The following is a 70,917-nucleotide window of genomic DNA, read 5'->3' as shown; positions in this document are numbered from 1 at the left end:
GTACATCCCCCTGTACCAGATGAGCGGATTCTATGGCAAGGGCCCCTCCATCAAGCAATTCATGGACATCTTCTTGCTGCCAGAGATGGTGCTGCTGTCCTGCGTGGTGGACCACTTCCTGGCCCACAGCATGGAGTTTGACCAAACACACCTCTACAAGGACATGATGGATGCCATTCCAGCTGTGCACGTGAAGGGCCTCATGTACCAGTGGATTAAGCGAGACATGGAGAAGTACATCCTGAGAGGGGTCGAAACATTCGCAGTCCTGAGCCGCCTGGTGGCCCATGGGAAACAGCTGTTCCTCATCACCAACAGTTCTTTCAGCCTTTTGGACAAGGGGATGCAGCACATGGTGGGTCCTGACTGGCACCAGCTCTTCGATGTGGTTATCATCCAGGCGGACAAACCCAGCTTTTTCACTGACCGGCGCAAGCCTTTCGGGAAACTTGATGAGACAGGCTCACTCCACTGGGACAGGATCACCCGCCTGAAGGAGGGCAAGATCTATCGGCAGGGAAACCTCTTCGATTTCCTGCGCCTCACGGAATGGCGTGCCCACCATGTGCTCTACTCTGGAGATCACTTCTACAGTGATCTAGCGGATCTCATGCTGCAGCACAGCTGGCGCACAGGTGCCATCATCCCCGAACTGGAGCGTGAGATCCTCATCATCAACACAGCAGTACATGCACTCGCTGACCTGGCAGCAGGTGCTCACCGGGCTGCTGGAGCTCAGGCAGACCTACCAGCAAGCAAAGTTGTGGCTGTTGCTGGCTGCCTGAATGAAGGAGCGGCAGGAGCTCAGGTGCATCACCAAGGCTCTCTTCAATGCTCAGTTTGGGAGCATCTTCCACACTTTCCACAACCCCACCTACTTCTCCAGGTGACTCCTGCTCTTCTCCGACCTCTACATGGCCTCCCTGAGCTGCCTGCTCAACTACCGCGTGGACTTCACCTTCTACCCACGATGCACACCTCTGCAGCATGAGGTGCCGCTCTGCACTGGCTGCATGAAGACACCCTTCCTGGGTGACATGACCCACATCCACTGAGGGTACTTTTATTGCAGGACAGACCCCCAAGTCCTCCCAGTCCCATCTGCTCTGGGCATCCAGCCAGACAAGCAATAAAGGTGCCTCCTTCCTCAAAAAAAAAAAAAAAAAAAATAGTGTCGCTCACAGACCAGGACATCCAAGTCACTGCCTTAGGCCCCACAGTTTACAGGGCTTTCTCTGTCCCTGCTTCAGTCAGAAGTCTTTTCGACAGGCAAGGAGTTTACAAGATCAAGGGGAATAGCTGACCCAAAGTCAATACTTCCCTCTTCTAACTTACTCTCAGAATATCTAGGACTTGAAATTCCCTGCCCATGTGCCCCAATCCTGCATTTTGACCTGTGTGATCCTGTTCTCTAGTTCCGCCTTCCTAAGGATGAACTGAACCCTCTTACCCCAAGAGGTAACAAAGGGATGGCCACAGGACAGCTACTGTCCAGTCAGTGGTACTGGAGCTTGAAAATGTGACCTCTGGTGGTGCTTCTCATAATTTGAAGAGTGTATGAATTACCTAGCATCTTGGTAGAATCCAAGTCCTGGTTCAGCAGACCTAGGGGTGTTTGAGAGTCTGCAGTTCTAACATGATCACAGGTAATGCTGGGATTTCTGAACTGGAGGTCTACATTCTGAGAAGCAAAGCTAGTATCTACAAGCCCTTGGGGTGAGGGACAGAGTCAGGAGGTTGAAGAGGAGGGGGGGAAATTTGTAGTGAGCTTGTATTTTGCACCCTTGCTCCAGGCCACCAAAGTTAGGAATGGCCTTTGAAGAAAGGCCAAGGAGGAATATCAGAAGTATGCCAACTATCTTGGGAATGAAGGAAAACAATCAAGTGGGATATAATCATCTGTCCCTGTTTCTAAGCCTCTACCTCTCATCCATCATCACCCTTCATGCCTGACACTGGAATATTATCCCCCAAACTCTTAACAATGCTATATATCATCAATTTTGAATATTGATTATTCCTTTCTATGGACTGTTACATGGTGTATACTATCTGCTACAATGTCTGGTCCTCAAAAGTACATTCTACCTTGTTCAGCATCTGTCAGCATCAAAGACTGAAGATCTAGAATTCAAGTAGGCTGGAAAGGAGATCTAGATTCTTAATGGCAATACACTCTCCATCAAGCCATCTCTTGTACTCCCTGGTCTTAGTGGGAAGGCAGGACCATTTATGTAGACCTGACCTACCCATACTAACACATAGCTCAAAATCCATAAAACTCCAGTCTTAGGCATTACTAGTCTACTAGTTAGTTACAGACAATCTGTAATCTAATTACCAAACCCACATAAGCCAGAAGGCATTTTCTAGTCTTTTTATCATTGTAAAGAAAAGGTAAAAATACAAATAAGCACAAAATCACAAAATATTGTTTAACTGGAATATTCAACTTGGTAACCAACCATAAAATTCATTCTTGAAGCACAGTAGTTTTCAAAATTTTTATCACATGGAATCACTTATTTAAAATCCAGAGATAGTACAAGCCCACATAGAACATAAAATCATAGTTGTCTGGTTGAAATAAGGTTGGCAGCTCAGGGTCCTAGTCACTTGGAACCCCAATGATGAATACATACTAGAGGTCCCCAAGGCGATTCCAAGAAATCCCTGGTACTTCAAGGTGCCTCATTTGACAATCACCACTTGAGCAAATATTGCTTTATTAAGGTCAGAATTTCTCCCTAATCTCTCTGATTAGCACTCAAGCACAAGAGAAGCAAAAACTAATCTGATGAAGGAAAGTGATCTGGGGAGTGGGTCATAGAGCTGCCAAATGTCTTAATAATACGACCAAATGAAGCCCTATGATCAACTAAGGAATACAGAACAACAGTGTCTGAGTCCTAATTCTATAGCTAACTCTGTGATTTAAATAAATCCCTTCCCTTCTCTCAGTCTCAGACATAAGATCCAGACAGTCTTTGTCCAGCTTTGTCACTCTGGGATTTTTATGGTATTTTAGGATTCCATATTTAAGTGAAGATTCATGGTCACATCATCCATCACAGATAGATACTAGAGGAAAATAAAAAAGGAAGCCTTTATGTTGTTCCTGCTGGCATGATTCTGTGCTTTCGTTCAGAAGCTCAAAGCATTTTAATAACTTATTCTGTTGGATTCACAGCAGAAAAACAAAAAGGAAATAAATCTTGAGGAAATCATATGCCTACAATCTTTGAATATCTCTTAGTCAGTAAGGTTCCAGCTACTTCTGCACAATGTCAGTCCTTATTGACTTCAAGTTCAAGGGAAAGAGAATAATATTTTCCTGTTTAAGGGAAGGCAGGTGGTCTTCAGGGAACAAATTCAGGGAGGCAGAGAAGAGGAGGAGGTGCTCACAGTAGTCTAGATAAGAGATTATGTGTACCCGACCCAAGTCTATGTCCATGGAGACAGAAAGGAAAGGACAAATCTAAGAGACATTCAGGACATATTGTCAGAACTATATCCTGAAGTTCGGTAGAAGGAGAGATTGAATGCCAAGTCTCTTAGTTGGGTTATAGCATGCATGATGGTGTCATTATCCGAACTGTGACTCTAAGGAGGAAAAATTTATTTGAGAGGCAAGAGGATATGTTTTAAGTTGGAATGTCAACTGTGAAATGTCTGGGGATCACCAGGTAGAACTGTTCAGCAAATATTTGGGTATGCTAGAGGATGAAAGGAGAACCTATATGAAAAGTATTTTGTACCTTTATTTATTTATTTTAGTGCATATTTAACCTTTTCTTTTTATTGGTTCTTTTTAGTTATGCATAACATCAGGGTCCATTTTAACATAATTATAAAAGCATGGCATATAATTTACTATAATTCAGTTCTCAGTACTTCCCTTTCCCCCTTCCTCCTCCCAACCCCTGTTCCCTTTTCTCTACTCTACTGATCTCTGAAAAGGCTTGTAAGTCCATATTTGAAGGGCATTCTTGAACAAGGGAACATACCATATGATGCTTCATAAGCAGGAAGAATTTCTTCACAAAGCTGGTAAACTCATTACCTTAGTTTCTGTGATATGCCTAGAAAATTTACTGCTGCAGTTGCTGATATTTAAATGATAGTAATAAAGTACTACAATAAGGCATCATCATAAAATTATACCAAAGCCAAAGCACTCAATGTCTATGAAATGGTGTTTAACATTTTTATGTTATCACTGATGGAACTGGATACAGATGGTTACATTAGTCAGATGTAATATTAACTTAAGCAAAACTTTAAATAACATTGCTAGAGCTCCGTATTCCATTACTAATAATTCTGATTACCTCAAATCTTGCTAGCACATTGAAGCCTCGCTCTGGGCACAGTCATTAATCTATAGGGTTTCAGTCAAACACTGTTATTGAGGAAACAATACTTAAAATAACATTTTGTCTAAGGATTAGAGAGCACAACTGCAGGACAGAAAAAAGAATCTATATAGCCATTGGGGAAAGGATAAGTAGGTTGTGTTTTGCAATTCCTTCCTGGTGGGTTCACAATTATTCCACAGCATGACAACTAAAATGCCTAAGAAATAACTTACCTGCATCTCAGTAATAATTAGTCCCCCACCCTTTGTATGTTCAACATGAGTTCTTTTGATTTCATTGCATGGAAAGACTGGGTTTACCCATTTACAGTTCTAAGTATTTATTCCTTATAGGCAAACAAAAGTGTGCTAGTGGTTGAACGATTCCTGACCAACAGTATGTATTTCAACCAGGATGTTTAAGAAGCATCAGTTGAATAATTAACGTATAAATCTTAGCCAATTGGGTAAAGAAAATTAAAAGAAGTTTTATTTGTTATAGACATAAATTCAGCTACAGAACATTCTTTCTCCTTTTAAGATGATGCCTGGTATCAAGAAACCAAAAGACAGAAGTACTAAAGTTTGTAGTGTAATTAAAAAGGAAATTAACAAATTGTGTTAATTTGTTGTGCTTGTAACTTGACTGAAAATTGTGGCATTGTAGTATTACAACTAGAGTGTTGGACAGCATGCAAATGAACTCAACAGTGCTTATCAGCTATTATTTTATTCCCTTGTTTGTTAAACTACTTAGAAATGAGTAGCCTGCTTGTGGTAAGCTAAAATTAAGGCTTTTTGTTTTATAATTAAGGGCTTTTTCTAAATGAACAGTTTAAAGTCCAATTGAAGCCCCTATGTCTTTTGTCCCACATTGGCAGGACCAACAGGATGGACTGTCCAGAAGAGATATTTAATCTTATCGAAGCCCTCAGCAAATGAGCCATATGTGATTTTGGCAAAAGACAAAAGGTTTCCAGCTTGTTGGTGGTGCACACATCACGAGGGGTCTATCTGCTTCATCACAGTCCCAGGAACAGAGTAAACCTCTGGTCTAATACCAGTATGTAAGCTATCACATCTGCAGAGGCTCAGAAGCACAACTATTGAAACCTGTTCAGTTTGCTTCCTGCCATTTCCATAAATGCTAAAAATTTGACCATCTTCAACACCCTTGGCTCTGATAAACAAACTAGGGAAAGGATTTGACTATTTATATTTGATTTTGACTCTCAAAGTTCTTATAGGTTCAGTTCAAATGTATTGTGTAGGGTGTATTTATTTTGCTCAGGATAAACAAGTCCAAATCCAAAGCCACAGAATTATTTTCTAAGCTTTAGAACTCACAATTGATGGGTGTACTATACATTGGTGCCTCCTCCATCTAGAATATCTTATATTTGAAGAAATTGAGGCCCTAATGTTTCAATGCTGTGGCACAGCACTAACACTCAAGCTTCTACCTCTCCCCACCCTGAGGCAGAGCTCTTTTCCAGAATACTCTATCATCCCAAGAGTCATGCTGCTAGAAAAAGTCCAGGCACTAAGTTTTATAGAGTAATATGCTGATATAAGGAGATCTGTGGGGTTATAAGTGAAGAAACACTTCAAGGCTTTTATGGGACAGGCTGCTTACTGAGCTGCTCAATGTTCCTGCATGCCAGATCAAAGCTTAGCCACGTACTGCATTGACAGAGACACTGAGGAGCCCAGAAAGAGGTTGCATATCATGGCCTAAAAAGGGTTTCATGGCCTTATACTTGTTCCTTGTATCTGTTATTCCTAACCCTGACACAATTTCCTGTGATTTGGGTCAAGACCTAACACTCCTAAGCTTCTCCCTTTGGTTTACTCTTAGAGTCCTGCTCTTTTTTCCTCCCTCCTGATTTCTTTTCTCAGTAGTTCCTGTCCTTGAAACTTCCATGCTACTTCTGCCCCACCTTGCCCAATAATTCCATGATTCAAAATCCAGGCTGCATCCAGAGTATCCCCTCTCTTGGTCTACCAGTTCCTGTAGATAAGGATTGGGGATGAAAAGTGAGGTTGGGGAAATAAGAGCATGTTGATATTTTTACTCTTTCAAATATCAGCTACTCCGTGTCATAGCTATAGTTTAGTGGGAAAAGATAATTAAATATTGAACAGGTCTTGCAAGGTCTTGAAGGGCCGACTAAATCATCAGGAAGATGAAATTAGGTTCCAACCACAATTAGGATAGAATGTATTTTCTCCAATCTTACCTTTTCAAAATTGTTCACCTCTACATTGTTTATAGTAACTTTTCCCCAGGAGAATATTTTCAAAGAATGAAATTACTACTATTAGGGGCAATTGTTACAATGATTTTTAAATAATAACAGAAATTCACCTCAATAATCTTAAAGATAATTCCTCATCAATGGCATGAGTGGAGATATTTCATTTAGAGAAATAATCTCTGAATAGAGAAAGTAAGAAAATTCAGACTCATTTAGTAAAGGAGTGGTAGACTAGTAACTAGCATTCAAATAAATACAGAAAATATAATTTAATCCATATCACTTTAAAATTTATGATAATTCAATCATGGGCTGGCAAATTTTACTTTTCTTCAGTCTATTAAAAAAGACAACAACAACATGTTTCTGAGTAAATTAAAGAGTATAAACATGAGCTCCTAGGGGATGTTTAACCCAGTTCAGAGAACAAACTTTCTAAGCTAACACTCATTTGCATATAAATAATTAGAGTGCTGATTTCAAATGGTCTTTACCTACTCATTTGAAACATCAATCAAAATCTCTACTTGGCAATATTTTGTTAGCTGCTTATAATATAATTTCTGCTTAAAACAATAAGTGATTATTATAATCTATAATTGAGCATTGTTACAACAATAGAATGTCCATGTCTCCCCTTTGTCCTTTAGAGAGGCCTAACTGCATTCTGCAGACTCCCACATTTGCACATCCACTGAATCTCATTTATGAGCACTTAGAAAATATGTATAAATGCCTGATGTGTTAAGACTTGAAGCGTTTGCCCTATTATTGGGGGTATAAAAACCAACTTTCTAATTACAAACTAAAATGTCCAGGGTTTCAAGAAATTTAAAAGAAAAAAATCCATGCACCTCTATTGCTTTTAAATAAAAAACTTATTGATGCAAACAATTTCAGAAAATAGGTAAAGAAGTATCCATGTGACTGAAGTGATATTGAAGTCATGAGTGGGAGCTTGGAGGTCATACAGGGTGATCCAACCCTTAGCAGCAAAACCCCCAGTAACCCAGCTTCTAGTTAGAGACCTGATGAGCCTCAGAACATTCCATCTCTCAATGCCCTTCCCGTCATCCAACAGGAGAGAATCAGACAGTCTGTTCTTCGTTGGGCCAAATTCCACCTCCCTGTGATTCTTACATATTGATCCAAGTTTCTAGGGGGAAAAAACCATAATGTTTCTGTGGCTCTTTACATAGCACTTTTCATATGCATGTTCTCATTGGACCATCTCAATAATCCTGTGAAGCAGATATTCCTGCCATGTTTGGTTTATGGATGAAGAAGACACAGAGGCTGATAGAGGTGCAGGAGCTACCCAGAGTGGGTGAGTGGTGAAGTAGCAAGGGCAAGGCTGGAGCCAGGTGCTCCCACTCCACCTTTTATGCTATTTTCACAACCCCACCTTGCCTCACTCACACATTAAGATACCAGGAGGAAAAAAGCTGCTTCTTCTCCAGAAGAACAGTCCTTTAAGATGAAAATGGTAAAAGAATAGAAGTTTCGTTCTCTACATGCCCTCCCTGAGAGATCTCTACTATTCATTTGGGTTTAAACCCCCATACAGAAGGACTCACACCAGCAACTCCAGTCCACACACTTATCCAGATTTCTGAAAGAAAATGGGCATGTCCCATGTGGAAATCCTACAGCACCTTACATTCTGCAGACTTCAAGCTGAATTTATCCATTGTTTGCCATTATCTAATCAACTGTCTATTCCTGATCTTCGTTAGAAATACCACCCTCTACTCAGGCAGTCATACCAGAAACCTTGAAAATTATTCTAGACTTTTCTCTTCCTTACTGACCCTACCCACAACATCATAAGGATTTCATTGCTTTGAAATATCTTTGTATCTGCCTCTTACTCTCCATCCTCACTGATAGTGCCTTTTGCAGTCTACCATATCTCAAGACAAATTCAACTGCCTCCTAAATGGTCTCCCTACCTCCAGTAGCATTCCTCTCAAACTTATCCCTCTCCATGTAGATTACCATCAGAATAATCCAATATGGCAATCTATTTCCCTCCTTTGTTATCAATCTTCCAGTGACTTCCTATTGCTGCCAGATGTGATTCTCAGGCTTAGCTGATTAAGAAAATGTTGAAATTCCTCATGTGATTTGGATGATTCAGTAATGTTTGGGAACTAGGGATGTATAAGGCCAAGTTTATACCCTCAGTAATCTGAATCCTCTCCAGTCATCATTCCTGATACTTTCACCTTGATAATGTTCTAGCAATCCTAGAAACATAAATGTTGACTCACACTTCTGTTCCTTCACTAATGCTGACTTCTTAGCCTAGAATATTTTCTCTACCCTTGACTAACTGTCACTGAACCTTCAAAACTTAACTGAGTTGTCATTTCTTCAGGAAACCATTTATGACCTCATCAAACTGCATTAGGCACCCCTCCTCTGTGATCCCATATCATTATACAGAGTTCTTTATCATGCCATCTGTTTTATTCAGCTCTTTCATTGCTTGGAATAAAAGACCTGACAAGAACAATTGTAGAAGAGGAAAGGTTTATTTGGACTTAGTTTCAGAGGTATCAATCCATAGACAGTAGATGCTATTCCTCGGGGCTGGAGGTGAGGCTGAACATGATAGGAGGAGTGTGGTGGAGGGAAGCAGCCCACATGATGATCAAGCAGCAGAGAGAGATCATCACTTGCTAGATACAAATATATACCCCAAAGCCACGTCCCCAATTCCCCACCTCCTCCAGCCACACCCCACCTGCCTTCAGTTACCACTCAATTAATCCTATCAGGTGATTAATTCACTGATTGGGTTAAGGCTCTCACTACCCAATCATTTGCTCTCTGAGCCTTCTTGCATTGTCTCACACATAACCTTTCAGGGGACATTTCACATCCAAACCATAACATTCTGCCTGACCTCCAAAAGCTCACACTCATCTCACAATGCAAAATACATTTTTTCCATTTCCAAGAGTCCCCATAACCTCAACAGTTCAAGATTCTCCAAGTGTTCAAGTCCAAAGTCTCCTCTGAGACTCAGGGCAAGCTTACATCACGAGCTCCTATGAAAATCAAAAGCAATTTACAAGTATCCAATATATAAAGATACAGAGTAAACATTTCCATTTCCATTCACAGAAATAGGGACATAGAAATAAAGGATGGGGCCAAAGCAAGACTGAAATCCAGCTGGGCAAACAAGTCCTGTAGTTCCATATCCAGCATCTGGGGCACATGGCATGGTGATGTTCTATCTAAAGGGCTTTGTGTAGCTATACCCTTGGGACTTGGTTAATTACAGCCCAACTGACCTTTCCATTGGCTTGTCTCAGCTAAATCCCTGCAGCTTTCCTCAGCACATGTTCCACAGTACTGGCATTTCTTAATCTCGGGGGTCTCCACTGCAGCTTCAGCTTCTCCTCACATCTCCACACTTTGATTTCTCAGGAGTGACTCTGCTGCACTTTGCCTGGTCTTCCAGGCCTTCCTTTGATATATTGGCAGAAGCCTCCATGACCTCCTAACTCCAGCTTCCTGCATTCTTGCAGAACCACGTGGTTGACACCAAGATCTTCCACTATCTCCAACAGTAGCCAAACCTCCAGGGACCCTTGCTGCAACAGTCTCTTAGTGTCTGGGTGACTAAGCAAGTTGATAAAACTTCCTAGGCCCCCTTGTGCAAGAAAGGTACCCCCACTGGTCTCTTCTCAATAGAATTTTTACTTTTACTTCCTTGAGTCTGAGATGGATATGATTTTGCCAATTCCTGAGATGCCCTCAAGTCATCTTTATTATCGTCTCTGAGCAAAGTTTTTAGCATTTCTTTCGTGGCAGTAATATCTTTAATAAGTGCACTTAGCCCCAGTTTTACCCCTGCCTTTCAAGTTTTTGAAATCTTTCTGCTCTGCTTTCTGTTCTTAAATATCACAATAAACTTGGCTAAAAGCTGCCAGCAATATCCATGCCACTTCCTAAGCTAAGGTTCTTAGAAATTCCTTCTGCCATATTATGAAGTCTGTCACTTTTAAAATCAGTCACACAGAAAGTCTCAGGATACCTACAAAATGCGGACAACTTCTCAGTCAGAACATAACATGAATGGCCTCTAGTTTGATTACCAATAGTGTCCTCCTTTTCCTCTGAACCCTCTTGAGCCCTGCCTTCACTGTCCACAGTCCTATTGGCATTCTGGCCTTCTCAGCTTCCACCAGAATCAGCCATTAAGCTCTGCTTACAACAATCTAAAGCATTTCCAGATTGCACTGCTATACATCTCAAAATTTCTCCAACCAATTCCAAAAAGCTCCAAAAGCTTCAGAATCATATGGTCAGGTTAGTCACATCAACGATCCCACTTCTCTGTTTCTGTTTTAGTCAGCTTTTTCTGCTGCTTTGACTAAATGAGTTGACCAGCACAACTATAGAGGAGGAAAAGTTTATTTGGGGGCTCACAGTTTCAGAGGTCTCAATCCATAGACAGCAGGTTCCACCAATGTTTAGCATATTTTGTTGAAATTATGTGTTTATGTGTCTGACTCTCAAAAAAGTCTACAATCTCTCAAAATCAAGGAATATATTGTTAATCACAGGCAAGTACCTGTCACTTAACAGGCACTCGGTAAATGCTGACCTAAAATGACTCAGATTTCAAGTGTAGACTCTACATTTGATAAAATGTAGACTTGAATTTCAAGACACACAATTCACTTGCTTGGTCCCCAGTAGCTCAATCTATAAAACAGGTACAATAAAGCCCCATGTTCATTCATAAAATGAACATATGAATGTATACTAAAGGATAGGCACTGGTGGTGTGAGTATTGAACAATCAATCAATCAATGCATGTGAGGTCTTCTGCAAATTGTTATACTGTGTTACAAAGTTATTTCTGTCATTTTAGCTTCTTCTTAGTCTCTCTGAATCATAAATAACAATTTTGCTCCATAAAACCAAAGTCTACTAAGCTTTAGCATCCATTAAACTCACCAAGGTATCAGAGTAAGAAGGCAACTGAATTCAATAGGAAGTGCAATGGCCTAGCTGATACTAGAAGTGCATTCTGGGAAAGTGTAAAATAGTGAAAACCCAGTCTGACAGGGCAGTTCAAGTTTCCCAAAGACAAAATCTTCATAGCTAATCACCACTGAGGAAAGGTCTCTGAGCCCCAGTTCTTCTCTCAACCTAACTTCTTCCCCAACCTATGTTCAGGTTGCCCTGGTAAAGGGCATGGAGCCTAGTGGAGCAGGCTAAACTGGTATAAACGATCTGAGTTCCTAAGGTTCATCCCAGATTTACCTCAGGTAAGTATTGAGTCTCCTGAGATTTTTCTGAAGAGGTCACCTTCAAGAGCAACAAGACATCTTAAAGGTCAGCCCTCAGAGCCAAGTAGATTTGCCATGCCTAGGGTATGTAGGCCTAGCATAGTTATAAACCATTCTCTACCATTCTCTGAAGGCTTATGTCCTGTAGGCCTAGAGACCATAAACTCTCCAAAGACCTTAGACTAGAGGTTACTTGAGCCTGTTCTAGGCTCCTACTCTACCACAGAGTTGCTCATCCAGTTGGGTAAATTGAGTTCACAGGTAGTTATCAGAACCTCAAGCTCTATAGGCATCTAGCAATATTTCCATGTAACATCACACCCACCCTTCTAAAGGAATCAATCCCTTATTCATTCAGAAGTAACTCCTAGGCAGAGAAATTACTAGAATTCTTGACAAGAGCCAGTCAAGGAGGGGCAGAAGAATGTTCTTTACATACAGAACTCTCAGAATATACACAGATCCACATTCACCGAAGTAGGTTCCTATCAGTCATCCCCTCTGGATTCTAGCCAATTGATCATATGGGTGATCTCCTTGAAATATCAAAGTTTGCAGTTCTTTGATTAGGGCAGAAAACAACAGATGCATTATCAAGTTATTTCCACACTCAATGCCAAATAGTTAAATTTTCAGGGATCACAATTCAGTCTATGGGACATCTGAATCATTAATTCAGTAAATATTTACTGAGCACCTACTACACTGCTGAAAAACTAGCACAGTGTCATTGAAGGGCTCACAGACTAGTAGAGAACATGGACATATAAACAAAAGAGTTGCGATGTCATTGTATAAAATACAGAAGAATCCCAGTGGTGGATGTAGTTCATTGTGCTTGGAAACCTGAAAACAGCTTTCTAGAGAAGAGGAAAATGTTTTGAAGGATAAAGAGTGGTTCACTGAGCCAGGCACCATGGCACACACATGTAATACCAGCAGCTCTGGAGGCTGAGGCAGGAGGATCACAAGTTCAAAGTCAGCCTCAGCAACTTAGTGGGACCCTAACAACTCAGTGAGACCCTGTCTCCAAATAAAATATAAAACAGGGCTAGGGATGTGACTCAGTGGTTGAGTGCCCCTGAGTTCAATCCCCAGTGCCCCTCCCAAAAGAGAGTGGTTCACTACTCAGACAAGGCAGAAAGCAAAGTCTGAGTAGAAGAAACATGTTAAAAGACACAGAAGAATAATGCTGGAGGCTGAGAAAAGGTGGGGATAGGGGAGTGATGCGAGAAGAAGCTGAAGAAGTAGGAAGAAAACAGATCAATGTGCCAAGCTAAGAAGGTTATATCATTTAGAGAAGCCACCAGAGAGACTATAAATATTTTTTGTTTCATCTTGTTGTTGTTGTTATTTGTTTTTCGCAGTAAAATATCATAACTAGATTTTTAGTTTGGAAAATAACATTGTGTCAGTGAATTGCACTGAAGGGGGTTGTTTGGTCATGGTAAGAGAAAAGACATAGGAAGACAAGATTGGAGATCATTAAAATAGTCTAAATGAGATGTAAAAGTTTGGACCAAAACAGCATGGGAATAAATATAGAATTGACTTGATGAGTGTTTGACTTTTGGGCAGAGGGAAGGAGGAGAAATGATGTTCAGATTTCTGTCATGAGAACTCCAGTCAGATGCTGTTGCCATCAACTAGAAAAGGAGGAGCAAGTTTGCAGGCAGCTGGGCAGAAAGTTTTCAGGTTGAACAGACTGAATTTGGTAAGTCTGTGAAACGAAGACATCCTACAGAGAGTTGAACAGATATGCCTGAAATTCTCAGTATTTTCAGGACTTGAAATAAATATACATATGGAAGTTAATAAATGTGTAAGTAATAGTTCAAATCCTGTGATTACAGAAAAATAACCAAGGGAGAAGATATATATTTATTGCAAAAGAGGATGATAAAAAAGTGGTAGGTCATTTAAGGTGTAGTAAAAATAACTTGCCATAAGATGATCAGAGGTAGGAGAATCAAGATAGTAAGAGATGAAGAAAGTCATGCTGGCCTGTGTGTGGCAGCACAGTCCTGTCATCTCGGTGACTCAGGAGACTGAGGTAAGAGGATCACAAGTTCAAGGCCAGCCTCAGGAAATAAAAACTAGAAATAAATAAATAAATAAAAAGGGTTGGGATGTGGCTCAATGGTAAAGCATATACTATAAACGGTGAACTTTAGTTAATTATCATGCATCAGTATTAGTTCATTAATTGAAACAAATTCACCACACCAGTGCAGGATGTTAGTGGGGAAAAAGGATGGTTAGGAGTGAGAGGGAGGATATGGGAACTCGCTGTACTATCTGCTTGCGCATTTGTATACTCAATACTGTTCTAAAATTTGTCTACCAATTAAAAACAAAAACTTTAAAAAAGAGAGAATGAGGTACTTATATGCACTACAACATTGATGAATCCTGAAAATATTATGCTAAATGAAATAAACCAGTCACAAAAACCCACAGTATGTAATTCCATTTATATGACATATCTAGAATAGGTAAATTTATGAACACAGCATAGATTAATGGTTCTTGAGGACTGGATCAAATTAAGGGAAATGGAGGGTGATTGCTAATGGGTCTGGGATTTCTTTCTGGGGTTTTGAAAACATAGTAAAATTTATTGCAGTGATTGTGGTGATGCTTGTAGAGCTCTGTGAATATACTAAAAATCACCTTGAATGGGTGATTTGTATGATGCATGTTACACCTAAATAACATAGTAAAAGGCTAACAAATTTGAAAATCTCAAAAATGGACAACTTTATAGGAAAATTAGCAAACTGGAATCATAAAGTCAAAAACATTGAAAAAATGGTCTGTTAAAGAATATATCCTCCAATGATTGTTACAATACCTAGACAGTTTTATAAGCAAGTTCTTTCTAACTTATAAGGAACAGATGATTTCCATGCTATAAAAGTGGTTTCCAGTACAGAGCAAAAGAAGCAAATAAGCTCCATTCATTTTGTAAAATGAAAGTTTATACTCTTTAACCATCATGAAATACCAAAATATACAAAGGGCAAAAAAGTAAGTGAAAATACAGATTATAGAATAATAAATTTGATACAAAGATAACTTTTAAAATATGGACAAAAAAACAATAGAGGTAAATGTACCCAAATGAGCATCAACTGTGGTTCTCTCTCTGAGCAGTAGGATCACAGGTGATTTGATTGTTTTCATCTTCCCAAATTTTACACATTTTCTACAATCTACTTTTAAACTCAAGAAAAAATTAAAACTGAAGTGTGCATTTCAGGAGCAAGGAGAGAGAAAAGACAAAAAAAATAATTCTTTCTGCTGCCATTGTGCTATAAGGCATTTATATCAGAGCATTCTGGTACCGCATAACTAAATCCAAGAATTGGTTTTGGATGAATGATAGAACACAGACTAAAACAAACTGAAGAAAGAGCAACATTACAATATAATAAACATGCATAAATAGGTATATAATAAATTTGTGTAATTTTGTTTAAAGTTTAAACAGAAAAATCTGGAAATCAACATATCCAGAGGTTAAGAATTGTTAACTCCTGTTGACAGAAACACAGGTAATGATTACTTATGGGTGTGATTTTTTAAAAATATATCTTGCTATTTTCCAAAAATGTAAAACAAAATTAAGGACCTATAAATATTTCTACTCCTTGTTGTTGGAGGTGGGCAGGCACATTTGACCTGTGTCTGTCACTATGGGAGAACATAGTTCCTGGAAGGAACTAGGAAGGAGCATTCATGGTCACTATTTTCTTCTCCTAGTCTCCAGGGCTGCGCATCAGGGTACTGCCGATGAAACAGTGCAATGATATTGGTCTCTTCATTCACAGCATGCCAGGTGGCCCCTCACCCTGTGCCAACAGCCCCCACAAATTAGGATCATGGACCCCTAAACCTTTAGAGCCTCAAGTCATGTGGAGCCTCTGATAAGAAATAGTCTCTTCTTTGACACAGACATCTTCTTTAGCTCTTTCATCATCTAGACTGTCATCCCTTGGAGTGCCAGGCCTTTGACTCAAATCTTGCTTCTGTGCCTACCCTAGAACCTTACATAGAATATGTATTCAATAAACATTTATGAGAATTTGAAAAGAAGGCAGGTAGTGAAACAGTGTCTTCATGCCTGACTTAGGAGTAGAAAGACATGGATATCAGCAACCCAGAAGCATTTCATCACCTCAGAAAAGCACAACCCATTCCACTACTTGGCTACTTTAAGTATGCACAGTGGCAATAAATCTTATGGATAAGAGTGCCATCTAGTGGAATGGGGTTGGCATAGGCAGTGATGGAAAGGTCAGAACAATAAAACCTGTTTCAAATAGATCTTTGGAAAGAGAATACACAAACCATTACAACAAATGGAGTGATGGGGATGGAGCAAATTGTCTGCGTAAGGACATGGCAGAAGCAAGGTCGATATGGCATGAATATATAAACTTACCTGTGATGCAACAGGTTTGCATGTTTCAAACTGAAGGGCCACGCTCCATTTCATTCCTAGGACTTACAGATGAATTCTGAATCAGCCTTCATGGTACTTACTCCAGGTTCCCATGGATGCTGTGGTACTACCATTAATTTTGAAATTATTTTGCCATTTTTCAACATTATTTCTCTTATTTCATGTGAAGATGAATGCATTTGTCTATTACAAGAAAAATGTGGAAGAAATCTCCTTTGCTAAAATTCATATAATGAAAGGTATGTAAAAACAACTTTTTTCATAAAGAAAACTAATCATTTAAATATTTTCTAGGGGTCCCAAGGCACTGGCTAATCTTCTTTGATGAAAAATGCTTTTTCTTTTGGTACTGCATATTGAACCCATGGAGATTTGCCACTGAGTTACCCCTAGCCCCCTTTTTATATGTTTTTATTTTTTTTTTAATTTTTGAGACAGGGCTCACTAAATTGCCCAGGCTGGTCTCAAACCTGCGATCCTCTGCCTCAGTCTCCTGAGTCACTGGGATCACAAGCATGCACCACTCTACCCAGCTAGAAAAAAAAGCTTTCATGGCAGAAAAACCCAGGTTGAAATGGCATAACTCTTGTCTTTTCCTTTCAAATATATGTTAGATAGTGGTTGTTGAACTGAGTATAGGAAAATTCCTCCATTTCTCTAACAGAATGGAATAAGGCCCCACTGCTTATGCTCACATGTAGCAGATCTGAATGCATGTGTGGGTTACAGGTCTCTGAATTGGTCTAATTGAAAGGATGTTTGTGGTCCACACAATACACTGAAGATAGTCAGTGTGGACCTAGAATTTCATGGAACCACATAGACTTGATGATGCCAAAGGTTTGACACACAGCTTGAGAAGTCCATTCTGAACCATTCATTGCCTTTTAAAGGCAAGGCAAAGGGTTTCTTCTCCCTTCCTTCTTATTTAGTTGATCCAGGAGAGTTAGTAGGCAGCATAAATAGTCTGTAGGATTCACGAGGTCACACTTGGCCTGCTCTTAAACACTAGTGAATAAGAGAGTTTGTAATGAAGTTTTACAATTTCCATAGCACATCCAACTGTTGCAAGTTCCTGACTGACTTCTCTGTCTTTGCTTTTACCTAACTCTGGTTATTTTATATTTATCCTCTAACCCCTGCACAAAAGTCTTCAATGTATCCATATTGTCTATTGAATAAAGTTGAACACCTCAGTATAGCATTAAAAGTCCTCAAAAATATGGTCCCCAAACTACCTTTCCAAATATATTTGACATAAACCTACCACTATGACCTGTACTCCAAGCAAACTAAGCTTCTCATTATTCAAGTGTTAATATATTTTTCATCTCTAGCAATGAAAAAAAAAACAGATCACCCACAAAAGTTGTTAGAATCATTCACAAGTGTTTTACACCCCTGCCCAAAAGAAAAGTATCATCAAACATGCTTTTGTACAAGGTGCTGGCTTTAGAAAAACAGATCCATGGAGGATGAGTCAGAAGTTCATTCTTCTCAGCACCTCACCAGTGTTACTTCAATGCTTGTTCTGATACTGACTAGTCCACTGCTTTCTCAACCTGGAGTTTTGATATTTCATTAGTTCTACCCAAAATCATCTTTTGTATGTGCTTATAAAATTCACCCACTCTATCCCCCAATGGTACAACTTTTCAAAATAAATTTAAGGTAATTAAAATGAACTTGGCTGTGAGAGTTTTAGAGCAATTTTGTGAGGCATTTTGAAATCTTGTGAGATACCCTAGAATGTCCCAAAGATGAAGTTGAGATACAGTCTTCACTAATGTGTTCATCTCTCTGTGCTTTATTGTTTCCACCTAAAAAATGGAAACTAAGAATGTGCCTACTTTCTCCCAAATCTCCCAGCCTGGATATTATGAAAGCACATAATATACACAAAGAATTTTGTTTTCCCAAAAATAAAGGAAATATGTATAACCCACATAAAGCAATTTAACTATAACTCTAAAACATCCTTAACATCCTAAATATTACCAACAAAATGAGACACAATCATATTACTTGATAACCAGAGACATAAGTTTTTTTCAGACCACACAAAGAAAATTTTGTTACTTAACTTACATTTGGAGATCACAATGCTTGGGAAGGTATCTATCCAACATTCAAATAGAATTGACCTTGGAAAGTAACTGGATTACAAGATTTCCTTTAGCTTCTAAAAACAAAGGAGTCCCTTCTGAGGTAGAAATGGAAGCTCAGGATGTTGAGAAGATATCACAATTTCTACTTGGTTCTTGGTTGAAATGTTGCTTTCTGCAGAGAGATTAGAAGGAAAGTGCTGGGAGGCGAGGCTGGAAAAGAAACATAAGGCTCTCTTATAAGGACAACATTTTGTTCCCACAAACTATTTTGTTTGTAATCACAATTCAGCAAATATTTTGATAGAATTCTTTTATTGCAACAGTCTCTAAGATGTCAACTTCAAGCAGGAGTCAATGGAGAATTCCAACATTAGACAGAAACTCTTAACTAGAAAGAAGAGTTCAACATGTTGCCAGAGTGATGGACCAAAAAGAAGGTGACAGATCATCCAGGCTACCGCTTTGCCTCCAGGCTGAGAAAGAAGTCCATCCCAAATAGACTAAGAAAGAGTCTAAGTCATTTTTTATTTTTATTTGTTCTTTTTAGTTAGAGAATAATATGTATTTCATGCTTGTATAAATATATCAAAATAGAGTCTAAGACATTCTAAAAGGATTACATGATGGGATCTGTTATGGACTGAATGAGACTGTTCTCCCCCAGATTCATATATTGAAATCCTAACCTCCAATGTATTAGGAGGTGGAACCTTTGGGAGAAGTTTGGTCATAAGGTGGCACTCTCATGAATGCGATTTAGTGCCCATGGGATTTTGTGGATTAGCTTTCAAAAAAGTGGACTGTTATAAAAGTGAAATTTGACTTCCTCTGCTCTCTATGACTTTTTCTCACCTTTTCACCTGCTGTCATGTTATGACATGGTGTTCCAGATGCCAGCATCATGTCTTTGCATTTCCCAGCCTCCAGAACTGTGAGCCAAATACACTTCTTCTCTGAAAGAAATCTTCATGCAGAAGATAAAAACCCCTGCATGAGATATTGAAAAGATAACTGCATTGTATGATATGAGAGATTAGACCACTTCCAACCCTGGGACTCAGGTGCATTAGAGGGAATGAAACAGTGATTATATTGATCCCTAACCGGTATTCTGCACTTTGAATTTTTCCATTGACTTTCCCCACCCCATTGCAGTTGATTCTCCCAACTGCCTTATATAGTCATAACCATTGGGTTGATTTTAGAGTTGAGACAATTTATGTACAAAGAGGTGAGTGGTCAGATCACACAGCTGGTGAGTAGTATAGCTGAGAGCCAAGCATTCCCTTTCATGATGATACAGGGCTTATGAACAGAGGATGGTTCTCAGTTTTATCTGCAGTCCTATCACCCTACCTGGACAGCCTCCAGGATGCAGACCTTGCAGAAAATACAATATAATCTTGTCTGGAAAAAAACTACACACTTGTTAAAAATATAGTCAAGGGTGTCTTTGGTACTATAGTAGAAAACATGATAATCAGTAGAGCAAATTCTACTCTCAAGGGACTTCATCTTCCCTGGTAAATGTCTCATTTCAGAGTTGTCCACATCCAAAGAGGAACATTTCTCCTGTGCTTTATTGCCAGTGAACATGTATCAGTACCTGAAAAACAGACAGATGATTATTTATGTTTTACTAGAACAATTAGCCTACCAAGAGGAAGTAATGTAAACAGCAACCCTACTGTAAACTTCAAAATGACCAGAGGTTAGTAGTGCCTCATTCATTCCAACTCTAAAACTACATAAAAGATGACTAATTTTCATCTTTGCTATATCTAGGAGGAACTAGTTTTCAAGCCTAATAAATCTAATATTAACTTACATAATTCTTTACCTTTTCCACACTAAAACAGAGTTCAGGGAAATGATGCAGTGATATAAGCCTCCCTCAGTTTCAGTTATATTTGTTGATCTTTCAGAATATTTTTCTTAAAGAGCAGTGATGAATTTATCTGAAAAGGACTTTCTTAAAATGTCTCCCTACTGGGGCTGTGGTTGTAGCTCAGTGGTAGAGCACTTGCCTAGTACTTACTTGTGAAACTCTGGGTTTGATCCTCAGTATGATGTAAAAACAGATAGATAAAGTAAAGGTATGTCCATCTACAATTTTAAAAATTTAAATAGAATAAAAACTGTCTCCCTAATTCAGTAGTTTCTAAAGTTCCCTAAAAATAGCTTTAATTATCAAATACCTATTATATAGGTATATTTCTAATTATGAATATGATGGAGTACTTTTATATAAGACTAATCCTTCCACTGAAAATAACCAGGAAAGCCAGGTAAAATTTTAAAACATCTGATTGAGCACATTAAAGCAAAGATGAGGCAAACATGAAAGAGGATATTCTGCAGCAACTTTTTCCTCTGGGATATTTGCTGTTTCTTGCCATCAGGCAAGGGGGTAGGGATATGAGAGAGGGCCTGGATTGAGGGCCTCTACTATGAGGAGAGAAGCAACAGAGCTTTGGGTAGTGTCTTAGAGATGGAGATATTAGAGACTTGAGGAATGAGGATTCTGGTGAAGAGTGAAGCAGAGACTGAGCTCAAGTTTCCCCCTCAAGATAGTTACAGAATTATGCAGTTACGTTAACCAGAAAATCAAGAAAGCAACTTTCAAACTGGAATTTTACACCACCAAAAATATCTTTCAAAAAATGAAGGGAAGATTTTGGGATGAGAAGTGGCAGTAATGCCATCAGGATTTTGAATCTCTCTGAATCACCTATTTTTAAAATGGATAGAATGCTTGAATATTTTTAAAAGCATAAACAACATTTACAATAAAACTAGGTGACTAGGTACCTCAATGAAGCCAAAATATGAACAGATGGAGAAAATTCACTAATAGGCATGAGAGAATATGGTACCTAATTCTAAGTGGAAGCAGAAGGAATAAGTGATTGCATCTGAATTCTTGAAAATGGGAGTACCCCCAAACAGTCAACATGTACTTACTTTCAAAGAACAGTAGAATACTCTAACATTAAAAATCACAGAAGGAAGACTTCTACACATTCCAGAATGTGAATAACTACAGGAGTCTGGAGGGCCAGACAGGTCTGGATTCAAGAAAACCAAAAACTTCATCAATCAGAAGCTAGCTTCCACTCTGGGAAAGCAAGAAACATCACAACCATAGTGCAAACAATAAAGGGGTCCAACTAACTTCAAATCCATGGATTATTTCCTACATTTTGGAGAGCTGAGTTTGCATAACAACAGTTTTGCCCTATACATGAAGAGATATGGTCACTGCAGGAAGAGAGATGTGAGCACTCACTTATTTTGGGTAAGTTTACTGAAAATCAGTAAGAAGAGTTCAGCTAGAAATATTCGTGAACTAGCAAAGGTAAAAGGTAGGCTGACAGAACAGTGTGAATCCTCCAAGAGCCTCAGAAATTGGAGGAACTGCAATCTCTTCCAGCGTCTTTCTCCATGAACCCCACTGGGTTCTTGAAGAACAGACTGGAAAGAGCCTTAAGAAGGAATCCACTGAGGTGCAGACCTTAGAGAAAGGAACATCAGCCATGCAGAAGAGATATCTCCCATGAATTATCCCCATCTCCTCTAGGAAAAAAAATGCCTTATTCTCTGGAGGAAAGGCAGCAAACTTTGTCACCCTTAGGATGTTGGAGGAAACTATCTGCACCTAGGAGAAGGAAACAAGAAAAAATATTACTCTTAAAGGGAGGGGAAATGTATGCACTGGGCCCAGAACTACATAAGGAGAGAAGCAAAAGATAATCAGATGATATCTCCAACATCCAGGGACAAAATATCTGAGACTGCAGATTAAGCAGAAAACCAGAAAATGTCATGTTCCCAATTCCCCACAATACTAAACAAATAATTTCAAGTAACATGAATATTCTTGAAAGGGGACAAAGGAAGAAGAGCATTAGAGAATACCTAAGGAAAAAAGTATAAAGAGAAGACCTAAAGACCAGGGTCAAAAAGACATTGCTCTGTAAAACCAACTCTCACCATAAACATAAGGAATTGTTACAGGAACTTAAAGCCTGTGGGTATATGGAGGATAGACACAATCAGGTTGACTCAAAACTCTGTTCTAAATACCCAGCAGAATGAAGAATGAGGTACCTGTTTCTAGGTCTAAAAATTATTTACCTCAGTCTCTAACATCCTACATAAGATGCTCACCTTAAAAAAATCAAGACATACAAAGTTTCAAGAAAAATCACAATCCCAAGAAACAAAGCAATTGTCAGAACCAGAATATGGTATGACACAGATGATGGAGCTATAAGACAAGGACTTTTAAATGATTATGATTAACATGCTAGAGCCTCCCCCAGAAAAGCTTAAAATCATTCAAGATCCACAGGTAAATGAAGCAGTGAAATGAAAACCTAAGAAAGAACTAAATGATAATGCTACGAATGGGAAAAATACAATAGCAGAAATACCTAATACCTTCAACAAGCTCACCAGTAGTCTTAAAACTGATGAAGAGGCAGGCTTGGAGCCACATGCCTGTAATCCTAGCAGGAAGATCACGAATTTGAGGCCAGTCTGGGCAACTTATCAAGACCCTGTCCCCCCAAAATTGAAAAACTATAAAAAGGGCTGGGGTATAGTTCAGTGTTAGAGCACACCTGGGTTCAATCCCCAGTACAAAACAAACAAAAAACAATCAAAGAAAAAAATCAGTGAACATGAGGATCAGTCAACATAAATTACTAATATTGAAATATAAAAAAGTAGAAGTAAAAAAAACAGAAGAGTTCTAATATATCTCAGACTAATATAAATTAAATTCCAAAAAGAAGAGTGGATGGAAAATGATTTTATTTTATTGCTTTTTAATTTATGAAGGCATGAGTGAGAATTTTTCAAAATTAATTGATAGATACTATACCATAGATGTAAGTAGTACAAAGCCCCCAGTAAACCATTTCTAGGCACATTATATTCAAACATCTGAAAACAAAACAGGAAAAAAAAATCTTGAAAGCAGCCTATGTTAGTTGGTTTTGCAATACTACAGTGAAATACCTGAGGCAGACTAACTTTATAAAGGAAAGAGGTTTATTTAGCTCAGTTTGGAAATTCAAGGGTATGGTTCTGACATCTGCTCAGTCTTGGTGAGGGGCCTCCTTGCTGTGTCATAGCATGGTGGAAGTAATGGGAGGTACAAGTATGGAAGCAAGAAATTACTTGACAAACAGGAAGTCAGGAAGTTAGAAAATTTAGTGGTCCCATTGTGTGTGTGTGTGTGTGTATAAAATTTTGGGGGAGGCCACTGGGGATATTGATCAAATTAGATTTTTATGACAACTCTCATGAGAATGTTATGATTTGGATATCAATACCCCCCAAAGCACAGTTTTGAAGGGTTGGTTCCCAATGCAGCAGTGGTCAGAGTTGGAACCCTTGGGAGGTGATTGGATCATGAGGTGTCTAACTTCATTGATGGGATAGTCTATTAATCAATTCATAACAATGACTACTGAGAAGTTGTAGAAACTTTAGTAGGCAGAGTCTAGTTGGAGGAAGGGGTCATTGGGAGTATATTTTCAAAGAGTATATTTTGTCACTGTCCCTTTTTACTCTCCTTCTAAAAATATTTTCATTGGCGCATAATTAAACATTATAGTTGGATTCTTTATGCCATATTTTCACATGCATATGACATAATTTGATAAAATTCCTGTGCCTTCCATTTCCCTCCCCTCTCCTCTCCCCTGATCCACTTGTCCTACTCTACTGATCTCCCTTCTATTGTTATTTTTTAGTGAATTATGATTACATATATACATATATACACACATACAAATATATATGTAGGATTCATTGAAGTATGGTCTTACATGGACATAGCATAATTTGGTAGATTTTGTACCTCAGTACTTACCCATGCCCTCCCATCTTTCCTCCCTCTATATTACCTTCCTCTACTTTTTCAGCCTCCCTTCTATTTTGATGAGATTCCCTTTTACATTTCTTGTTTCTGTCTTCAGCTTCCATGTATGAGAGAAAACAGACATTCTGAGTCCAGCTTATTTTACTTAGCACGTTGTTCTCCAGTTCCATCCATTAACCATCAAAAGAAAAAAAAATATTATTCTGTGCTGAGTAAAATCCATTGTGTATATACCACATTTTCTCTATCCATTTGTCTGTTTATGGACACCTAGGCTGGTTCCATAATTTGGCTACTGTAAATTGTGTTGCCATAAACATGGGTATGCATTTATCACTATAGTATGCTGATTTAAGATCATTTGGATAAATAACAAGAAGTAGGATAGCTGGATCATATGGTATCTTCATTCATATACATACATATATATATACACATATATGTATATACATATATAATTTTTTTGGCACTGGGGATTGAACCTAGGGGTGCTTATCCACATACCCTGCCCTTTCTATTTTTTATTTTGAGACAAGTCCTCACTGAGTCACTGAGGTTGGCCTCAAATTGGGATCCTCCTGCCTCAGCCTCCTTTGTCCCTGGGATTACAGGCATATGCCACCATAACCAGCTTCCTACCTAGCCTTTTGAGGAATCTACATACTGCTTCCCAAAGTGGATGTACCAATTTGCAGTCTACCAAAATACATAAAGGTACCTTTCCCCTCACATCCTCACCAGGAATCATTGTTATTTGTATACTTGATGATTGCCATTCTAATGAATGAAATGAAAGTTATTTGTTTCCATGATTTTTAAGGGTGTTAAACATTTTTTTCACATATTTACTGACCATTTGTATTTCTTCTTGGAAGAAATTTTTTTTAAGTTCAGTTGCCCATTTATTGATTGGGTTATTTGCTTTTCTCAGGTTAAAGTTTTGATTTATTTATATATTCTTGATAATAACCCCTCATTGGAAGAGTAACTGGCAAAGATGTTCTTCCATTCTGTAGTCTCTCTCTTCATACTCTTAATTTTTTTCATTTGCTGTGCAGAAGCTCTTTAATCTGATGCCATCCCACGTGTTGATTCTTGGTTTTCTTTCTTGAGCTTTAGGGTCTTGTTAAAGAAGTCAGTGCCTGTACCAATATGTTGGAGTGTTCACCCTGTTTTCTTCTAGCAAATGCAGTATTTCTAGTCTAATTTGTAGCTCTGATCCACTTTGAGTTGGCCTTTGTGCAGAGTGAGAGAAAGGGACTTAGTTTTATTTTTCTACATATGGATATCTAGTTTTCCAGCTCCATTTGTTACAAAGGTTGTTTTTTCCTCCAACATATATTTTTGAAACTTTTTGTCAAGTATCAAATGGTTGTAAGAAGGTGGGTTTGTCTCTGTATCTTCTATTCTTTTCCACTGGTCTTCATGCCTGTTTTTTGAAATATACTTTTAGTTGTAGATGGACACAATAACTTTTTCATTTTATTTTAATGTGGTGCTGAGGATTGAACCCTGTGCCTCACACATTAAGCAAGTGCTCTACCACTGAGCCACAACCCCAATCCCATCATGCCTGTTTTTAATGCCAGTACCACATTGGTGTTGGTAATATAGCTCTGTAATATAATTTGAGGTCACATATTGTGATGCCTCCAGTATCTCTCCTTTTTTTTTCTTTTTTGGTCCTGGGGATTGAACTCAGTGGCACTCAACCAGAGTGGCACTCTATGAGGCACTTGAGCCACATCCCCAGCCCTATTTTATATTTTATTTAGAGACAGGGTCTCACTGATTGCTTACCACCTAGCTTTTGCTGAGTCTACTTTAAACTCATGATTCTGCTGCCTCAGCCTCCTGAACTGCTGGAATTGCAGGCATGCATCACCATCCCCAGCTCATATTTTGATCTTATAATCTCAGCACTTTGCTGAATTCATTTATCAGCTCCACAAGTCTTTTGGGTTTTCTAGATATAGGATCATGTCATCAGCAAAGATAATTTGAATTCTTCTTTTCCTATTTGTATCCCTTTAATTTCCTTCTCTTGCCTGTTTGATGTCTAGAGTTTCAAGAAATATATTGAGTACATGTGGTAAGAGTGTGAATCCCTGCCTTGTTCGTGATTTCAGAGGAAATGCTTTCAGTTTTTCTCCATCCAGCATATGTCTTTGGGTTTGGCATTGTTGAGCTAAGTTCCACAAATCTCTAGCTTCTTCAATATTTTTAACATGAATAGGTGATGGATTTTTGTCAATGGCTTTTTCTTTTTTCACAATTTTTATTCCCACATTAAAGTTGTACATGACAGTAGGATTTATTTGTTGTTACATATTCATACATGCACACAATATAATTTGGCCAATATCACTCCCAAGCACTTTCCTCCCTATCTCTTGCTCCCATCTCCTGGTCCCTTTCCTCTACTTTTGGGCAGAAGTAGTGAGCTAGAAGTTATCAAAAGAAGGTCAAAGCAGTGTTCTATTAAGTACCAGTTATTGGTTGTATTAACTTTGTGAATATCCACTAATTCATTCACTTAATACTTGGCATTTTTCCTGTTTGCGAATCATGTTTCCCTTAAAAATGTTTTAAAAATGGTATATGTATACTTTTCTTTTCAAAATTCATGTTTACTTGTAAGATTCTCTGACTCCAGGGAGAGGAATGAGAATTATATATGAAACATTTGTTTTTGATTAGACAGAAGGAAGAAACTTTTGATCACCTGCATTATCATGAATAGTTCCAGAGGTTTCATAACAACTAGGCAAGGTAGGTATTTTATTTCCATTTTATAGATGAGGAGACCCCATGGACAAGAAGATGAATGGTTTCAAGTAGGATTCTCTAATTCCAGCATTTCTAGAATGAAAAACTAAGGGAACATCAAAGAGAGTAAGGTCTCTACAGAGTATCTAGTCCCAAAAGGGAAAGGGATTATTAGTTCAAGATTACCCATTTACTGAAAAACAGAGGACTAAAACATCAGTCACTTGAGTGTCATCCAGTGGACAACATACCATGACTGTAATTAATAGACAAATCATAAAAACACTTTATGGAATAGAAGGAAAATACTGAATTGAGACTTGAAATGCCTGGATTCTGTCCCAGTTTTGCCAAGTAAGCTTGACTTCCCCCCTCAGGGTTTTAATTCCCCCACCTGTGAAATATGAGGTGACAACAATAAAAACAACAGGAAGTGGCAAAACTTGGATCCAAGACTGAGGCAAAGATAGGTTTTGTGGGGGCTGAAGCTTATAATATATGGGGCCCTCTTTAAGAATATGAAATTACCAAAATAAAATTGGGAACAAAATAAATATCCATTTAAACTGAGAAAAGAAATACAAGGGGCTGGGGTTGTAGCTCTGTGGTAGAGTGCTTGCCTAGCATGTGTGAGGCCCTGGGTTCAATTCCTGACATTACTTACAAATAAATAAAATACAGGTCCAGCAGCAACTAAAAAAAATTTAAAAAGAAAAAGAAATATAAGAGAATACACATTTGAAAAAGTTAACAAATGTTAGCAACATTTCAAAACAAAAATGAATAACATAATAAATAATGGCATATCTTCATTAATTAACTGTAGTGTTATTTCTACTCTTGTTGGTTATAGTTGGAAAATCAGAGGACTCAGCATTTATTACATTTATTTATTAATTACAGCAAAGAAGTCAGGACACAGCAGGATTACAAGGGGAAAAGGCACAGGTTAAGTCTGGAGGAACCAAATGCAGACCTCCTTCCGTTATCTCCTTCCCCTGAGGGGCTACCCACCCAGATAATACTTTATCCTCAGCAACAAAACTGCAGTGATGTGTGCGATTTTTCTGCCCAGAGCAGCCCAGACTTAGTACCCACAATTTATACTGGGGGCTAGTCATGTAGGCACCCTCTGCTTAACATGTGACAAAATTCTACTTTCAGAAAGAAAGTGGTGGATCAGCATAAATTATGTTCTTCATACAGACATCTAAGCAAGCAAAATCAGTCTTAGTTAACTGTTGACTAGGGATACTCCAAAAGTCAAATTCTCAGAAAACAGCACAGGGCCAAAATTATAAGCAGGTCTTTCTGAGGTCAACAGTCTCAGGCCTGTTAGATTGACTATATTCTGTATACTATTTGATGTTTCTAGCTACAACCACAGGAATTCTGAAAAATGCCATTTCATACAACCCCCAGTCAAATATTAAAATAAACGTACATGGTATTTATAGTTACATATACAGCACACTGAGTATATTCCTGAGAGGAGATATTTTGTTTAGAAATGAGAACTGAATCTTCCATTTCCAACTTCACACATCTGATTTCCACAGACTAGTTTCTGGCTCTATATATTGTGAACCTTGCTTCTTCCACTGATAACATACCTTTGGTGCCAAGTTACATAAGGCACAGTGACATCACAATATATACTGCAGCTCTGCACCTCTTGTCCTGACACTGGATGTGGTTGGCACAGCAAATAGAAGTATTTCTGAAGCTATTCCAATCCAGGGAAGCTAGCTATAACTTGAAAATATTCAGAATTGGTTGGGAGCCCCTGAAATATATCTTTCCAAATCCAAAGTGAATGTATCCCAACTTAATGTTCCCTTAGTTAGATTCCCCCAAATGTCATTGCTTTGCTACCCAGCATGAAGGCAAGAGTGATGGAGACAGGAGAATGGAAGAGAAGTGTCCTGAACTGTTTGAGTTAAACATCTTTTGTAGGGATGGGAATTTAGTTCAATAGTAATGTGCTTTCCTAGCATTCATGAGGTCCTGAGTTCAATCCCCTGCACAACACACATACATACATATATAGACAGAAACTATGTTCAGTTGACTGTGCATCTGCATGTGGTCCAGAGAAACAACATGAAGACCAAAACTACAAAGCTATCTTTACTTCATGGCTGAGGTGGGAAATCTAGAATGAGATTCTTTGAATACTGGGTAGGTAGCAGGAGGAAAGTTTCAGAGGAGATGGGCTTCTTGGACTAAAACTAGAGAGAAGTTTTTCTGGGCAGACAGAATTGAATTGAGCAATCCATGAACCACAGAAATATCTAAGAAAGACACCCACCTAACTTTGTCAAGACCAAAATCCTGAACTGCAAAGTCACAGCATCAAATGTTTCCTGAGCTTGAAAGGGCTTTCTGTGTACTATGTTTCAACACAATCACCGTCATCAACTAAAGGGAAAATTACCATGTATGCAGTCAAAAACACTAAGTCCTGCCTCAACCACTTACTGTGTAAGCAAAAACAAATCACCTCCCCTCTCTGAATCTCAGCTTCCTCATCTCTAAAGTGGAGAGGATGATAATGTGGCTTGTGAGTCTGGGGAGAAATCAAGGCAAAACTAAGATGAGAAAAAGTACCAACAAAGGTATTCTTTCTGGGCCAGAACATGACACAGAACTCAAGGACTAACATGCTATAAACTGCAAGTTCCTGTATGAATATTAGCTTTGATTTATCACAGAGGGGAAACTGGTACAGCTCTCTATAAACAGGTGAAGCGCTCAGAAAACATTCACTCTCACTGGCTCTTTCCTTTATTACAAGCAGTTCAAAGCTCTGGTCTTATTGATATTTTCAGAGGAAAATTGGCAATAATATTGTGGAAATAATTTGATATGATTAAAAATAATTCTACAAGTAAAAAGTACTCTGAAAAGTAGCTTTGCTAGAAAGGGAGCAGTAAAGGAGGACAAAGGGACAATAGTAAACATCAAAATTTCTAAATGAGAGGGATGAAAGCAAGGGTTATCTGCTGACTACAGATGACACTGGCATGCCATAGTTTCTTTACCAATCCTGTCCAGGCCCTGGTTGATCCTAGTAGGAAACTGAATACAAGAGAAATTAGTAGCAAAATAAAGAGTATGTGGACTCTAAAGTCACAAGGCACTGGACTACACAAATCCACAGAAGCAAGTGACAGTCGTGTTGATGAAAACTGGCCCCCCAGGCATTCTGGAAAATCTATCAGCATTGTCTCTAAAGTGGATGGATAAAATGTATATGCTGGACACGGCAGTCCCCAATTACAGTACTAGGGATAAAAGGATGTAGAACTAGGGATTAAGGATGGATCATTTGGACAGTTGTGCAACATAGCACACTTTCAACCTCCTTGCATTTGGCTTCTCCTCTCAATCAAGAAGGCATGATTCATAGTTAAGTAAATGCAGCTGACTCTTGGATGTCACCATAAACTTTACATTGTAAAATGTACACTCTTTTAATTCAAGTGCACCAGGACTTACTTCAATCTGAGGGATATGTGGACCAGCTCATGAACAACAACACAATGCAAATTCCTCAATCACATTGCACTGGTGATAGAAGTTGAACTGATCACTGAGGTATAAAGCAAGGGAATAGGAAATGAGGTGTGTAATAAAGTGGCTTGGTCCAGGTCATACTCAGGTCCTAGGACAAGCCCCACACGTCACGCTGGCAGGATTAGAGTGAACATACTCGGTAACCAATTTGTTTGGCAGCTTTACAGACTGTGTTGGCCAATCCTGAGTTTAAATACTAACTCCCCCTTCTCAACAAACTGTGAGAGCTCAGCCAAGTCCCTTGAGCACTGTGCTTTCAGTTTCATCTGTCAAATACACCTAATGTCACCAATCTCAAGAGGATGATTCAAGCAACAAAATACATAAGATGTGGAAAAGGCTTTTGCCCCCACTTCACTTAGGTTACTCTTCCTTTATGCTTCTGATCTTCTGTCCTCCTAGGCAAAGCTGACTTGTCCGGAATGCACTCCTGTATCACCACCTTCAAAATACTGCCCATTTTTCAGAGCAGAGCTGAGCCAGGCTCCCTCTGAAGGCTTCCTGATTTCCCTGAGATAGATCCTGGCCTCTCCTGAGGCCCTATAGTACCTCACAGATAATTTTTTCTGTTGACGGTGTCTGATCATACCTCAAACGAGACTAACAGGCACACTTACCTTTCCTACCCCAAATAGCACAGAAGGGATTTCAGTCACGACCTGTCTTATTCATGTGACAAATCTAACATGGTGTGGTAGAGACTCCAGGGAGTGCTGATGACTGCCATCATCAGTCACCATCTCCTCTGGAAGAGGTGGACTCTAAGGACAGTACAAAGGTGAACTGGGCAGGATCCTTGTACTGAGACAGATTCTACTGGAGTTGGGGTAACGGGCACATAAACACACACAACAGAAACCACCCGAGGTGGCCTTGCACAAAAGGAGCAACCACAGACAGGTTTCAGAGGGTATTCAGGAAGAAGGAGCCCTCACTGAAGCTCGGGGGTCCAATGTCCAAAGCATTTCTCCTGAATAGAAACTGTACTTTCAGAAACGGGAGCATCCCAAGAAGCTGAGCCAAGGGTCAAGGAATTTCCTATCAGTGCCTCTCAGGATGGAGAATTTTGCCAGTGTCAAGAGCTGGGCTAAATGCTTCTTAATGGAGGATGATTTTGCCCGCAGGGGAACACTTCTCAAAGGCTGCTATTATTTTGGGTTTTCATACCTTGGGGAAAGTGCCACCTTTATCTAGTGAGGACAGACCAGGAATGCTGCTAAATATCCTATTTTGCACAGGACCCCACAACATAGAAAGGTCTGGTCCCAAATGTCAAGAGTGCCAAGGTTGAGAAAGCTTTCATAGAAATGGGAAATACAACCTTCAACAATTTCTACTTAAAACTACTACATCTCACACCAACAGCAAGCACAGTTTCTTTTAGTAATATCTTACACCACTCAAGAAAGCAAGGAGAAAATTCCCGAGCAAAAAGGTAGGGCTGAGTCTGGGACCTGTAACTATCCAACATGGCATGCTGCTGGGAATAAGTGGTTGGCCATTTCTGAGACCAAAACTGATATTTTGGTGTCCTCTGGAGCACTTGACAATTTGCCCAAAGAAACCACTGTTGTAACTTCAACCCCTGCACATTTCAGAGGCTCAACAGTGATATGAAAGGTTATACCTGCATTCATAAGCAGAGAGTTCAAAGCAATCTCACTCACAATGGTACACTTACTTCCCAATTAATCAAGCTTGTGATTATGATAAACAAAAGTGTATACAAGGCAAATGTTAAAGTGTGTTGTCAGGAAGGTAAGAAAATGAAAAGAATAAAACAGAGTGTCCCTCTCCTTCAAAGTTATTGAACCTGCTTGTATTCCATTAATCCAACAAATAGAGAACATGAGCTCAGAAGCTCAAGTTCCCCAAGGAATTGTTAATGCACAAAACCTGAGCACCAACAGTTTAACAGGGGCTTCCATGCCTTACTTTGCAATGAGATCCAATCAAAGGAAACTGCTCTAAGCCTCATTTCTTGATTCTTTGAGACCCTGCTTTATGAAGGTGGCTTCAAATAAGGGGAACATTTCCTCCCCAAAGCACTTTTGGTATTATCTGGAGGCATTTTTGATACTTACACCTTGAACGTAAGGGGAGCTATGATTGCTATCTACTGGATAGAGCACAGGAATGTTGCTCAATGTCCTACAATGCACAGAACAACCCCCTGCACACAGAGCAAACGATGATCTGTCCATGACCAGGAGCAAACTCTAGCTAGTGTCATTTCATCCACCAAGCGGATCTCTGTCCCAAAGCTTTCTCTAAGCAGCATTCTTGTTGGGTGCTACAACATTCCTTGGTCACCCTTCCTAAGCACTGTCTTCATTGCCTACCCTCCTCTTCAGAGGCAGCATGTCCAGAGACAGCGGGTTAGGGGACCACGTTGCCAAACCTCACCTGGCCCCGGACACAGCTCCAGCTCAGCCATGCAGGAAAAGCCTGAACAAACCAAACTCCTTTATTTGGGACACAAGTGGCAGTCACCCTGCTGCACAACTCAGGGCATCACAAGGGGAAACCTGACTGAGAGGATCTGGCCCCGACACCTTCTTTCTCCTGCCTTCCCTGGAATAAACTTCAGAACTAGACAGCTCATGTCATCTCTGCAAACCTCACTGCAAAGTCAGGTAAAAGACTTGGAAGCCTCATCACAAGCCAAGAGAAAGGGTACCCTTAAGTTTTCTCCAGAGGAAAGAGACACATGTTCAGATCGGCGAGGATAGATGCACATGGAAGGGATGAGCCTAGTCATCCGGGGAAGGATCTTCCTGAGCCAGAGGCTGCAACTTCTCATCTCTTTGCCCCTGCAGTATGCATACTCCTGGCCCATCAGAGGCACACAAGGTTTTGTCAGATTGCTGACTGGTCAAATGAGATTATCAATTAATTTTCCTAGGAAGAGAACCCAAAGCTTGCCAGTACAAATGCTCAGTGAAACCCAAGAGAAGGCACTGACTTGCAGTGATCAGGATGCAGCCCAGACTCCTTTACCCACCCTTGTAAGTTGGGCCCCATCCTGTTTCCCAGCCTCCTCTCCTACAGTCTTGCTCCACAAAGGTGTCTGATCCACTCACAAACACTCTTTGCATCCCTGGGCTATATCTAATCCTCTCAGCCTGCCCTCCTCAGGTCTGATTCAACAAAATCTAATTCCAGCTACTAGGGAGGCTGAGGCAGGCCAGGGCAATTTAGTGAGAACCTGACTCAAAACATAATACAAAGGTCTGGAGATGCACCTCAGCGGTAGAGGACAGAGAGAGAGAGAGAGAGAGAGAGAGAGAGAGAGAGAGAGAGAGAGAGAGAGAGAGAGAAGGGGGGGGGGGGAGGGGGGAGGGGGAGAGAGAGAGAGAGGGGGAGAGAGACACACACACAATGATTTGAGTCTCACCTGGAAAACCTGGTTGTCTGAGACCTTCCTAGCCCCTAACCCAGAGGTAGCCATTCTTTCCTCTTAACAATTATCTAACTAATGCTGCCTAGGTTCAGGTTCCAGGGTTCAAAGTTCAGCCTGGAAGATGCCCCTACCTGCACTGTGAGTCAATGTGAAAAAGGGCTGGGGATGTGGCTCTGTGTTTAAGCGCCCCTGGGTTCAATCTCTAAAAAAATAAAAAATAAACCCTCAACTATTTCCCATAAACCTCCTTGCTCTTCCCTTACCCCTCCTACAGTGATGCCCCCAATCCTGCTACAGTAAGGACTCACAGGCCCACACTTCTTCCCTCACCTCCTAACCCAGCTCTCACACCTGTGCACAGGCCACTCTGAAACCTCAGCACTCACGAACCCTTCCCTACTCCTCCCATAAATCCACCCCACTCTACCTGGTACTCTCAGTTCCGCCCACAACTACTACATAGTAACTCACAGCCTGGCCCTGCTTCCAAGCTCCATCTCCTATTGCGGCATTTGTGGGCACGTTCCCAAGGCATTAAACTCAGCCCCATCCCAATTCCTACCTGGGTAGGAACAGCCCTGCCTCGCTTCAGTCTTAAACTCCAAATCCTACCCTTCAATCGGGACTTTAACCCAAAATTTGGGACTCAGCCCCGGCCTGCTCTTCCCGCAGCCACTCCCAACTCCGCCCTGCTCAGGAGCTCCAACTGCACCCCCAACTGCTACTTCATCACTCAGCCCATCAAGTTCCTAAGCTCCAACTTCCCTGCCCTCAGCCCGGTTCCTATGGAACTCAGCACTCAGCCCCGCCCAGCTCCTCCTGAGGCACGCCCCACACCCTACATCACTCTTCCAGCCCCGCCCAACTCCTCCCACAGACCTGCTCTCGACTCTACTTCACTACTCACAGCCCCGCCCAAAACTCCCACCTCACTCCTTGTAGCCACGCCCAGAACAACTAGTTTTCCCAGCCCCGCCCAGCTCCTCCTCGCAGCCCCACGCAGAACCCAGAACTCCTACCTCACTTCTCACAGTCTGGCACAGATCCACCCGACGCCCTGCCAGCTCCTCCCACACACACGGCCCCAACTCCTACCTTACTCCTCAGCCCCGCCCACAAGTCCTTCTCACTCCTCGCAGCCCGGTCCCAGTCACCCAGCAGCCCCGCCCCTAACTCCTGCCCCACTCCTAGAAACCTACCTCAGCTCCCCGAGAGCCCCCCTCCCACCTCACTCACAGCAGCCCCGTCCAGCTGGTACCTCGGCAATGTCCCCAAGCCTACCTCCACACTCACACCCCGCCCACAACTCCTAACTTAGCGCTCTCTCAAAGGCCGGCCCTCGGCCCTTCTGCTCTCTAAGCTCCAACCCTACCCGCAGCACCCTTCCCGACATTCCCTGAGGCTGGCCTCATCCCACCCTTTTCTTTTTCTCCCTCGGGTCGTTTTCTAACTTCTACTCCCCTTTCCTAGTCGCGGGGCTGCAGACCCCGGACCTGGTGTCATGGACCAGCGCTTCAGGGCCTGGCGAGTCCCACAGCATCTCCTAGTGGCCGGTTGGGGTGGAAGTGCGTGATCGCGTAAGTGCGTGATTACATCAGCGCGTGGCTACCTACCCCCGGCACGTGGCTACAGCCGGTCGGCCTGATTGGCTGAGTACTCAGGGACTGCCCACGAGCGTGGAGGGTACGTAGACACGTGTGGTCGTGCGTGCTTGCGAGAGTACGTGCCTGCGTGTGCTCCTCCTAGAAAGGACGTCGGGGGCTGGGCTAAGGCGCCGGGGTTCAGGCGGGCGAGCCCCTGTCCGGGCCAGCGGTGTCCCAGGGACAACAGCAGCAGCAGCCGCGCGGCGCCGACCGCAAAGCCGGGCCCTCCTCCGTCACCTCCTCAACCGGCGGCGGGAGCCCTACCCAGGGCTGGTGGCCTCTCCCGGGCCGCGGGGAGGCGGAGGCCCGTCTGGTCCTGTGGTCATAAGCCAGAGTTGGACGAGTGTCAGTGAGTCCTGAGTCGTGAGACCGCCCGCGACCTAAGGGAGGCAGGTTCAAACCTGTGTGCTCCGCGTCAGGTGCCTCTGGACTAGGGTTTCCTGGAAGTGCGAGTCAAAACCCGTGCAGTGGCTCCCTGGTCGGCCCCTACTCTGACAGGCTTCGCACCCTGTCTTCCGCCAAGCATGTGTTGGTGACGCGCTTCTGCGTGCAGACAGCCAGTGTGCTGCTCCTCTCGTGCCGGCCCCACCTTACCTTGCCCCGTGATCTCCCTAGACCCCAGGCGATGAGGTGTGCAGCTCTGTGCCCTTGGGCGCTGGGCCCAGTGTGGTCTGCCCAGAATTAAATGGAGGACGATGCGATTCGGGGGCCCCCAAACCTTTGCCCAGAGACCATGTGAGGGGAGGTGCCCGTTTTCTGCCCTTGGACCCTGTGTCCTGGCTTAAGAACAGGGCTCCGGTCCCGAACTGACTCCCACACACCTAACTGATGCATCATGTGATCCTAGACCCTGATGGGGATGAGCCCCCGTCATGAGTAGCAGACCCAAGCTCTTGTGAAGCGCACATATGTGTTCCCCACGAAACTAGCCCTCCCAGAGGGTCCTGGTCCTTGGTGCTCACTGAGTAGAAGGCCTCCTGTGCCACTAGCCAGCATTGCTATCTTATCTTCCTCCTGTCCTTATCTCCTTGTCCTTGTGCAGGTGAAGAAGCTGAGACAAGCAGAATTGGGCTTCCTCCTCAAGCTCCAGGCAGGTACCCTCTGCAGCACAAGGCAGCAGGGGCTCCACCCCTGCCTGCCTTCACAGTTGCTTCAGTTCCCACTAGGGAATCCACCCGCACGGGTCATATTTCACTGTCAATCCACCCACGTGTGTCATATTTCACTGTCTGGTTTTGTCGTGTCCAGCGAGGAAGGGGTCGGCTCAGAAGTTGAGTGGTGAAAAGTAGGCAGATGTGCACTCTGGTCACAGTAGAGGACAGAGAAATGACGTGGCTTGAGGAGAGACATTCTGCCTTCTTCCTAAGTCATAAGGATGGGTTATCCTTGGTCACCCAACAGCAGGATGACGATGCTGTGGGCTGTGTGTGGGACAGCGGCACCTTTGGATGGGTGAGTCTTTGTGGAAGGCCACTGGCTGGCATGTTTCGGCATCTCTGTGTGCATGCCAACGAGTTTATGACAAGGAATATCAGTTCTAGTGGCAGAAAATGAGAAACAGTTTGTAGCTGGTCTTGAGTGGAACAATGCATGATTGGGTAAATTATGGGACTGCGAAGAGTGGGATGCCGTACAGAAGACAAATAATGAGGCAGATCAAGCGAGAGGAAGAATGGCTGGAAGTGCTATTCAATGGAAATTTCAGGCCCACACTTGTGGAGATGTGTGTGGGGGGGGAACACCTCATACCTGCCTATTGTTTTGCCAAGATGGCCAAAACAAAGTGCCATAAATTGGGTGATTTAAGGAACAGGAATGTATACCCTCACATTTCTGGAGGCTGGAATGCGAAAGCAAGGTGTGTGTGGCGGGGAAGGGGGCTCTGTATCTTCTTTGGGCTGTTGGAGAATCTGCTCTGTCCCTCTCCCAGGATCTGGCTGTCCGTTGGCAATCTTTGGTGTTGCTTGACTTCAGGAAGCATCACCCCCATCTCTGCCTTCACCTGCTCATGGTGTTTCCCCTCTGTGTATGCACAACTCTAAATCCCCCATTTTGGTAAGGACACGAGTCATACTGGATGTGGGCCACTCTAGTCAGTTCAAGTTTACTGAATTGCCTTTGTACAACTTCTGTCTTTATATTTATGGTTGCTGTGTGAGGTGCAGGGGGTAAAGCCCTACAACTTAGGAATTTTAAGGGGACCCAGGGAAACCCTGAGTACCCAACGAAGGCCCTGAGGTAGGAACTGTTTGTGGGATGGGATGGAAGGCGGGCCTGTGCAGCAGCAGGGAGGTGGATAAGGGACAAAGGAGAGCTGATGGCAGGGGCAGGGAGCCAGATCAGGAGGGACCTTGCGGGCCCTGGTGAGAAATGTCCATTCTGCCCTGGTTGGGCAGGAACCCTTGGGAGGTTTCAGCAGAGGAGTGCCATGGCCCCTGAATCGGGGTCACTCTGACTGCCGATTGAATGCTGCAGAGCAGTGCGCACATGCTGGGTCCCGGGAGTGACCAGGGATACTGCTTGAGGAGGGAGGAGGTGGTAGGAGATTGGACTGGGATGGTGGCCATGGAGACTGGCAGGACAGGAGATTGGGGATAGGCTTTGGAGATGTTGCCATGTGACATAGGTGGTGGATGAGGGAGAGCTGCTAGGTTTGGGGCAGGAATATGGTGTAGGTGGTGACCCCTCCTACAGATGGTGAAGGGTGGTGGATTTGGTGTGCAGGGGTCGGGTCCTCGGTCTGTTGGTCTGACCATGTAAGGCTGAGACTAAGAAGGTGTGGCTGATGGGACAAGTAGCAGAGAGGCCAGCGAGCAACATGGAAGCCTGGGAAGGAGTTGGGAAGAGGATGGTCAGCCAGACCTGAGCTGCTGAAAGTTACATGCGATGAAGACCAAACTGGCCAAGCCCGTCTTCAGCGCCCATGGGACCAGATATCCCAGGGGAGGTGTCGTGTGGTGAGGGCGTGAGTTGGGAGAAAAGGGAGAGGTGGAGGGCGTGGAGAGCTCTGCTGAGGTCTCTGCTGTGCAGAGGTGTAGAGGAGGGAGGCGGAAGCTGGAGGCACGGGTGGCCTCACAGGAACATCCTTCTTCAGGTGATGACACTTGCGCAGGCACAGTCCTGTGAATGCAGAGCCACCTTCTGGTGTGAGGGGGAAGCAGTATTCCTGAAGGAGAGCAGATGGGGGGCCCAGGTCCTGGAGTGAGCCAGAGAAGGGCTGGCTTGGTAGGGGTAGCCCACCCCCGGATGCAGGAGGAAGGCAGAAGATCTGGCACACATGGGGAGGGCTGTGGGTTGGTGAAGGGGTGAGTGCCAGGCTGCTCTTGTCCTGATGGGCCTTGTCTTCTGTGGGTAGGTCTATTTCCTTAAAACCACAGGAGATAGTGGGGCGAAATGTGTGTGCTTAAAGAAGGTACAGGCAGGAGGCCCTAGGCAGAGTGCAGGGGTTGGCTGAAGGTCAGAGTTGCCAGAGGAAGGGACCCCAGGCGTGATGCTCCTGACTCTGCCGAGAGTGGACACCATCTGGGACTCTCCTGCTAGGTGCCAGGGAATGTCTGAATGCTCCCGGCACCTGGCCTGCCATCACAGCCCCAAGGAAACCGAGGCTGCATGACCTGCTAAGAGTGGGCTGAGGGTCTGGCATCAAGGCCTCCCTGGCGGCTGTCCTGATGGGGCCCTGTGCTCTTCACACTGCACAGCAGAGGCTTTCTGTGGGAGCATTCTTCTCCCAAGGGACATGCAAAGAAGGCGAGGACCTCGGCAGGGGTTGTCTGAGGTCAGCCTGTGCCACCATGGACGGTTGCTTCTTCATGCTGCTTCTCCTCCTCTCAGCCATCGAAGGGACCTAGCAAGTGCCACTGGCCCTGTGCAGTCATTTGAGAATTAAATTCAGTCTTCTGAAGATTGTGAGCATCACAGGGCCAGGCACAGGGAAGGTGCATGCACACTGGGCCACCGTTCTTATTGTTAGGGTTCCTTTGTCTTGGCTCAGGTGGGAAGGGGCGTGGGGCTTGAGTGTGGTACCCAGATGGATCCGGAGGAGGCACTGAAGGGCCCACTTCACATCACAGGGAGTCCTGAGATAGGACCTGATAAATGTTGCACACCCAGGGATTGTGCTCGGCAACCCTGTGGTGGTTGGAGCCAGACAGGTCAGGGAGTGCAGTGCTTGGGGTGGCGGGGCCGGGTTGCTGAGGAGGTGGCTGGGGCCATGAGGGCAGGCGGGAGAAGAAGCAGAGCCAGGACTGTTCCTCTGTGCTAAAGGCAGCCCACCCAGGGATAAAGCCCCAACTAGGCCAAGGAGGTCCTCCTTCCTCTGTTTTCACCTAGAACCTAGGGACCCCGGTCACAGCCCTGACCACACACTGCCCTGCCTCTGCCTTTCTCTAGCTGTCCACATCCTACTTCACGTGCTCGCCAAAGACTCCTCTGGCTAGACCCGAGTCGTCCAAACCTAGGCTCCTTGCCTTGAGTCCATGGTGGAGCAGGGCGACAGGGACTGCTGACAGGCAGAAGCAGCGAACCCTCGAGGTCAGTGGGGTTTCAGGACCCCTGCGAGGCACTGTGAGAAGGACCGACTGGCTGCCTGTGAGCCCACAGGGAAGCAGATGAAGTTTGCCTGCCTCTCCTTCCGGCAGCCTTTTGCCGGTTTTGTCTTGAATGGAGTGAAGACCCTGGAAACGCGGGTGGCGTCCCTGCTGAAGAGCCACCAGAACTGCACCATCGCCATCCACATCGCTCACAGGGATTGGGAAGAAGGGTCCTGGAGGCAGCTGCTGGAGGAGAGGCTGCGGATGAGCCCTGGGCAGATCCAGGCCTTGCTCTGGGAAGGGGAAAAGTTTGGCCGAGGAGTGATAGCTGGTAAGTGGGGAGTGTCGACCCGGCGCAGAGAGCTCCCGGAGTTGCCCCGGGACGGTGCTCCGAGGTTCATGGCTTCTGTTGTGCTTTCCGTGAGCTGGCGGGCGTGTTTGCTGCGGTTAGCCCGAGCGGCACGGCTGTGCGAGGGGCACGGGGCCGGGGTCTGCAGGCCGGGGTTCCACACAACCTGGCTAATCTTTCCCTGCCCTCTGGGCTGCAGTTGCTATTGGTGATCTGAGAGGTGTCTGTCTGTGACAGGTGGCCACCTATGTGCATGCCACCAAGTCCAGAGGAGCAGAATGGCATGCTGTTCCAGTTGAGTGGCCTCTAGAGTCAGGCCAACTGACAGGCTTCACGTGCCTGCCACACCCGTGATGTTCCCTGGGCACGTGCCCAACCTCTCGGTTGTCAAGGTCCCGCATGGGCACCTGCCACCTGGTGACCTGTTTAGGCGTCCTGTTGGCGGTGGTTTCCCAGCAGCAGCTGTGCCTTTCCAATAAGGAACTGCCACCATCAGCAGCCTTGTTGGGGCCCGCCCATCACTTGAGCATCCTCAGTGAGGACAAGGCTCTCTCCTCTTCATCTTACCCAGCATTCTGTGAAGAGAGTGTGGCGTGTCCCCGGTGTCGAGTGAGAAATACTCAACTTGCCTCCTGTCTTGTTGGTGATATCTTGGGCTCCAGCAGTGTGACTTTGACTCACCCTGCTGTCACACTGCAGGCCTTGGGCTGTGGAAGGGAAAGCCATCTTGTGTGTTTGTCTCTTTGGACACAGGGCTCGTGGACATCGGGGGAAACGTCACAGTGCCCGGAAACTTAGCTCCCGAAGAGGTTGTGGAACTGGAAAATCAAGCCGTACTCAGCAACCTGCAGCAGAAGTACTTGACAGTGATTTCAAACCCTAGGTGGTTACTGGAGCCTGTCCCTCAGAAAGCGGGGAAGGACATGTTTGAGGTGGACATCCCAGAGCATCTGATCCCTGTGGAGCATGAGGTGTGACCATCGTGGGCCGGAGAGGAAAGTTGTTGAGAAACCAACATAAAAATAAATCATGACACAGACCCATACAGGCCGGGTTAAGTCTGAATTGCCACAGCTGTCAGCGCTGCTCAAGGACGCAGATTGCTATGGTCATGAGAAGGGAACGAGGGAGGCGGGCTTTCCTTGTGCAGGGAAAGTCCTTGAGAAGGTCTCTGGTACCTTGACCTTTAGCGGGAAGGCAAGGCCACCCGGAAAGGTCTTGGCATTGCCTAATTCTTATCCTGGTCCCATTGCTTTCTAGAATGTACAAATAAACATGCAGATGGTAACTAGGTAGTGCTTGGGGCACCCTTGTGGGTTTTCCCTGCCCTTTATTGGAGTCAGAACTCTGGAGTGTATGAAGGGCACGTGGGAGCATGACGGGAACTCTGGGACCCGCCACTGAATACTGCTGGAGAGGGACCAGCTGTTAGTGGCCCAGGGCATCCCACATGACGAGAACATCCGACTTGGGGCAGCTGTCTGTTCCTTCTTGTCATTCTCACTCTGTGAGAACAGTGTCCCTGGGCTCAGCCTGGGTGTCATGCAGCTACATCGGATCCAACCAGAGGGTCCTCAGTACGGCTGTGATGAGTGATACTGACTTTCGAAGAGACAGGTTTGTTTATTGCATGGCGGTCTTTTGTGTTGACTTCACAGCATGGTTTCTAGTGGTGGATGTCTCTGGGGACCAGGGCCCCCCAACCCTGGTGGAGACTGGAGTGGCCTGTGTCTTTGTGAGGCAGGCTGTAGTAGCATCCATCCCCTAGCAGATGGGAGGCCTGATTTTAGGTGGGCCACTTTGCAGGCCCACTGTGTGTTGGACTGGGTAAGCTCAGCTGCAGATCGGAAACTTCCTGGCAACTCTGGGGTGGGGGACCCCGTGAGGAAGGAATCTCCTGTGTGGAGATACCGAGTAGTGTGAGGCGATTCCCCAGGTCAGGAGCCGGGCGCTTCCGTCTGCTGACCAGCAGGCAAGTTTCACGGACCAGATCTTCCCGAGCTCGCACTCAACATTGCCCTGCCAGGTCCTCTGCTGGGGGTGTGGAAGTGCTGCTGCTTCAAAAGGAAAGGGATTGGGGCGCCGAAGCGCGTCGTGCAGGACTGGCACACACAGGTGGTTACAAAGAACAGTTCTCGGGACTCTGGTTTAGATCATTTATTTACCCCTTCAGAGTTTCATTTTCTTTATCAAGACCAAAAGTAGGTTCAACATTAGAAAATGCTGACCTTCGTCTTCTGTGCGTGGGCTGAGTTCACAGACGTGAATTGTCTTTGAACTGCTCACACAGTGCACACTTGTAATCTGAGGAGCCCTCCTGCACGTCCTCCTCCTCCTCATTGTCATCCTCCTCGCCTCCGTCAAAGGGTTCCCTTGGGGACATGGCCGAGAGGGCGGCCAGCAGGATGGAGTAACAAGTGTTGTACAGAGACATGACGGAACAGTAATCGGGGAAACCTGGGGGGCTGCCGGGTACTTCCCCTTCGCCTTCCATTCCGGCAGTAGCCTGGGGCACAGATGTGTCATTCCCAGAGGTGCCCTCCCCACTTGGGCCCCTGGGCTCCTGAGGGGCCTGGTTTTCCGGGGGAAGATCGGAGGCATTGCCCATAGCCCACACCCCAGAGAGCATGAAGGACTGCGTGCCTCTGGGGCCCTGGTCGTCGGGGGCTTCCCTCTGGGGCAGCGCCTCCTCTGCCCCGACCTCACGGTGGAATCGGTGGAATCGTGGGGAGTGTCTGGTGGCCACCAGCTTCTTTCTCTTCGGAGAGGACGCGCCAGTCTCTTGCCCAGCCGGGTTCTTCGGAGGCTTTGGCGCGCAGGTTGCTCGCCGAGCAGAGTTTCTCCGTTGTCCTTTTTTGCAGATGTTCTCCAGGAGGCCCGGCTTGTCTTTCTGGAAGTTGGAGTTGCGGTAGATCTGAAACAAAAGGAAATATTTCAGCCTCTCTGCGGTAAAAGGTGCCTTGCTCCTCCCGGCCCTGCACAGAATCCTGATGGACTTGGAGTGTAATGGAGGAAATCATTTTCAAGTTGCTGGCCAGTGAGGTTGCACCCTAGTGGGTGACGTCACTAAAGAAAATTCATAGGTCAACGGGTAAAACACACCTATGACATCAACTGACCTCTCAGGCCTTTTTTCCTGGCCTGCAGATTATGTCTAAAGAGTTGTCACTTACTGTGAAAAGCTGAACGTTCATCTTTCCATAAGTGCTCTCTCACACTAGACAAGTGTTCCTTACAAACGAGCCCTTGCGGGCTGGGGATAGAGCTCAGTGGGGAGAGTGCTTGCCTCGCATGCACAAGGCCCTGGGATCGCTCCCCAGCACCACGAAAAATCCAAACAGAAGAGAAATGAGCCCTTGCAGCAGGATTCATCTGGGGGTGCTACAGAGGTGTTCAAGTAACAGAGAAAGTGGGTAACAGGAATACTTTGTACTTTACCATCGTTCTTTTGTTCACCCGAGAGTGAACCCCAGTGTCCTTTGGGCGGATCTTGCTGAATCCGTAGAGGTTCAGCTGGCGAATGAAACTCTTCAAGCTGTCCGTCTCAAAAATCCTCTCAGCGCCCCTCCGGCCAAGGACTTCACTCTGGAAAAGGTCCGCCTCGATGACCACGGTGTCTCCTTCCCCACTCCAATGCACAGACCTGAAGGCATCGCTCTCTACGATCACCCAAAGCTTTCTGGGGAAGGAGAGCCCAAGAAGGTTCTCGTGGCCTTCCTCGCTGGTCACACTCTGGTTTGGTTCTTCTGGTGGCAGGCTCTCTTGGGAGCCAGGATCCTGGCCCAGGGCTCGGTCATCAGGCCCGTCCGAAACCTGCTCTGAATCCACCTTGGGGTCGGGTGAAGGAAGAGATGGGGGCTTGCTCACTGGTTCTTTGCTGACCGACGGGGCCACCTGGACTTCAGGGTGCTCTTCATTACACTCGCTGGCCATGGCGCTACACTATCAGGAGCATTTCCTACCCAAGACTGTTATAGCTGTCCTAGCGAGCGAGTCTAAAATGCCTTGGGTCCCGAGGAGAGGCTCTATAAATACTGTCCGCAAACTTCTAGAGCCTCCGTAGCAGGGCAACCAAGTGCTGACATCACCGCCCTCTTTATTTGTCACGCGATGTCACAGAGCTGACTCCCAGCCAGGCTAGGGGGGAGTCCTGGCCCAGGGTGGAGGAGGGGAGGGGCAGCAGGGCCCCAGCTTCCCTTTGCTCAAAGTGTGCAGAGGCATGGTTCACATTCCCAGAGAAGCGTCCCTTCTGCTGACAGGCACACTGGGTCACAGGCCAGGCTCTCCCTGGATGAGATGAGAGCCAAGACCCCCATGGGTCCTCCCACTTGCAGAGACGGGGGAGGCCTGTTGCTGCCTCTCTGATTATTCAAAGGCCAGGCCCCAGTTAGTGCGAGGCTGGGTATTACCGAGATGGCCCTGGTCATGTGGGCCGCTGGGTGACTGTACCTCCAAGGCAGGGTGGCCCAGCCTTTGGTTGGTAACCCCCTGCTTTCCTCCCCTCCCCCCGCCCCCGTCTCCTTCCTGCTTGGTATCTCCCAACTGCCCCTGTGGGTTGCTAGGGTCTTTGCAGATGGGCCCAAATAAGGAGCTTGTTTCATTGCCACTCGGTCAGGTTGTCCCCAGAGTAGGAGGAGAGCGGTGCCAAGCACTGCGGGAGCGCCTCTAGCGTCCAAGGATCATGTTCCTTCCCCGTCTCGTGTGGTTGAATGGCAGTGTCTTCAGCTGAGCTTGGGAGGCTCCTCTTGAGCTCCGCTTGCTGCCAAGCCTCATCCCTCCGCGGACGACAACAGGACTGCCCTTAGTTTCCACTACACCACTCCTTGTCCAAAATGTCGCAGTCTTGAGTCCTGGTTGATGGAGTTCCTCAGGAAAGTTGCTAGACATGCCAAATAATCCCAAATGGCACCTGCCAATGGGTTTTTGAAAATTACACCAGTCTGAGTGTGTGGGTAGGAGTCGAAAACGCCGAAAAAGTCACACACCGCCCCCCGCCCGCCGTGACAGATGAGGACACAGAGCGGTTTTGGAGATCGTGTCCTCTAGCTGGAGGAGAAAGTTTGTCCTTACAGTCTCCAAACGGGGGTGGGGGTGGGGGTGGGGGTGGGAGGGGCGGGGTTTTACAGCAGAAGCGATCCACTCCGGGCTGAGAGGAACTTGGGGCCTCACCCCAATAAGTGACCCCCTTTGGGATCAATGAAGGTTTATAAGCAAAGGTTTATAAGGGGAGCGCAAAGGGGGCTTGAGAGAAATGCTACCCAGGCCTTCCTTTCCACGGGCTCTAATCCTTCCTCACGTCCCTGTGTCTGGAGTCAGCCTCCATGGGGAAGCTGCTTCCAAACAAGTTTACAAAGCATTCATTCAAAGACTCGGTTTCACATGTCAGCACTTAGAGTCTATGAGATAAAAGTGGAGGTTGCTGGTCATGTCAATGAAGAAGGCTTCTGGAGTTTTCAGTTAAACTGCCATTGACCTTCATTAACCTGCCAGCGTCTTCTTTTCTTAGGCAAATTCTTGTGACCAGGGCTGATATTTTGTTGTGCCCTTTACAGCCTGTGATTGTCATCATGTCATTACCATGAAAGGCCAGAGGCAGTTAGTCTACAAGGAGAAAGCCCTTGCTTGGCCCCTGGTTCTACAGGTGGCAGCCCCTGGGCCCCATGTCTCTAGGCCTATGTTGACGGTGGCACGTCATGCCAGGAGCATACATTGGAGCAAAATGTTGACGTCTCCAGCCTGGAAGCTGAACGAGAGGATGTCAGGCCAGGGTCCCACAGTCCCCTGGAGGGCCGTGCTTTAGTGGCCTAAGGATCTCCCGGTAGTGCCACACTGGGGACTGAGCCTTCCACACATGTACCTTTGGGGGGACATTCACCATCTGAATACTAGCACTAGCTTAAGAATGTGGCTGAGGACTTATAAAGGGATTGGGCCCTTGGGTGGGAGGAGGTGGTAGTGAAGAACAGGACTGGGGAACCCAAACCTGTGCCCTTTGGCAAAGAACCAGTGCTTATTTGATTTGATTGAGATACCCTGGTGTCCTGTGGCTTCTGTAGGACCCTGAGCTAGGCACCTCCTGTCGCAAGTCAGAGAATGTCTGCTGGGATTAGCAGTGTAAGACACCAGGCTCCTCTTGCTCCTGAAGAGGAATTGTTCACAGTGCTGGCTGCTGTCTCCTCAAGGAACAGCATTAAGAGAAGGCCAGCCTCCCTCCACTCCACTCACCACTCGGAACCACAGGTTCAGCTCTCAACCTTCAAGGACCACTTGGCCAGTCTCTGGGCCTCAGCATGAACAAGCCCTTTTGAGAGAGAGACTGGGATTCTCTACAGTGTTCCTACAGCCCCCAGGCCTCAGGTGGGATGCTGCGTGACCCCTGGTGCTGTCCTTTGAACTCCCTGAGAGCTGCCGTGCCCTTGACCTGCCCAGGCTGTCCTCTCACAGGGACATGCCCTTCTCTACCCAGAGGGTACTCAGCTTTGTGAACAGCTGTGTATTAGCTAAAGTACACTGTAGCTGATATGACAGACAAAACCCAGAACTTGATATTTTGTGTACATGAGGATTTGTTTTTTTTTTTTTTTTTTTTTTTGGTACTAGGACCTGAACCCAGGAACCACTGAACCACATCCCCAGCCTTGTTTTTATATTTTATTAGAGACAGCATCTCACTGAGTTGCTTAGGGCCTCACTAAATTGCTGAGGCTAGGTTTGAACCTGTGATCCTCCTGCCACAGCCTCCCGAGTCACTGGGATTACAGGCGTGCGTCACCGGCTGTGCACATGAATTCCCATGTGGTTTGGCAGGGGCTCTCCGGAGGCTCTCAGGTGACCCAGGGAATCCAGACTGCTTCCATCTTATGGTTTGTTATTGAAAGGAAGGAGAAAGCATGGAAATGCATACTGGCTCTCAAATGCCAGGATGTGACCAATGACGCTGTCACTCTTGTTTCAGTGGCAAGGAAATGTCACATGTTCTTCCTAAGTACAGGCAGGTGGACAGGAGTGTTGCCCTGTGCCAAGGAAGGAGAGAAGATGTGGCTGGGAACCTGAACTCTCCCAGATCTGTTAGAGAGCAGGTGCTCCACCAGGAGCAAATAGCAAATGCTGCCCTTTGGTCACAGCCACACTCTTGTCGTGGAGCAGTTTCTGAGAAGACCAGATTTGCCTTGAAACTTTAGGTGCCTGCTGTGGCACATGATTTTAATCCTACAGTACCCATGGAGGAGGATCATGCCAAAGCTGCCAGGGAGGGTTCCCTTCTTCACTCCACAGGACATTTCTGCACTTGCCTCTGTGATACTATCTTCTCAGTGGGCTGAGAGTTTCCCCTTTCGTGTGATGCAGGGTAAATTCTTAACTGGTGAGCCTCTGCTACCCTCCACGTGACCACTGTTACCCAGCTGCCTGGACAGCTGCGTTAGCCACAGTGAAAGCCAGCATTTTCCTGTGAAGCCAGTACCACAGAGGCAGCTGAAGGATGGTGAAGAGATTTTTCTTTCCCTGTGTGTGTCTGTGAAAATTTGAGCTAGCAGCTGGGCGTGGGGGTGCATGTCCATAGTCCCAGTGTCACGGGAGGCTGAGGCAGGAGGACAGCAAGCTCGAGCCTGGGTAACAGCAAGACCCTGTCTCAAAATAAAAGCAAACAAGGTCAAGGGCTCTAGCTCAGTGTTTACCTAGCGTGAGTGAGTCTCTGGATTCAATCTCAGGGCCAGGAAAACTTTCAGCCAGCATGGCTAATGAGGAAACATTTCTCAGCTCCTAACACAATTCCAGGGTCTCAGAATTCAGCTTCAGCAGACGCTTGATCCTGATCTACACTTCCGGGGGATGTTAGCTACTGACCACCCGAAGAAACCCATCTGTTTGTGTTCCCTTCCTAGAGAAGCGTCCAGGGAGAATCTCATTAAAATCCTACTGCCAATGTCCAAGTGGCCTCCAAAGGCCTCCCTCTACGCTCAGGGTTTTACCCCTAGGGCCTAAAGGTAACTGGCCAAGTCAAAGTCTACACCCAGCACACTGGGAAACCAAAGAACATGTTGACCCCCTGATAGGGACGGCTGGGGTCTAAGACCACCACCCCCAGAGAACTGTTCTGAGCAAGGAGCTGTGGCTGTCAGACAGGAGTGAGGGCGAGATGTGGGAGAGCCAGGGAACTTCTGCAGGCAGTAGGAATGCTGTGTCTCACATGACACGGGCTCCAGAGGAGGCAGTAGGGAAGGGCTGGGCAGCAGGCCAGTTTGCAGAGGTGAAACCTGGGGCACATGGGGATCATCCAGGGAAAGGGTGCTGTAATGGGGGAGACTACTGACAATGGGCAATCGGCTCTCAAGGAGTCAACTGGAAAGAACCCCTAGATTGCGTCTGATCCCCACTGCCACCCTCTTTGAGACTGCTTTCATTTATGTATTTATTTATTTAGGTACCAGGAATTGAATCCAGGGGTGCTTTACTAATGAGCCACATCCCAGCCCTTTTTTTTTTTTTTATTTCGAGACAGGGTCTCGCTGAGTTGATGACAGCCTCACTAAATTGCTGAGGCTGGCATTGAACATGCAGTCCTGCCCCAGCCTCCTGAGCCACTGGAGGTTCAGACAGGCTTGTGCTAGGGCTGCTTTTAGAATTTTGGCCCCCCCTAGGGTCCTTCTTTGGTCACCAGATGGACTTTGTGCAGTGCTGAGTAATTAATGTTGAGTCAGAAGGTCAACCTCAGCCTAGGAGACCTGGGGAGATCATGGGCTCCACTTGAATTCAGACCAAGGGTCTCATCCTAGCCCTATCACTATCCTGCTTTCCTGTCAGAGTCCCCAGCCAGTCACCTGCAGGCCTTCATCCGCCCAGTGAGGCTGATAAGACCTCTCCAGTAGGACTCTTGGGACATGGGTCCAGTATGGAAAGCACCTGGCCTGGAAGGGAACGGTAGTGAGTGGCAGAGAGGTGTTGTTTCTAACAGTCCTTGATCCCAGCTCTACCACTCTGGGGCATTGTTGGCATTGTGTGTCAGCAGACACATGGGAATTTATGCAACTCAATTCAATGTGGAGTAACCCCATCAGCCAACACTGAAGCTCCGTGACTGCAATCGAGAAAAGATTTCCTCCAGGAGAACATATTGCTAAATGTGGTGGGGAGGAGTCTCTACCACAAAGAAACTCCTAGGATTTGATTCAAGGACTCACTCCTTCCCTCCCAGATTCTGATCCATCCAAACCACTCTTTCCATTCATTTCATCACCATGCAACCTCCAGTGCTTTCTTACAATTGCCCACATTACACTGGCACCCTAATAACACACCATTGTACTGGAGTCAGCTCTGGCTCTCCCAGCCAAGCACAGGAGGTCCTGACCAGGGACTTCGAGGCCGCACTTCTTGGGACATTCGGTCTCATCTCTCTGCAGGTCCTGGCAGTTGACGGTAACAGAGCACCAAGCTCTGGCGCCGTGTTCAACCGCACAGCACACCTGCCCCAGGTGGACATTGCTCTCGGCTTCATTCACCATCGAAAGGAACCACTCAGAGTAGTCTTCCATTCTCTCAGCCCTAAGACACATCATCTAAAGTCTGGTCCTGGCCACCATGCAGTGTCACTGAAGTCCAGTCCCACAGAAGGCATAGTAGTTTTCCCAAGCCCCAAACTCCAAACTCCTTGATTGGATTAGGACATTGGCACTCGGCTGCTCCACACTGGAGCCCCTCTCCTCACCCTCCTTCACTTGTTCTTTAGGTCTCTGGGGACATCCCCCCATCTTCCTGACATGGTTGCTGTAGCTCAACTCAACATTCAATGACAGGATCCGGTGTGGCTAAGCCTAGAGTCGGAGTATTCCCAATGCTAACACCAGGCTTTCAGAGCAGAGGTGCAGGAACGTTTCAGGAATCAATGAGACGCTGTGTGGAGGGCCTTTTTATTAGCTCATCGTTTCTCCTCCATTCTCCAATACACAGCAAATCCAGTGCACACCAAGTCCCCTTAATGTTACAGGGAGGACAGGTAATAAGGGAAGGCAAGCATTAACCTTTCATTTTGCTGTCATTTATTCTTTCCTTTTTATGGCTTCGTTCACACATCCAAGGAATTATCCATTCCACTCCCATGTGATCTTTGTTCAGCTCACAAAAAATAAAGAAAGAATGAGTTGCCAAATAATAGAACAAAAGCAAAACTGTGAAGCCTGAAACTGTGTTAACAGCAATGAATGGATGAGTATGGTCTTCAAGACATTCCATTCTGAAGCAAATGATACTTTCAATTAATAGGAACATTTGAAAAATTCTATAGGAAGCAGTTCACCTTCCAAGTCACACAAATACAGAAGCATCAAAATGTTAGACGGCAAGATCCCCTCCACTACTTAGGTGACTTCTCTCTTCCAAGCCAGGGTGAAAACTGGGTCTCATCTCACATGGGGGAGCGGGAGCTTTTGGATGTAGCCCTGCCATATCTCCTGGACCTGGCCCGTCCCCTGCCCCTTCTGGTGGCCCTGGCTACTTTTGGCACTTGGGCCCCCTCTTCCTCTTCTCTCATAGCCTTTTCATACAGGGAAGGGTAGGACCGAGGGTCACTCCCATGGACCCGGGCCCAGTACTGCAGGACTTTCATCTTGCTTGTTTCAGCACGGGCCCTTGGACCCCACAGGAACTCATAGCAAGCAGGATCACTGCCTGGCACCTGGCGATACTCCAGGTACTGTTCCTGCACCAAATCTTCAGTGATGAATTTCCTAGGCTCCCCATAGATGAAGTGTTCCCTCCCAGCATACACCCCCATCACACTCAGCATTTCCCAGACTTCTTTCTCACAAGCACGGTCACCCACCATGAAGATGATGCACAGGATGATTACCAGGAGGCCCGTCTTGGGCATGCTCTGGTCATCGCCCAGCACCCCATCATAGGTGAGGCCCAAAGCATTGACGATGGCATAGGAGTGGCCAGAGTGTTTCACTTCCTTTACGTCAACACCAAAGACCAGCTGCATGCACTCAGAGGCTACTCTGAAGATCACAGGGAAGTCATCCTGGTAGTTTTTGAAGACGCTGCTCAGCATTTCTGCCTTGGTGGTCAGCTCCTTCATTTGATACTTGAGGAGCAGGAACTGCACCAAGTCAGCCATCTTCTCATCCAGTGGGTCTCCCAACAGGGACTCACGGTCTTCTAGGTTCTTCCAGGGGAATGGACCCTCCTCTTCTTGGCTGCTGGAGACTTCGGTGAATGGGATGCATGGAGTGGGGGCCACGGCAACAGAGAGGGTGGAGGAACTCTGAGTCACCTGTGTAGAATACAGTGGCTCGGGAGAAGGCACCTCCCTAAGGGTATGTGTGGAACTGGAGGAGATGCCGGCAGAGCAGGCCCCCTCCTCCTCAGGCCTGGGAACCTGCACACCAACCAGACTCCGGGCCTCCCTTTGTGCCTTAGGACCTCCTTCTTCCTTGTGGTGCTTGCGTTTCTGACGACACTGCGGCATGCCTTCCCTTGGGAACAGTAGGCAAGAGGGTGGGCAGGAGATGAGTCCTGGGGGGGAGAGGGATTCAGTGAACAATGGCCCATTACAAGCCATCTGTTTGGGCGGTGATCTAGGGCTATTCAGGCTCCTGTCCTCCTGGAGGACCTGACTCCATGAGAAAGTGAGACCGCTTCTCAGGGTAAAGCCAGCCGGCAGAGCACAAGGCTGCAGGGCTGACCTAGGCCCTGGGGAACTGGGAACTGTGGGGTACCCTCTGTTCTGCTGAGAGTTGGGCCCTTGGTAGACTCCCTGCACTGTCTGGGCCTCATCTGCTCTGTGAGCTGAGTGAAGACTGACCATAACAGGAGGGGCTGATCGGTGTCTATGGAGCCCTTGTGGATCTGGGTTGGATGGCCCTCTTGTGGTCACTCTGTGCCCTCAAAATTGCATGGGAAAATCCTGGACTCAAGCTCTCTGTTGGCCTGAGGCAGACTCTGAACAAATGCCCACTTCTCTGAGACAGAAAAGAGGCAGTGTGTCACAACTGCCCAAAGGTGACGGCACTAGCTAGCTAAATTCATTGAGGCCCGTGTGTCCTGGCATGGAGAACCTGGATCAGTCCTATCCTTAAGGACCATCAGGGTGTGAGAATGTCTCTCTCTCCAATGACCTGGGGCCACCTCCGATAAACAAAATCCAATCTCTGTGAGACTCTGGAAAAGGGAGTGATGGGAAGGGGAAGCCCATGGAGCTAGGGACCTGGTTCTTCCCATGGCTGAAAGAAAGGTCAGGTGGAGGCTGGAGTCTTGTGTATTCATGTGTACACATTCCCTCTGTCTTCACCTTGACTCCTGGCTGATGTGAGTCCAGCCTCCTCTCACCAAGCCTTCACCTCCCTGAGACCAATGACACACGCAGAAGAGAGGGACCCTGACAGAACTGCCTGGGCTTCCTGGGTTGACAGGAGACACAGGGCAGATTTTTGAGGGATGCCTGTCTGCTCTGTGCTCGGGGTTCCCGTGCTCCTCCATCGGGGTCCTCATATTAACCTTTGGGAGAACCTGGCACCCCTGTCTGTGATAACAAGATGTGATTCCCTGTGCTCATCTGAACCCACGCTTTCCCAGTCACCACCCTCAACTCCCTGAGAGACCCAGACCTCTCAGGAGAAGTGAGCGGATGCCACATCCCATCACCTCTTTTATAGGCTCTCCAGGGTTGGGAGCCAAGCCTAGGTTCTGTGGAGTCTGGGACCTGGGTTGGGGGTTCTAGTTCTGTAGTTGAATTCATCTTGCTCCTGCCCATGCCTGCTCTTCCTTACTCCCATAACATCTGACAAAACTGATATCTTTAGACCAAAGCTCCATCTCCATGAAGACTCCCCACTCTAGTGACAGAACTGATAATTCCACTTAGGGCCTCCCATGACTCTTCACAATAGAGAGGCAAACTATGTAGGATTCCTTGTTCCAGAGCTGGGGATGCCTTCGGTCCTCGTGAAGGACCCATACCTTGGGTCTGTTATGTCCTAGGATTCTTCCCTCTACTAACCACATGTGGCTCCCTCTGCTGAACTGTAATGAACTTTGGACCAAGGTCCTTACCCACATAAAAACCCTTCACCCAAACCATCAGGCAGAAAGGAGAGGGAGTCACTTCTAGTGACCCTGCATGGGGCCCCACAGGGTGTGTCACAGGGGAAGCCAGGTTCTGTGAGGTCCCTTCTTTTGGGAGGTATGACATTCAGTCCCTGTCACCAAAGGTCCTCACCTTGACTCCTAGCAGAGAGTGGAATCCTCCCTCTGATGGCCAGGTGTGACTTCTCTGCTGTCCTGATGAACACCAAGGCTCCCCCTCGCTGATTTGGAGGAGACAGAAGTGAAGAGAGCACATTTGGACACTGCTGCATGGGTTTTTCCCAGGCTAACAGAAGGAGCAGGTTCCATGGGCCTCCTTGGTCTGGGCTGTCCTCAGGGTATTCATACTCACTCCTGACAGGGTCTGGCCCTTTCCCCTCTGCTGACCTGTATGTAGGTGCATCCTGCAGGCCAAGGGCCCCATTTCCCCGAGGCCCAGAGGAGGAAGAAGGAATGGGATGTCTTCCCCAAAGTCCTGCCTGTAGCCTCCCCAGGCTGCCAACAGGGGCGGGTTTCCCAGGTGTGGATCTGGGATGTTACTGAACTTCCCAGAAGATTCTGAGATTCCTCCATCTGCTGACCTGTGAACACACACTTCAATCATGCTCACTCATCCCTGACACCCTGGAGGCAGAAGGGAGTTCCGCTGCACAGGACACTCTGCCCAGGGCCTCCTAGGCTTGATGTCAGGGTGGAGGTTCCGATTATGGTTTGGATATGAGGTGTACCCCAAAACATCATGTGTGAGTCAACACAAGAAGGTTCAGAGGAGAAATGATTGGGTTGCTCCCTGATGGGATTAACTGAGTGGTGATGGGTAGCAGGTGGGTGTGGCGGGAAGAAGTGGTTAATTGGGGGCTTAGCCATGGGGTATATATTTTGTATCTGGCAAGGGTAGACCTCTCTCTCTCTCTGCCTCCTGATCACCATGTGAAGTGCTTCCCTTTGTCACGCTCTTCTGATAGGATGTGCTGCCTCGCAATGAGTCCTGAGGAATAGAGCTGGCCTTCTATGGACTAAGCCTTCTGAACTGTGAGCTGTCAAATGAACTTTTCCTCCTTTAAAATTCCTCTGGTCAGTTCTTTCAGGCACAGCAGTGAAAAAGCTGAGTAAACCAGTTCCCCTCTTTCCTCCCTGAGTTCTCCCCTTGAATCCTGGCAGCAGCCCATTCCTCTCCTGAAGTGAATCCTCCTCCCTCAGATTCCAGAGTCCAAATGAAGGACAGGAGTAGTCTGAAAGCAAGGGTGGGGCTGGATGCCACCTATCCTGTGTCCTAGGCCACTCAGTTTTCCCTTATTTCTAACCTTCACTGCAAATAGGCCCTCCTCCTTCTGCCAAGTCCCTAAGCTCCCTAGGACCCAGGTGCCAAAGTCAAATCATACTGCATGTAAACCTGTCCCAGAACTGACAGCTGAACCTGGATCCCCATCTGCTGCTGACCTGAGCATGCTCAGTGAGACCAAGGCCCTGACTCCCAGGATTCTTTAAGGCTGACTGGGAGAGACTCACTCCCACCATCTGTGCCTGTGTGCTGCAGGGCTGACCACATAGGCAGATCAGGATTTTTTTTGGAAGTACCCTTACTAAACTCAGGGGTGCTCTACCACTGAGCAACATCTCTGGCCTTTTACATTTTATTTTTTAAGTTTGAGACAGGGTCTACATTGTCAGGTTGCCCTTGAACTTGCCATCTTCCAGTCTCAGCCTCTCAAGTAATTGAGATTCCAGGTGTGCACTCACCCCTTCCAGACCTGGATACTTGGGTCATGTTTTCTGTGGGGTGGGACTTTTTCAGTTCATCCCCAGCATCTCACTTTGTCTTTTGCTTTCTTTCTTTCTTTTCTCTCTTTTGCAACTGGGCAAACTCTTAATACTGAGCTACACCCACAACCAAAACCTTGACCCCAACACAGCCGGCGCCCTGTCTGAGACACAAACCTGGAGCATGGGCATCAAAACAATGTCCTTAACCTCTATCTAACCCCCCAAAGCAGAACTCGGTGAATGTCAGAATGGGCTGAATACCTGGGGCCTCTTATGACAGACAGCAGGGATGGGTGGTGATTCTTTGGGGCCTCGCTATACTCCTCACTTTGGATCCAGCCAGAGCCTGCACTGCCATTCTCTATGTACCCGTATCTGCCCCTTAAGGTCACGGCTGCAGATACAGGGTCCTGCAAAGCCGCCAGCAGGATGGTGGCCACAGAGGCAGCCTAATGTTTTGGAGACTTTCCTTCTGGGGAATGACCTCAGTTGACCCTCAATGCTCACCTTGACCTCAACATATCTCAAGCCATGTCCACTCCTTGCTGACCTCAGGCAAAGGCTAACTATCAGTGTTCCCTTTGGCAGAAAGAGTCCTCCTGAGCATTCCTACCCGCTGGGATACAGAACGGATCACAGAGGAGGCCTAGAAGATCCTGGGAACCTCCATCTAGTGTACTCCCTCCTGGGTCAAACCTGAATTCTCACCTGGACCTCCAAGAGACCATGGGCTCTACAGGCGCACCAGGGTGCATCCATGTAGAACTCAGGCAACAGCTGTAATGCCCCGTGTCCCCTGTGGCAGGTTTCACCTGGAATTCTGCCCCCTGAGGGTCAGAGCTGGGCACAGAGGCAGCTTTCGTGTTTCGGGGAACCTCCTTCTGGGATGGAGCCTCCTGAACCCACCCTCAGCTCTCAATTTGTCCACATACAGTGCCCTTGACCAATCTGCTCTTTGGACCTCAGACATCAGCTCTAATTCCCAGTGGAAGAGATTTGCTCTGGATCTCAGCCCCCCTGGTAACAGTGCTGGCATAAGAGGTCCCCAGGAAGATTCAGTAGCCTTTTATCTACAGAGGGACCTCCACAGGGCTCTCTCAGCTGTCATGGAGAACGCCAATAGACATGAGGCCCTGTGCGCTCTTATGGCCTGCATAGAGCAGCTCCACCACTGAGTGCGATTCCCAGGGTCCCCTGCAGAAAAAGGATTTACCCCAGCCTTCTTCCCCCACACTAGGGAGGAGCAGGGCTGGGCACAGAAGAACACTGGCCCTGTAGGGCTCCCTGCACCTGCAGTGGGGCCTTCTCAGTCAATTCTAGCAACCCCAGAAGCAAAGCTGGCCACATAGGGAGCCTAGGTAGTTTGGGGACCTTCTATTTAGGGTGAGTCCTCATCAGTCCACCACTCCAATGACCTGTACCATGGGGCTCAAGCAAGTGCTGCAATTCCCAGGGTCCCCTGTGGCAGAAGGCATTGATTTACAATTCCACCTTCCCCACCCACCCAGGGAGAAGGGCTTGCCATAGAGGCAGGCTGAATGGATTGGGGACCCTCCTCCTTGGATGCAGACTCTCAGTCCACCCACAGCTCTCACCTGGACACTGACACAGAGCAGGATCTGTCTGCTCTGATGACCTATATCATGCAGCTCTGGCATCCCGTGTAACTCCTGGGGTCCCTTGTGGCGGAATGGGTCCCATGCCCACCCCCAGAAGCTGACATGAACATACAGGGAGCCTAGGCGGTTTGGAGATCTTCTATTTCGGGAGTGTTCTCCACAGGCCACCACTCGGGTTAAGTGTACCACGTGGCTCAAGCAACAGCTGTTACTCTCAAGAGTCCCCTACAGCAGAAGGCCCTGAAATTCTGTCCCTGCAACTGGGTACTGAGGCAGCCTGAATTGTTTGGGGACCATCCTCCTGGGGTGGGGTCTCCACAGAACACCCTCAGCTCTCACCTTGACAAGCAGCACATCCCAGGCCCTGTCCTCCCCAATTAACTGAGTCTCATGGCTCTGACATCGGGTGTAACTCTCAGGTCACCCAGCGGTGGAACGGGTATCCTAGAATTCTACCCCCACCTCAATATGCATACCTGGGTACTGAAGGAGCCTACATGCTTAGGGAACTTCTATTTAAGCAGGGGTTTTCTCAGTCATTTGCTCCAGTGACCTGTACCACGTGGCCAAAGGGTCTGCTGAAACTACGAAGGTCCCTTGTGGTAGAATGTGTCGCTCTGAAATTCTCCTCCACATGGAGGAAGGCTGGCCACAGAGGCAGGCTGGACGGTCCGGGGCCTCTCCTCCCAGGATAAACCCTCCTCAGTGCACTCTGAATGCTCACCTGGACACCCACCTTGGCTGGCCCTGTCTGCTCACTCAGCCAGTCTCTAACTCCCAGCATCCCCTGCGGCAGCCGGGGGCACCCTGGAATTCTGCCTCCATACACCTTATAGGCTGGCCACAGAGGTAGTGGGGGTGGTCTAGGACCCTCCCCCAGGATGGACACCCCTCAGTCCACCCCAGGTCCTCACCTTGACACCCACAGTGCCCTGTCCCTGTCTGCTCACTCAGCCAATGGCTCTAACTCCCAGCATCCCTTGTGGCAGCCTGGGCACCCTGGAATTCTGCCCCCCACCACATGAAGGGCTGCGATAGTGGGGGTGGTTTAGGACCCTCCCCCAGGGTGACCCTCCCCCGACCACCCCAGGTGCTCACCTTGACACCCACAGTGCCCTGGTTCTACCTGCTCACTCAGCCAACGGCTCTAACTCCCAGCATCCCCTGCGGCAGACGGGGCACCCTCCAATTCTGTCCCCCAACCCTGTAACAGAAGGGGGCACCAACGAATTCTGTCCCTGCACCCAGCGCAGGACTGGCCACAGAGGTAGTGGGGGTGGTGTAGGACCCTCCCCCAGGGTGACCCTCCTCCGTCCACCCCAGGTCCTCACCTTGACACCCACAGTGCCCTGTCCCTGTCTGCTCACTCAGCCAACGGCTCTAACTCCCAGCATCCCCTGCAGCAGACGGGGCACCCTGGAGTTCTGCACCCCTACTCCTTAAAGATTGACCACAGAGGTAGTGGGGGTGGTTTAGGACCCTCCTGTAGGATGGTCACCCCTCAGTCCACCCCAGTGCTCACCTTGACACCCACAGAGCCCTGTCCCTGTCTGCTCACTCAGCCAACGGCTCTAACTCCCAGCATGCCCTGCAGCAGACGGGGCACCCTGGAGTTCTGCACCCCTACTCCTTAAAGATTGACCACAGAGGTAGTGGGGGTGGTTTAGGACCCTCCTGTAGGATGGTCACCCCTCAGTCCACCCCAGTGCTCACCTTGACACCCACAGAGCCCTGTCCCTGTCTGCTCACTCAGCCAACGGCTCTAACTCCCAGCATGCCCTGCAGCAGACGGGGCACCCTGGAGTTCTGCACCCCTACTCCTTAAAGATTGACCACAGAGGTAGTGGGGGTGGTTTAGGACCTTCCCCCAGGATGGTCACCCCTCAGTCCACCCCAGGTCCTCACCTTGACACCCACAGCGCCCTGTCCCTGTCTGCTCACTCAGCCAACGGCTCTAACTCCCAGCATCCCCTGCGGCAGACGGGGCACCCTCCAATTCTGTCCCCCAACCCTGTAACAGAAGGGGGCACCAACGAATTCTGTCCCTGCACCCAGCGCAGGACTGGCCACAGAGGTAGTGGGGGTGGTGTAGGACCCTCCCCCAGGGTGACCCTCCTCCGTCCACCCCAGGTCCTCACCTTGACACCCACAGTGCCCTGGTCCTGTCTGCTCACTCAGCCAACGGCTCTAACTCCCAGCATCCCCTGCGGCAGACGGGGCACCCTGGAGTTCTGCACCCCTACTCCTTAAAGATTGACCACAGAGGTAGTGGGGGTGGTTTAGGACCCTCCCCCAGGATGGTCACCCCTCAGTCCACCCCAGTGCTCACCTTGACACCCACAGAGCCCTGTTCCTGTCTGCTCACTCAGCCAACGGCTCTAACTCCCAGCATGCCCTGCGGTGGAATCTGCTCCTGGAATTCTGCTCCCCCAACCGCTAAGGGCTGATTACAGAGGTAGTGGGGGTGGTTTAGGACACTCCTCCCAGGATGTGCCTCCTCAGTCCACCCTCAGTGCCCACCTTCACACCCACAGGCCCTGACCCTTCTGTTCACTCAGCCAAGTGCCCTAAATCCCAGCATCCCTTGTGGCAGACGGGGCACCCTTGAAATCTGTCTCCCCACCACATGAAGGGCTGGCCACGCAGGTACCGTGGGTGCTTTAAGAACCTCCCCCAGGATGGTCACCCCTCAGCCCACCCCAGGTCCTCACCTTGACACCCACACTGCTGGTCCTACCTCCTCACTCAGCCAATGGCTCTAACTCCCAGCATCCCTTGTGGCAGCCCGGGCACCCTGGAATTCTGCCCCCCACCACATGAAGGGCTGCGATAGTGGGGGTGGTTTAGGACCCTCCCCCAGGGTGACCCTCCCCCGTCCACCCCAGGTGCTCACCTTGACACCCACAGTGCCCTGGTTCTACCTGCTCACTCAGCCAACGGCTCTAACTCCCAGCATCCCCTGCGGCAGACGGGGCACCCTCCAATTCTGTCCCCCAACCCTGTAACAGAAGGGGGCACCAACGAATTCTGTCCCTGCACCCAGCGCAGGACTGGCCACAGAGGTAGTGGGGGTGGTGTAGGACCCTCCCCCAGGGTGACCCTCCTCCGTCCACCCCAGGTGCTCACCTTGACACCCACAGTGCCCTGTCCCTGTCTGTTCACTCAGTCACCTGCTCTAATTCCCAGCATCCCCTGCGGCGGAAGGTGCGCCCTGGAATTCTGCACCCCCACCTCATGAAGGCCTGGCCACAAGAGGTAGTGGGCGTGGTTTAGGGCCCTCCCACTGATTGGGTCTCCTCCGTCCACCCTCAGCGCTCCCCTTGACTCTGATGACTCCTGGACCTCATCTGCTCCCTACTGAACTAACCCTTCAGGTGTAACTCCCAGGGTACTCTGCTGCAGAACGTGTTACCGTGGAATTCTTCCCACGCCCAGGGGATCCAGACAGGCCACAGGGGCAGCCTGGATGTTTTCTGGACCTTCCTCCTGGAGTGGGCCATCTCAGTCTACCCTCAGCTCTCACCTTGACCACCGACATTCCCGAGGCCTTGTCCACTTCTGTAAATTGAGTGGTGTGGCTCTAGTAAATGATGGATGTCCAGGGTCCCCTGAAGCATTAGGGGTGCCCTCGAATTCCAGCAGCCCAGAAGCAGACTTGACCACAAAGAGAGCCTAGCTGGTTTGGGGACCTTCTATGTAGGGAGGAGCCTCCTCAGTCCACCGCTCCAGTGACCCCCACCATGGCTCAGGAATCAGCTGTAGCTCCCACAGTCTGCTGTGGAGGAAGGCATCACCCTTGAATTCTGCCTCCTGGATAGCAGGACTAGGCAGACAGGCAGCCTGCAGGGTTTGGGGACTGTCCTTCAAGGTGTGGCCTCCACAGTCCACCCTGTCTCTCACCTTGACTTCTTCTGTCATGCCATGTCCCCTCTTCTGCCTCTGTGCCAGAGTCCTCACTTCTGGTCCTCACTTCCATCTGAGCCCCAAGATGGAACTCAATTAGGGCCACCTGACTGGGGCCTAACTGGGTGAACACCAGGGGTACAACCTGATTCTCTGAGGCCCACCTTCCTCCTCAGGTTCCTCACTGGGTTCCTGGAAGAGCATGGCACCCCTCCGCAGTCCACTGACATTCCCCTGTGGTGACAGTGATGGTTGTGTGTCAGACTGACAGCTCGGCCTGCCCGGGTCTCCCACGTCTGAGAGTAGGGGTGGAGCCTCTGTTCCCTGTCTGCAATGGCCTGTTCCTAGAGAGCCTCTCCTTCCTAGGGGGTCTCTCCTTCAGCCGCCATGCACGCCAGAAACCTGACTTCCCAGAGATTCACTAATATCATAATTGTAATTGTAAGCAGCAGCAAGTAATTTGGCCTACACTAGCATTTTCTGAGTCACTAGGGACTGAATCCTGGGTCTCACACATGCTAGGTAAGTTCTCTACCACTGAACTACATGACCCAGTTCTGTGGTTATTTTTTTCTTTCTCTTTTTTTATTTTTACAGACTGCATTTTGATTCATTGTAAAAAATGTGGCACAACTTTTCATTTCTATGGTTCTACACAATGTAGATTCACCCCATTTGTGTACTCATACATGTACATAGAGTACTAGTCTGTCTCAGTCCACTATCTTTCCTTCTCCCACCCTCTCTTGCCCTATTTCGCTCCACACAATCCATAGTTCCTCCATTCTTAACACCCCACCGGCTGCCACCTCCTCCCGTTTGTATCATCATCCACTTATCAGAGAAAACTTTCGTCTTTGGTTTTGGGGGATGGGCTTATTTCACTGAGCATGACATTCTCCAACTCCATCCATTTACCAGCAAATGCCATAATTTAATCTTCTTTGTGTCTCTGTAGTATTCCATTGCATATATATATATACCACAGATTCTTTATACATTCATCAATTGAAGGACACGTAGGTTGGTTCCACAGTCCAGCTATTGTGAATTGAACAGCTGTGAACATTGATGTGGCTGCATCACTGTAGTATGCTGATTTTAAGTCATTTGGGTATAAACTGAGCAGTGGGATAGTTGGGTCAGACGGTGGTTCCATTCCACGTTTTCTGAGGAAACTCCATACTGCTTTCCAGAGTGGCTTCACCAATTTGCAACGCAACCAGCAATGTAAGAGTGTGCCTTTTCCCCCACATTCACGCCAACACTTATTATTGCTTGTGTTCTTAATAATCACCATTGTAATTAGAGTGAGATGAAATCTTAGGGTGGTTTTGATTTGCATTTCTCTAATTACTAGAGATGATGAGCACTTTTTCATATATCTGTTGATTACCTGTATATCTTCTGTGAAGTGTCTGCCCAGTTCCTTAGCCCATTTCTTGATTGGGTTCTTTGTATTCTGGGTGTAAAGTTTTTTGAGATTTTATAAATCCTGGAGATCAGTGCTCTATCTGAAATGTGTGTGGAAAAGATTTTCTCTCACTCTGTAGGCACTCTGTTCACATTATTGATTGTTTCCTCTGCTGAGAAAATGGTTTTTAGTTTGAATCCATCCCATTTATTGATTCTTGCTTTCACTTCTTGCTCTCTGGGAATCTTGTTAAGGAAGTCTGGTCCTAAGCCAACATGATGAAGATTTGGGCCCATTTTTTTCTTTTTGGTGAAGGGTCTCAGGTCTAATTCCTAGATCCTTGATCCATTGTGAGTTGAGTTTTGTGCAGGGTGAGAGATAGGGGTTTAATTTCATTCTGTTGCATATGGATTTCCAGTTTTCCCAGCACCATTTGTTGAAGAGGCTATCTTTCCTCCTTTGTGTTTTCGGCACCTATGTCTAGTATGAGATAACTGTACGTAAGGGTGTTTGTCTCTGTGTCTTCTCTTCTGTACCATTGGTCTACCTGTTTATTTTGGTGCCAATACCATGCTGTTTTTGTTACTATTACTCTATAGTAGAGTTCAAGTTCTGGCATTGTAATATCTCCTGCATCACTTTCCTGCTCCAGATTGTTTTGCCTATTTTGTGGTATTTCTTTCTTACAGATAGTCTCATAAAATTGCCCCGGCTGGCCTGGAACTTTTAGCTGGGATTATAGGGTTGTATCCCTGGGGCCTGCTACGTCTTCATTATTTTGAAGTTATGTATCAATTCATAGTTCATGCAGCTAGTTTTCGTTTTTACTCTGTCAGTTAGAATCCAAGAATATATATGGCATCACTTCCAAATACATGAGGAGAGGACCTTATAAATACTTCATGCATTTATGTAGATCATCATTATATTTATGTATTGATACCTAAACATGTATACAGGTACCTATGTCTACGCATTATCTATGTATAAGATATACCTTTTATGTGTACACATATATACATATTTATGCATGTATGTGGACTATATATAACTACATGTGTCTCTGATTAAAGAATATTCTTTATAGCATGGTGTGTGACTCACATCTGTAATTCCAGCAACTTGGGAGGTTGAGGCAGGAGGATCCCAATTTATAGGCCTGTCTCAGCAACTGAGGCCTCAAGCAAATTAGTGAAACCCTGTCTCAAATTTTAAAATAGTAAAAAGGGCTAGGGGCATGATTCAGTGGTTAAGCACCCTTGGGTTTAATCTGCAGTACCCCGCCAAATAAAAAAACAACAAAACCCAAGAGTTCTCTTTATATTAACGATTGGCTCATTATTCTATTTCTAGTGCATTCTTTCTATTCTGTTAATACAATAAATGTTTTGAAATGCCACAAGTTTTCATCACCTTTTTATAGGCTGTGACCAAGAGACCTGACAAGAACAATTAGAGGAGGAATAGTTTGTTTTGGGACTCATGGTTTCAGAGGTCTCACTCTATAGGTGGCTGACTCCATTCCTTGGGGCTCAAGGTGAGGCAGACCATCCCGGTCAAAGTGTGTGGTGGAGGAAAGCAGCTCAGACATGATGATCAGGAAGCACAGAGAGTTCTGCTCACCATGACAAAATATAAGCCCCAAAGACACATCCCCAGTGACTTGCCTCTTAGACAACCCCCTACCTGCCCACAGTTATCACTCAGTTTATTCCTCCCGGGGATTAATTCACTGAGTGAGTTAAGGCTCCCTTCACCCATTCATTTCACCTCTGAACCTTCTTGCATCATGTCACTCGTGAGCTTTTGGGGGACAGGTCACATCTAAACCATAGCACCGGTCCTCCTCCACTAAGGAGGTTTCCGGTGGTTATTAGCAGATACTCTCTCAGTTCTCCTGCTGTCCCAGTTCTCTGCATCTGTGGTGTGATGTGCTGCCTCAGATTTTGCAGGGAACTTGAAGCAGTAGCTTTGAAACCCCCATCCTGTCATGTGCCACCTCTGTAGGTCACAGGCCCTCTGCATCCTCCCTGCTGGAAGCCCAACTCCAAACACAAACCCACATTCTTCATTCTCCTCCAGGGCTGTTGCATGTTTATTTCTTAAATGTTCTTTAATGTCTATCCAACTATCAATCTGTCTCCCCCCGCACACACAGTTTTCCAGGGTTGAGTTTGGAAGCACGAGGCAGTAAGTAGTCCACACTAGATTGTCCTTTGGGCAACTCCAGGTAAGGCACAACACTGTAAAGAATTTAAGGAAAACTGGGACGTTTACATTAGTCCATAGCCCTCCATGAGGATGGCGCATGGCCCTATTAAATTCAGACTCCTTTTTGGTTATGTTTTGATTAGTGCATTATAATTACTCTCCGAGTGGGGTTCCTTCTGACAGCTTCCTACAGGCTGCAGACCTCACCTTCTCTACTTCATTCCCCAGTGCTTCTGCTTTCCCTCCCATCCCTCCAGGGTCCCCTTCCTCTGCTGGTCTGCGAGTGTAAGCCAGCAGAGGGGAAGACTGCACAGAGCTTCCTCCCGCGTGTAGAAGGAGGTGCCGCTGTCACCACCATGCTGATCAGGAGGAAGCGGGCGTCCCTAGTAGTTAGGAAGCTGGTGGGTAGCGTGGGTGAGAAGCTGGGGGACCTGGCAGGTGGCAGGCAGGAGCCTAAGCCACTGACAACAGCAGGCCCTGCTGGAGTGCTCCGGTCTCTGGGCAGAACTGCAGTTAGGAAATGGAAAGGCCAAGGCCCCAGGAGCGCGCCCCTGCTGAGTCGTCTGAGGAGCCCAGTTTCCTTTCCCGTACGTCCCTTTCCAGCGGATGCCATGAGGTGGACGCACAGGAAGGCGAGGGCGAGTGAGTGTCCATGTTCGCAGTCCCAGTTCCTCCCACCTGTTCACCTGGGAGGGTGGTGGAGGTGGGGAGAGGGGGCAGGGGGCCTGCACGCAGAGGTTCCAGGAACAGCCTAGGACAGTCTCACTCAGGTCCGAGGTGCCCTTCTGCCAGCCTCTCTCTGGGATGGTCTGGTCCTGAGCCGCCCTTGCAGGACCTCAGGGGCATCAGGGAAGCCAGGGAGGCTTGAGAAGCTGTGGTGCTCGAGGACAGCAGCTCAGAACTGCAGGGCTGCAGGGGTGGACGGCCAGGCTTTGTACGGGGCCGTCCTGGTGATCTCTGGCTGGCGCTGTGTGGCCTGCCCTTCCCTGGCCTAAGTTCCCAGCCTCAATTCTGTGAACCTGGGACCGGTCTGCACCTTATCCTCAGCCCAGAGAACCTGGCTGTGTTGGGGGCAGAGGGCTGTGTCTGGAAACGTTCCAGGCTTGGCCTGCCGTCAGCCCAGCCTGCCAGTCAGTGGATAGAGATTTGGTCCTCTGCAGGGCCTTTGCTCAGGAAGGTCCGCAGCAGCCAGACTGGTGCTCCTCCCTGTACAGGGAACTCCCTCACGATCTCAGTTTGGAACCTCAGTTACAGCTACAGGTGAAGCAGGTTGGGTCAAAATGATCCACATTACTTTTTTTTTAATGTATGATTGGTTTTGATTTTGAAATATAGAAATAGGAGCATAAGAGTTTAAGAGAAGAGGCTATAGACCTAAAGTTAAGAAATGTAGTTCGGAACCAAGAAACTCAAATGACTGTGGTACCTGTGACCGACCTGCATCAGGAGAGCTGTTGAGCCTTTCACAGCTTCCACGTCTGGAGCCTTGTACCATCAAGGGCCTAAGTACTGCTCTGAAACAGTTCCCATGAGTGGCTCTGATTCCGTCCTCAGGGTTGTCTGCACTATGGCTGCCCCCCATTCCATCCTCACCTTTACCTCTGGAGTCTACCTTGAACATGGAGTCTTCATGAACAGTGTCTTGAGGAAGGATGGGGAAAGGAGCAGAGAGGGGAGCGGGTATGGGTTATGATCTTGGGAGGGCAGGTCTCCCTCCCAAGGAAGGCATGGCTGACATTTGGGGCTGACTCACTGTCTTACAGAGTCTGTCCCAGGCCTTGGAAGGGATCTAGCAGCAGCCCTGGCTTCTTTCTACCTAGTAGTTGGCAGGAGCGCATGCCCAGCCGGGACAACCACAAATTCCTCCAGACTGTTTTTAAGGGCAAGGGCCAGGATATGGCATCTTGCAGACTGGCATGTTTTTATAGAGAGCTGTCCCTAAGCAAGGAGCCCATGGGTTTTAGGAAAGAGGCTTTCAAGTGCCAGCCTCTCCACGACATCAAGATCAGTGAGCATGTGACATGCAGGTGGAGGGTACCTTGGTAAAGGGGAGGAGTTCACAGGGAGTGCATCCTAGACAGGTGACAGGCAGCTATGTGCCCATGAGTGCCAGGTGATGAGGGAGCGGCTGGAGGTGGGATCTACCTGCAGACCACCAGGCTTGGGGTTACAAAGTCTGGTCTTATCTGTTCCCATGCTTCCTTTCTCTTAGCCACTCTTCCTGCCTCTCACTGGCCTTCTCCTGCCTGCTGTGGAGTTCAAAGGAAATGTCAAGGAAACCACTGGGTCCTGGGGTGTTGGCATGCTGGCTCTCCCCACATGAGTTCACTGCATTTTGATGTCTGAACCCATGTTTGTCTATGCTGAGAATGTGTGTGCTCTTTTCCTGTAATCATTAAGAGAAATCACACTTGGCATAGACTCACTGAGCACCGCATGGGTTTGAAGATTGAAAGCCCCCGGGTGAACGACAGTTTCCTCCCAGGTGGATCCCAAGACGTCTGTGCCAAAAGACAGGGTGGGGGAAATGACAGAAAAGAAAGAAAAGTCACCAGATCCAGCAGCTGACATAAAAGCCCAACATCAATCCTGTAGGCCAGACACAACTGGGCACCCTGTAATGGAAACCTGCAGGATCCCTCGAGTCTCTCACCTCCACCTGTAATGATAAGGGTGCGGTTCGGACCAACTCAAAAGGAGACTTGACCTCCTCTCAAATCTTTGATGAAGAACCCATCATACGAAGCAAAACACCACCAAGGGAATGGTGTCTGCATAGCTGGGAACCAAGCATCATTGTGAACGCTGGGCCACTGATTTCATGTTTTGTGTGAAAGTCGTCAAAATCAAAATGGAGTTGCCTGGGTCCACCTACTTTGGTTCCATAGTTTAGCTATCGTGACTTGAGTGGCCATAAACTTAGATGTGGCTGCGTCGCTATAGTATGCTGATGTTAAGCCCTTTGGGTTTAAACCGAGGAGTGGGATAGCTGGGTCAAACAGTGGGTCCATTCCAAGTTTTCTAAGGAATCTCCATACTGCTTTCCAGAGTGGCAGCACCAATTTGCAACCCCACCAGCAATGTATGAGTGTACCTTTTCCCCACATCCTCGCCAACACCACCCATTGTTGCTTGTATTCTTGATAATAGCCATTCTGACTGGGGTGAGAAGGAATCTACGAGTAGTTTTGATTTGCATTTCTCTTATTGCTAGAGATGTCAAACATTTTTTCATATATTTGTTGATTGAACATATTTCTGTTCAGTTCCTTAGCCCATGTATTGATTGGGTTATTTTGGGGAGGGTTGGTGTTTTTTGAGTTCTTTATATATCCTTGACATTTGTGCTCTATCTGAGTTGCATGTGGTAAAGATTTTCTCCCATTCTGTAGGCTCTCTCTTCACATTACTGATCGCTTCCTGTTTGAGAGGAAGCTTTTTTGTTTGAATCCATCCAATTTAATGATTCTTGATTTTACTTCTTGCTCGTTAGGAGTCTTGTTAAGGAAGTCAGGTCCTAAGTTGACATGATGAAGATTTGGGCCTACTTTTTCTTTTATATGGCACAGGGTCTCCGTTCCAGGGCCTAAACCTTTGATCCACTTTGAGTTGATTTTGTGCAGTGTGGGAGATAGAGGTTTAATTTCATGGATTTCCAGTTTTCTCAGCACCATTTCTTGAAGAGGCTATCCTTTCTCCTATGTATGTTTTTGGCACATTTGTCTAGTATAATAAGACCTCTTCAATGAAAACAACAGAACACAAGAGAAAGAAATTGAAGAAAAACTTAGAAGATGGAAAGTTCTCCCATGTTCTTGGTTAGTCAGAATTTATATTGTCAGAATGGCCATACTACCACAAGTGCTATACAGATCTAATGCAATTCCTTTAAGAATCCCAATGACGTTCTACATAGAACTAGAAAAAGCAATCATGAAATTCCTTTGGAACAAGAGGCCCCGAATAGCCAAAGGAAACCTTAGCAAGAAGAGTGAAGCAGGATGCATCACAATACCAGGCCTTAAACTATACTACAGAGCTATAGAAACAAAAACGGCATGGTATTGGCACCCAAATAGACATGTAGACCAAAGGTACACAATAGAAGAGAAAAAGACAAACCCACATAAATACTTGCCAAGTATTTAAAGTGTGAAAGTTTTCAAAATCAAAATGGGGTCACCTGTGTCCACCCCAAAAAGTGGGAGGGAATGCAGGATGGGTTCTTACCACGATGGCCAGAAAGTAACTATTGCAAAAGCAAAAGACTCTCCCAGAACATCGGGCTGGCTCAAGGGCGACCACAACCTCCTACAAAAGGCACTTTTTGCGCAAGGACATCTGCGCAACCACAGGACAACTTTCCCCTTGCTACTGGTCACTGTGGAAAGACATTGTCATCTCTGGTTACCATGCCTAATCCTCTTTGTCAATGAGAACGTCCATTGTCTGATCTCACTCTCGGAATACACAGTTTATTGTGGTCCATGAATTCCTGCCGTGGCTCGGCTCTTCCCAAGGATATGCTATTCCCAAATTGCACTTGCTGTTGCTTCTACCCTACCCTCTCTGGTTTTCTCCTCACTGGACACAGGGTATTTTTCATGAGTGGAAACAGGCTGTCTGGGGAACTTAACTGAAACTGTAACCCATTTGTGTCTTGTCTTGGTCCCTGCAGTACTCCAGGGAGCACTGTGATTCCAAAGTCTTTACTATGACAGCCAAAGACAGCCCAGGGTGTCGCTTGACTGCAAACAAAGACATGACAGAGACCAGGGCACATGTGTGCACACGGAAAACTCGTGGGTTTCTGGAGGTTTTTTATTGCTTTTTATTGACCAGCATGTGTTCTGCTTGCTTTCAGCTCTGTTGGTCCACCAAGTGGGGTACATCACACACCTGCTGGTGCCTGGCATGTATTCTTAGACACAGCAGTAGCTGGGACAGCAGTGTAGTGAAGTGGAGGGATAAGGGCACAGGGACCACTGGGGCAGCAGGCCCAGTGGCCATGACAGGGACTTAAGGAGAAAGCACACTTCTGGGTCTGGCCCGAACCCTGGCCTCTCAGATGATGTTCTTCAAACCTGGTCATACTTGGTCCAATCTGATCATAATGCCACCCCATAACATCAAATGGGTCTTGGGTTCCTTGGGGTGACATCACATCCTGCCTGGCCAGTGATCTCCTAAATGGCCCAGCCAGACCAACAACCATGTCAACACTCTGGTCCACACAGAGGCATCTCCACAAGAGAGATGGCAGCAGTACCCATTAGTGTTCAAGGTATCCTAACAAACCTTAGGGATGAGCCAGGGAAGACCCCCATTTCCTCAAGCTCCTGGGGCCAACAGAGTCCAGAAAACTACTAAACAAGTTGGGGGCTGCTTTCCATAAGCCCCGTCCGCAGGTTCCTTGAGGGGCTTGATGTTTGTAACACACAGCCAATTCTAGGGTGGCGTCCATTCTTCTGGCAGCAGCCCCGCCATCTTTTGACACCCCTAGCCATGGAGACCCTGTTAACACAGCCATGCCACATGTTGGTCAGGAGGAGACAAATGGCAGGCAGGTCACTACATCAGCAAGTGGATGGCTTGTCAGTGTCACAGTCCACAGAGGAGTAGGTGTCCTGCTGCCCGCCTCTCCTTAGCCTGTACCTGTACCCGACCACACAGACCTTGTGGGTCTTTGCAGTCATAGTGGGCTGGGTCATCTGCCCTTTGTCCTTGACACACAGGCTTCATTACCCCTGACCAAGACACATATCCACATGGACAAGTGTTGGTTTGTGTCCAGCATTACATCTCTGCAGTCATTTCTGTGCAGTGTAGTGTCAGGGAGTCCAGAGGAAGATGTCCCACCTGAAGCAACCTCCAAATCACATTGGCCACGCATGCAAGGCTGCCTCCCACAGATTGCCCCCACTCCATTGTGGGCATGGTGATCCATGGTCTTCCAGAGATTTCCATGAACTGATTAGGCTCCCACACCTGAGACCTTCTGACTCCAGGGCCTGAGGCACATGGCACAGTGGGTAAGGGCCTGGGATGTGAAAGCAGACAGCCCATGTCAGCATGTCTGCCCAGTCATTACCTGGATGTGTGCCTGGCCGCATTAATCAATCTCTCTGAGCCTCCATTTCCTCCTAGTGAGAAGAGTAATGGCACCTGACTCCCAGGGTCGAGGATTCAAGGGGCACGTGGGAGCAGCATGGCACCTGGGAGTTGAGTCACAGCCCCTGATGTTAATTCAT

At 46.5% G+C, this 70,917-nt stretch overlaps 3 protein-coding genes, 1 long non-coding RNA gene and 1 pseudogene across 10 annotated transcripts; 2 read left to right on the top strand and 3 right to left on the bottom strand.

Annotated features, from left to right (window-relative positions):
• The window catches only part of LOC124971690 (5'-nucleotidase domain-containing protein 2-like), a 3,058-nt pseudogene extending 2,003 nt beyond the window's left edge, over positions 1–1,055 (top strand).
• Positions 1,056–18,497: 17,442 nt separating this feature from the next.
• Positions 18,498–34,940, bottom strand: LOC124972122 (uncharacterized). The gene is made up of 4 exons (XR_007106438.1): positions 34,146–34,940; positions 19,864–20,113; positions 19,360–19,494; positions 18,498–18,679 (listed from the first exon to the last, which is right to left on the bottom strand). It is a non-coding gene; the product is annotated as an uncharacterized LOC124972122 (long non-coding RNA).
• Positions 34,941–35,876: 936 nt separating this feature from the next.
• Eola2 (endothelium and lymphocyte associated ASCH domain 2) lies at positions 35,877–41,950 on the top strand. 7 transcript variants are annotated; one of them, XM_047535054.1, is made up of 4 exons: positions 35,877–36,143; positions 36,837–36,888; positions 40,184–40,654; positions 41,426–41,950. In XM_047535054.1, exons 3-4 carry the CDS (start codon positions 40,402–40,404, stop codon positions 41,647–41,649), a joined length of 477 nt encoding a protein of 158 aa, XP_047391010.1. In that variant the 5' UTR covers positions 35,877–36,143; positions 36,837–36,888; positions 40,184–40,401; the 3' UTR covers positions 41,650–41,950. The 7 variants fall into 7 exon arrangements, with proteins under 7 accessions (XP_047391010.1, XP_047391009.1, XP_047391012.1 ...); XM_047535053.1 differs by having other exon boundaries at positions 35,877–36,213; XM_047535056.1 differs by lacking the exon at positions 35,877–36,143 and adding an exon at positions 36,220–36,424.
• An 871-nt stretch (positions 41,951–42,821) lies between these two features.
• On the bottom strand, positions 42,822–44,876 carry LOC124972465 (heat shock transcription factor, X-linked member 3-like). Its single transcript, XM_047536888.1, has 2 exons — positions 44,111–44,876; positions 42,822–43,586 (listed from the first exon to the last, which is right to left on the bottom strand). The coding sequence occupies exons 1-2, from the start codon at positions 44,603–44,605 to the stop codon at positions 42,927–42,929; spliced, it is 1,155 nt and encodes a 384-aa protein (XP_047392844.1). The 5' UTR covers positions 44,606–44,876; the 3' UTR covers positions 42,822–42,926.
• Positions 44,877–51,074: 6,198 nt separating this feature from the next.
• Positions 51,075–52,139, bottom strand: LOC124971689 (melanoma-associated antigen 4-like). Its single transcript, XM_047535341.1, has one exon. It carries the CDS (start codon positions 52,137–52,139, stop codon positions 51,075–51,077), a length of 1,065 nt encoding a protein of 354 aa, XP_047391297.1.
• Positions 52,140–70,917: the final 18,778 nt, after the last annotated feature.

The sequence above is a fragment of the Sciurus carolinensis genome, chromosome X (genome assembly GCF_902686445.1).
Source record: "Sciurus carolinensis chromosome X, mSciCar1.2, whole genome shotgun sequence".
Classification (NCBI taxonomy): Eukaryota; Metazoa; Chordata; class Mammalia; order Rodentia; family Sciuridae; genus Sciurus; species Sciurus carolinensis.
The sequence above is the reverse complement of the archived record's forward strand: the minus strand, read 5'-3'. Positions and strand labels throughout refer to the sequence as shown.

Excerpts from the sequence above, each read along its gene's own strand:
- Eola2 (XM_047535054.1), top strand. The coding sequence starts at position 40,402 with ATGAAGTTTGCCTGCCTCTCCTTCCGGCAGCCTTTTGCCGGTTTTGTC. Across the intron at positions 40,655-41,425 it reads TGGCCGAGGAGTGATAGCTG|GGCTCGTGGACATCGGGGGA; the intron begins GTAAGTGGGGAG and ends CTTTGGACACAG.
- LOC124972465 (XM_047536888.1), bottom strand. The coding sequence starts at position 44,605 with ATGGCCAGCGAGTGTAATGAAGAGCACCCTGAAGTCCAGGTGGCCCCG. Across the intron at positions 43,587-44,110 it reads GGGTGAACAAAAGAACGATG|ATCTACCGCAACTCCAACTT; the intron begins GTAAAGTACAAA and ends CTTTTGTTTCAG.
- LOC124971689 (XM_047535341.1), bottom strand. The coding sequence starts at position 52,139 with ATGCCGCAGTGTCGTCAGAAACGCAAGCACCACAAGGAAGAAGGAGGT.